The sequence below is a fragment of the Capsicum annuum genome, chromosome 11, assembly GCF_002878395.1.
Source record: "Capsicum annuum cultivar UCD-10X-F1 chromosome 11, UCD10Xv1.1, whole genome shotgun sequence".
NCBI classification, from domain to species: domain Eukaryota; kingdom Viridiplantae; phylum Streptophyta; class Magnoliopsida; order Solanales; family Solanaceae; genus Capsicum; species Capsicum annuum.
Genome location: NC_061121.1, coordinates 232,273,657 through 232,345,745, shown reverse-complemented (window position 1 = coordinate 232,345,745; position 72,089 = coordinate 232,273,657). Strand labels below are relative to the sequence as shown.

The window sequence follows — 72,089 nt, the reverse complement described above, 5'->3', positions numbered from 1 at the left end:
TGATGTGATGTTGATGTTTCAATGTTATAGCATCTTGTTAATGACATATGACCGATGTATTGACTCTTTGTTCTCTAGTTGAACAGTTATATAGCGTGGCAAGTACATGTCGTTGCCTACTAATCTTTCTTGTTTGAATAGGCACGTGCAACTTTAACGATACTGGTGTTCAGCCACAATTGAAGTGCAGATATTTTGAAACCTTACCTGCACAATATAGTGAGTAAACTAGTCGTGTTTCTACAGGTAATGCAACCTTTACCAATCTAAAACATATTCATTCGTTCACTTGTATAAGAGTAATATCTTGTCACATTTAGAAGCATAGTAGGTATAAGTGCATTGTCTTGCTGCCCGTTCATATAGTAGTCGTAGTATTTCCCTTTTAGTTTCTTATCATTCTATTTCTGTTACTATCTGGTGATTTCTTGTACCTCGATTATCGTATTATTCTGTTGTACTTTTGATTCTATTATTATCTGTTATTTTTTATTTTTAACAAGTAACTTGCTTCATATTCCAGAGTGGAATGACAATGATGAACGAAGCAGCTCTGGAAACTTTAGGCTCTTTAGCTATTCAATCACAGGTAGTTTGCTTTTCGGGGTTCAAAAAGAGCTTTTTGTTATTGTTTAAATCTCGTGTTCTAAACTTCATTTGCTTGGGACACTGTAGGAGGGCGCTGCATACATATATGATTCTGTAATGCCTCACCTGAAAGTTATCTTGGTAGCTGCTACTAGTGATACAAGTCAAACGCTCCATGCCAAATACTTGGGAACGCATTACCATGATTACAATAGAGGTTGGAAATCTAGCAATCGTTGATCTTGTTGCAAAGGTGAATACAATTTCTATTCTTCCATCTCCTTTAAGAGGACTGCATGCATTGAAATACTTCATAATTTTAGGTCGCTGCCGCACTCGTTTCGCTGCAAGAAACTCATATGGAGGAAGAAGATCCAATGAGGTGCCTTTTGTTACAAGTATGTTGATACACTCTCAATTTTTTGCAACTTTGTTTTCTTCTCTTTATGGTTTATTGGCTTATTTACACATTATCCATTTAGCACATCACTAATTCTGTCACAGGCATGGGGTAGACTATGTAAATGCTTAGGGGCAGATTTCAATATCTACCTGGGCCTACATGTTAACTGGATAATAAAATGTGAAAGTTGCTAAAGGTTAGTTGGAAAAGGATTGAAATTTCTTATCCATATTAGCAATGCAAGCAATTAATTTTTTGTGATCCCTTAGCTCTTTGTTTCCAATTATTATAGAATATTCTCTCATACAAGGGTTAAATATACTTAAGATTCTTAGTTGTGTCACTAAAAACTTTAATCCGCAGAGGATCTTTATGACCGTGTAAAAGGGAGTATTTCTATTTCAACTGGCCAAGTGTCTGGGTAATTGCCCCACTTTGTGGGAATATACTGGGTTTGTTGTTGTTGTTGTTTGAAGTGTCTGGGTATTTTGTATTTATCCAACTTAGATTATGAATGCTTAGGCTGATTGGCCCTGTGAATTTGCAGTATGATAGTTGTTACTGTGGACATATTCGCCAGTTAGAGTGGAAACTAGACGCTCTCTGAAGGAATTGCATGAGCAAATTGTCTATATTGATGATGAATTTATGTGTTTTCTTCTATATCGTGTAATTCCTTTAGCTACGGTGATTAAAGTACCTTTCTTGTTAGGTGTAATTGGTTTGACTGACCATATTTTGTTTGATGCTCTAAGTCAGTACTAATTATAAATGCATGTGATTCTTGGCTTGCTCAGTGTTTTTTCCATTGGCTTACATTTCTCTTTCTAGAATAAGAAATGGCTAGATATAGATGTTAAACTCAAAATGGATAGCTTATTTAGAGCACAGAAATCAAACATCATTGGTTTGATGAAACTTGTAATTTAAACACTGTATAAACAACGGGATGATTCAAAGAGAAAGTAAAAGGAGGAGCTTCAAAGAAATCCATATACTAGGAATAGCTCGTTTTCACTGTACAAGCGAGTACAATGTGACTTATCTTGCAGATAGCATCGCTGCTCCCACAAAGTCACACCCATTTCTATCTTCATAAATAGCACTTCCTCTCTTTTAATTTATGTGTCTTTTCTTCCTTGTTTAGTCTATTTAAAAAGAATTGCACTTTTTATATTTAATACTCCCATCTATCCCAATATATGAAGGCGTTTGACTAAGCACAGTGTTTAAGAAAAACAGAAAGACATAGGTGTTTGGCCATGAGAATTTTTCTTTCTTTTATCTGGAAAATTATTTCACTCTAGTAGAAATAGTAGTGTTTGGCCATAAGAATTATTTCATTTTAGTGAAAATTATTTTTGGAAAAGTGAAAATAAGTCACTTTTTCACTCCTATTTCTCACGAAATTTCAAAAACAACTCCAATTTATATTCATAGCCAAACACAATACTCACTCCAATTTCAACTCCAACTCCAACTCTGAAATGGGCCCATAATGAAAAGGAGAGATTACATATTAAGCACAGACAGGTCCACCTTCACAACTTAGCAAAGACATAGTGGCTACTTCTCTATGAAAACAAATAGAGCTCATTGAGTTCCAATTTTCTACTGAAAGCACCAGCTAATTTATAGCAATCATGGTGCAAAATGTGCTTATGTATTCATAAATGAAAATCCAATATCTTCAGTGAATTATGGTCACAAATTAAGATCCAACATCTTAAGTAAAATTTTATTGTGCTAAAAGTGAATTGCGCATTCTTTCAGGGAAATACAACAGGCACTTGTAGAGATTGGTGACAAAGATCCTTCATTTATCGGGTCAAGTGAATGGATTGGAGCCATTGAATTGAGTTTTGTTTTGGATAAACTAATTGGAGTAAGTTTAATACCTATCTAGAAGTGTTTATAAATTCTTTAGCTGTCAGCTATACTCCCCTATAAATTTTTCAATTTCGTTGCGTTACAAAATTTGCTTAACCTTTTACACACTCCAATTTCACGGGCCAATGACACACTTGGTGAAATGATTGGTGCGTAAAAGGTTCCCCATTAAAGGGATTTAGCTTCAGACTCGGAAAGTAAAAAATGTATTAAGACTTTACATTCCTTTTGTGAATAGCTTAGTTACAAAATCATAAATGTTAGATCTGGAGCTGAACTTCCTGAAAAGTGTCGAGAATCGGCGTTGCATTTTGAGAATCAAGGAACTTCTGTCATGATTGGTAGGTCATATAGTTATTGTAATACGCTTTTGGCTGTAAGCATATCTTCTTCTCACATGAAACAATAACATAATATGCAAACACAATATGTAGCACAATAAATATTTTATAATAAGGACTAAAAGTTTATCGATTGATTCTTATACTTTGCATTTTTATGTAGCCAAGTGATGCGGCTAGTGGATTCATTTTGCCCATGAATGTAAGGATATCACGTGATGATAATGATCCTAATGACATTCCTCGATTTCGTTGCATTTGTCTTGGATATTCAATTATGATGATGTAATTGTGTGGTTGGAGTAAATCTTAGAATATTAAAGGTTTTGTGTTTAAATTTGACTTTGTAGTTTGAAGATACTAGTTAATGATGAAAATTTGGATTTTGAAGATGTTAATGTTGAAAATTTAATTTTGAAGTTTAATGTTCAATTTATTTTTTATATGCTTGTCAATTACAATGTTTAATTACTCTGTTGTATTAATGATATATGAATTGAACAAATATCGGATTGTAGGTTATGTCTAAAGGAACAATTAAATTTGAGCTAAAATTAGAATCTATAATTAATTATTAAAAATTGATGAGCCCTACTAATTTAAAAAAAAAAAAACTGCGGAGGTTTTAACCCCCGCAAGTTTTAAATAAAAGTTAATTATGAAAAAATTAAATTTAGAATAACGGGGGTCAATAACCGCCGCAAATTAATTAAGGGGGTCGTAACCGCTGCAAATTAATTATGGGGTTGGAAAAAACCCGCCGCAAATTGTTTGTGACGGCTCGTATTCCGAGGGTTTTGAATACCTTCGTAATAACTGTAAAATTAACCCCACAATTTGATCCATTTTTTGTAGTGTGGTGATACAAGAGTACAAATATTACATTCATAGAATACAAACAGGCATATCACCTTTTCAAATCCTCACTAGGATTTCACTTATCCTTCAATTCGTAACGATTGAATATATAAAACAGAAATAGAGCAGGTAAACATCATCCGTAGAATATATAGTTTGTACGATGATATTGATGAATTAACTGGCGGACACTGCACAACCATGAATACTAGCTCATGCGTAATGCTGAAGTACAGTTGTAGACAGAATCTAAACTGGTGACGCCTTTGTCAAATCTTCTTTCCTAGACTCCAAATGTTCCCCTGGCCATACCTTTTCTTGCTTGGACTCGAACCAATTACCCCATAACACTGTAAACAGTCCCAAAATAATTAGGCTTGATCCTACGACTGTTCCTGTGAATATCTTTTCTCCAAGTAGGAGCCAACTGCATATGGCAACAATGATGATTGGTAAGGGATTGAAGATGGACACAAAAAATGCACCCTTCCTCTCGATGCACCAGCTCATCACGAAATATGATAGGGCTGAGCAGAAAACGCCTGAATAAACTGAGGAGATAGCTCTAATGCCGCTGCTTGTCAATGACCAGTCAGACTTATCGTGGTCAATGATAAAGCCAATTACCAAGCATATGCAGCTGGACATCAAGCACATCAAGGCTGTGCTTGAATATGTGGCTGCATACTCAAGGTTTACTTTTGTTTGGACTATTGACCAGATAGACCAGGATAGAGCACTGGTCACGACAAGCAGAGGACCCAAGTAATTATGTTGGCCTGTACTGCTTTTGTTGGCTGTAATGTCCTCTAGAAATGTCCAGTGAATCTTTGGTTGGCCAATGGGCACTATCGGACCATGGTAAACTGATAACATCATTGCACCTCCGATGCTCAGTAAAGTACCGAGTATTTTTGCAATTCCAGCCCTCCTCCTAAAGCTCACTATTTCATGTCGAGTGAGGACAGCAAGAATAAAAGTGAAGGCAGGAGTTAAATTTGTTAACGCTGAGGCCACAGTGGTGTTACAATGTTTTAGGCCTACTACATAGGTGATTTGGTTTATTGATCCCCCAAGGATAGAACATAGGAAAATCTTAAAAAGTATTGCCAGTGTCATGTTTGGTCTTGTTTTTCTTTCTGTGAGATAAGCAATTGGACACATAACAAGTGCAGCAGTTGTTTGTCGGTACGCCACATGAACATAAGGGCTCATACCATTGTTCATTGCTGCTTTGGACAGAAGGTTCATACCTGCATATCCAAGTTGGATGCCTATCATCAAAAATGTAGGTAGACATGAAGATGTAGCCATTATCTATATATTTTTTTGTTTGTTTGTTTAAGGTAAGAAAGGGGCTCGTTGAAGGAGATTTGAGTGTGTTGAGTTAAATAAATGCTATGGGAGAGGGATTTAAATAGATTCTTTTGAGTGTAAAGAAGTACAAATAATAAAGGAAACAATAAGAAAAGAAGACAGGATTAACTAGTTGGTTAATCCCTTTTTAAATTACCTATGAGTGTAGTTATCATGACCACTTTAAAGAAATATATCTGACATAAATATGATAAATATCTTTGATAACCAAGGGTATACATAATTGTTTGGTAGTTTTTCCATAACTTGGGATATTTTTTTCATGTTTAGAGAAAAAAATACAAATTTCTACGTGGACATGGACTAGAGTCTAGATTTCTATTCCACAACAAATACTCAAATAGACTCAGATTGTGCTTCTTTGAATGATACATTGTGCTTGACTGATTGACAAACGGAGCATCAAATTTTATATTATTTGTTTGTGGCATGACTATCTAATTAATAATTGGATAGTTAATTATTCCTTCCAATTTTGCATGCATGTTCATTTTACTTGATATTTCTAGAACTAATAGTTGAAGAGGTGTAGATTTAGTGTCGAATGTTACATAATGAATATTGTGTAACAAACGGAGAGCCGCCAGGGGCGGCTCAAGCATATTCGTGGCCTAAAGCGAAAATCAAACAGAGGCCTTAAAATTTTGAGGACATGTATGATGGAGGGAAGACCAGAGTGAGGACGGCAGGAGGAGACTTAGAGCATTTTTCGATCGAGACGGGGTTGCATCAGAGATCGACTCTTAGTCTGTTCCTTTTTGCGTTGGTGATGGACGTGTTGATGCGAGTATCCAAGGCGAGGTGCCTTGGTGTATCTTATTTGCGAATGATGTAGTGTTGATTGATTTGGGGGGGGAGGGGGGATGAATGACAAATTGGAGGTTTGGAGGCAAACCCTTGAGTCTAAGGACTTTAGGTTGAGTAGATCCAAGACGGAGTATTTAGAATGCAAGTTTAGTGACTCGAGGCAGGAGGACGAAGTGGTGGTGAGGTTGAACTCCCAGGACGTGTGTAAGAGGGATAGTTTTAAGTACCTTGGGTCTATGATCCAAGGGGATGGTGAGATTGATGAGGATGTTTCTAACCGTATTGGAGCAGGTTGGATGAAGTGGAGGCTCACCTCTGGAGTGTTGTGCGATAAGAAGGTGCCCCTTAAGCTTAAAGGCAAATTCGATAGAGTGGCAGTTCGTCCGGCCATGTTGTATGAAGCAGAGTGTTGGCCAGTTAAGCACGTCCACATTCAAAAATTGAAGGTGGCGGAAATAAGAATGTTGCGTTGGATGTGTGAACTTACTAAAGGGGACAAAGTTAGGAATGAGATTATCCGGGATAAAGTGGGAGTGGCTTCGGTGGAGGACAAGATGCGGGAAGAAAGACTGAGATTGTTTGGACATGTGATGAGGAGGGACGCAGATGCCCCGGTTTGGAGGTGTGAGAGGCTAGTGTTGGATGGCTTCAGGAGGAGAAGAGGTAGGCGGAAGAAATACTGAAGGGAGGTGATTAGACATGACATGAAGTAGCTTCAGCTTACTGAGGACATGACCCTAGATAGGAAAGCGTGGAGGTCAAGGATTAAGGTAGAAGGATAGTGTTAGTGTGTGGGTTGTAGTTAGCAGTTAGGAGAGTTCTTGTGTAGCCGGATTTAGTAATCATAGGACAGTGTACATAGATGTCTTTGGTATGTGAGTGTATGTCACTAATAGGTGGGTGTCCTATTTTCTATTACTTAGTTCCTATTTTTCTTATTCCGTGTTGCTCTTATTTTTCGTATTTCATATTTCTGTGATTTTATTCTATTATTTCCTATTCTTTATTTCGATTATGTCATCCATCCCCTTATTTATTATCCTATATCTTGAGCCGAGGGTCTATCGGAAACAACCTCTCCACTTCTTCGGAGGTAGCGGTATGGACTGCGTATATCTTACCCTCCCCAGACCCCATGCTATGGGAATACACTGGGTTTGTTGTTGTTATTTTCAAAATTATATAAGTTTTAAGTAATAATATAATCAATGCAATTAATCTTTGTTGAGACATAGCACTTTAGATATATGAACTTCTTTTGATAATTTTTTTTTTTTATATAAAAAATTATTTATTCTATAAATAATATTTATTTACTAAAAAATGAGGCCCTTCAAATTTGGGACCTAAGGTGACGCCTATTTTCTTAAGAGGTAGAGCAACACCTGAGAGCCACTCAGAGAATAAATGATAGAATTTGTCGAGAAAAAAACAGAAGCTTTTTCTACAAGACCTTAAACTTGTTTTCTTCCACAAGACTTTAATATTCCACAACCCATTTCACCAGTAATGTTGATTTCTTCCACATCCCATTTTACCACTATTTTGTTCTCTTCTGGAAAACAATAGAGCATCAAATGATCTTATTATACCTCTGCTAATAAAGAATATCATGGATGAAATTATGGCAAATTATACGTTTGGTTGTAATATATACATACATACATATATATATATATTCATAAGTAATAAATTATGTTTAATTAACGTATAATATATTCATTAATTATGAATATAATATATTACGTAATATATAATGTAATTACATAATATATAACGTATAATATTATAAATATATATACGTTAATTATGTTTAATTATATATATATTATGTTAATATATTTAATTATAATATATTATGTTAAATTATGTTAATTATGTTTAATTATATATAATTTAATTAAATATAACATAATAAATAACGTAATATATTCTCACACACACATAAATTATGTTTAATTAACGTATAATATATTCATAAATAAATAAATTTTGAACAGTTTACTGTTCAAAATGGTTGTAAAATATATAAATTATGTTTATTTATATATTTTAATTTTTTTAAAATATAAAAAAAAAATTAAGAATGAATATTTAAAACTTAAAAAGAAATATATATATATATATATAAAGTTAAATAAGATGGAGGGTATTTTGGCAATCAATCAATTTATTCCTAGAAATTATACCATGCATATTACTTTGAATACAACAAACCAAACACTTAATAAAAAATAATCCCGATATAACTTATCTCATCACAACTTATCCCAATATAACTAATCTCGGTATAACTTGTTTTCAAACCAAACTACCCCTAACAGTTAGGTTGATCCATCTCATTGACGGGTTAATTGTCTTATTCATGTGTTACACATCTATATTTTTTTCCAAGTAAACAAAACTATCATACACTAAATAATTAATTCTCTCCAAAAGAAAACAGCTTAAAAAAAGTAGCAATCATTTTTTCAGTTTTTTTTTTCTATAAATTAAATCTTTAGAGCGTGTTAGAATCGAAAAACTCTCAATAGTTATTTCCCCAGTTGAGAAGGGAGTTCTGTTTTGTAACCTTTATATCATCAAAAAATTATAGATTCTGGAAAGTGTTTCTGTTTATCTTGTTTCCAATCAAGAGATCGACTTCAACATAGCATCCTTTAGAATCGGATTTATTCATAAATTAGGATCCAATAAATGTATACACGTCATTCAATACAGTAAAATCCAACGTTAATATTACATTTTCCTAAGTTGATAAAAAAAAAAAAAAAAAAGATTACATATAAAAACAAACAGAAACCAAATTGACGAATTCCCGTAATAACCACTTTCCAGTCGAATTCGCTTAGAAATGTAGAATTAAAATATTAACTAAGTATTAACTAAGACACATAAATTAAAATGAAAGGAGTATTATTAAAATATAGATCAACCATTCTTGACCATTACTCATATTGACTAAGTAACTTTTTTTTGTAAAGATCTTGTACTTTTCTACTATAAAATTTGAAAAAAAAAAAAAAAAAAAAAAAAAAGAAGAAGAAGAAGATACTTTTCAATTTTAATAAAAACAACCAATCCTTAAATCTCATTTATCCGGAGATGATTTATAACTACACAAATACTTATGACTTAGTTTTGATTTCTATTTAAAAAAAAAACAAAAAAACTTTTATTTCTTATTGTTTATGTCAAAGTCAAACTACATCATATATAATAATTAAAAAAATAAGGCCCTAAAACTTTGGAGGCCTCAAGCCATTGCTTCACTTGCTTGACCCTTGAGCCAGCCCTGATGTAGCTCATGGTGCAGTTATTGTCGAAGGCCGATCGATCTGCTGGGTTCTCTTGTTATTCTGGCCCATCATTAGATGGAACATTGTTATATGCAGCAGTATTTGCACTGTATAGTTAAATTGCAATGATTTTGCCTATTAAAACTGTTTCTTGCAACTGAGGCATGCTATATTTCCAAAATCAAGTAATTTATGCAAGTTTCTTTTTTAGGCACCTATTTAGATTGTCTCTGTTGACAAAAGTTTTGCTTGTAAGGGGGTAGTTTGGTTAATGGAATAAGGATAATAATCTTGAGATAAAACTTTAGATTAACTATATCTCGAGCTAATCCCTAATATATCTCATTATCCTACCATCTGTACCATGGTGGGATATTCAACAACACACCCAATATATTTCCAGAAGATGGGGTCGGGGATTAAAATGCAAGCAGTCTGTACCACTACCTCAAAGGTGAGGAAGAGGCTATTTTTGAAAGAACCCTCAGCTCAAGACAAACATTTCTAGAGGACTTAAAATAAGATCAAGAAACAATAGGTAGATACAAACAACAGATAATAACGTGTACCAAAAAGTAGTACTACACTCGATGTATCCGAAACAACAAACATAACCAAAACTCTAAGATCAAGACACTGCACACAAGCACGACGACAACTAACACAGATAACAAGACAAAACACAACTACCTACTAGCAAAGATGCACTCCTACCTACTTTTCATCTACCTTAATTCGTGTTCTCCACACTTTACTATTTAGTATCATGTCCTTTAAAGTTGTAACTATACCATTTCAACCTGGATATTGGGATATCCATGCATTTCTCATCTCGTATACAAACCAACCCCCAAGTTCATAACTCTTACCCTTCCGAATTAGGTTAGATTTGGATCTAATTAGTAAACTTTGGAGTCGTTAGTTGTGGCCTTTATGAGATGAAAAGTTGTGGTCATGTAAGAATATCTTACATACGCTGGTCCACTTACCTTCTTCAAATCCAAAGTCATTTTGTCTATAGATATTACACGACCATGAGAAGTCACAGTGTAGTATCTGTCACGACCCGAACCGGGATCCTGGCCGCGACCAACATCCCGAACCGTGAAGGCCCGAGCGTCCCTTTGTTAACAGGCAATCATACACACGTTCATACAATCATAAAGAGAATGCGGAAATGGATTCATACGGAAACATGGTCAATAACATCATACGACTGACCAATCAAAAGAAATCAATAAACCTTCCACATCATCTAACATCTGTCTGCGAAATCTCTAGTACATCAAAACCAATCATCATAACTAAAAACTGGGACAAGGCCCCCAGTCGGACCCAAAATCCGAAATGAAACAACAACATCTAAAATAGGCCTTCCGAAATAAAGAAAGGCTCACCAACTGCGAACTTCGGACAACCCAATTTAGCTACTAATTAGCTGGACCCCGGGACTGTGTCTCAGATCCTGAAATATATGGAGTCAATATAGATGTACTGGTATGTGAAACAACTCAAAATAACATGTTTTTATACAAAATAGATGAGAGCATATCATAATAATAGTGAACATTATGTAAATAAAAATACATGGGCATATTTAATAATTTCAAAGCAGTTCTTAAACACCTTGACTCACTCTTTGTTATTCTTCTGAGCTAGTTGGTATACCCTACAAATTTGAAATTCCACGAGCTATGTGGAACCCTCCCTTGACTCGGCGGCCGAGCCTCCAATCCAAGTAACCGCCAGGATTTGGAGCTGGTGATACCCCCCATGTGAGCACACCGCAGGAATCCCCCCATATGAGATGTCCTAATTATTTTATTATCCTCCCATGTAGGATACAATATCATAAGACCCACATCGGCAACTACAGTTTCCAGCGATGAGCTCTTACACTCAAACGCCTTTTTCGGGTAACCTACTAGCTCTCTTAAGCCCAACTTTTAGTTCTTTAAAACAAACATGCTTCATACTTTCAAAACATTCAATACTTATCTTGTTAAGGTCATGTAATCACCGGGTATCGTCATACCCTGACTTGCAAGTCAATCAAATCACATCATATCAATCTGTAGCCCTTTTCACTTATTATCATATTAGTGACCACCCTAACTTTTAAACATCAGATGAGGGAGAGTTATGCAATAAATCTTTCATTCAAAATCTTCATCAAAACATGCTCCTCCCAATTGCAGAATCAATAGGTGGTCACCTCATATTTGTTATTTCTTAAAATCTCATAAAGTTGTTAATTTGACACAATAAACATTTATCATGTGAAATCATATACTCAACATGTTATAAACAGTACCAAACCATGATCATTTAACAAGCATTCACCCATTAGTTTTTCATTTAGAAAGTCCATTACTTTAAACAACCCATAACCATCAAAATCGACAATATCTAATAAAAGAGGGAGTTTTGATCATTCATGCTCTCATTCAAACCTTACAAAACATACGAAATCAAATATACATAGTTATAGTTCAACTTCCATGAAAAATGGTTCAAGACAACATATATTTTCAGCAAAACAATCCCATAATGCATATATTTCGAAAATATTATCGAACAATTCATTAAGAAACATAATTGGGGATCTTTAATTTTGATAAAACATTTAAACTTATGCCCAAGGTTTTTAGAGTAGTCCCACATACCTTAGATTATAAAATTTGAAAGATGGAACCCGAATCTTGATCCGTTTCTTGAGAATCTTGAATTAAAAGGATTAGATTCTTGATTTCTTGTTCTTGAAGGAAACCCTAATTTAATCTTGTTCTTGAGAGTGAAGAATTTGATATATTGTAAAATTGATAATAATTGAGTAAATAACGTTTAGGGTGTTATTTAATTCATGTGAGAGGTTTCTGGGAAGGAAAAGTACCAAAATACAGGAATAACTTTTTACCCCAATACCAAATTAAAGCGAAATCGGTGGCGTTGGAAAGAAGACTCAAAGACCTTTCATTTGATATATGGTAGACCCCCTAATTCTTTATATACAAAATGTTATGGTCGATGGAAGTTGACCCAAGTTTAGACGTTCATTAAAACTTAATTGATAGAAAAGTTTTCAACTAGTATTTGAGTTAGGGGATTTTGTGATCTCAATTCATAGTCAAAGGTATTCAAACACTATAGGATTGATCATCACACGATTCAAATTTTTGCGCAAAAGTGCGGGGTGTTACAGTATCTGTCATCATAGTATATCAGATCACGAACAGCCTGTCGTGACATAACCAACCCAGGAGGCATAAACAAACCCTGAACTATCGTGATGACTTCAACATCATATGGATTGGTTGAGGGATTCTTCGACAGAACAACCTTATTGACACGATAAGAAAGCCTAGGAAGATGAATAGTCTTGTTGGGACCGCATGTAACTTCATCCAAACTCCGCACTATTATGATATTGTCCGCTTTGGGCCAAGTCCTCACGGATTTGTTTTTGGGCACCTCCCAAAAGGTTTCATCCTAACGGAGTTTGGGTTAGACTTTAAATATTGAACATGCTTCCTCTATTTCTCCGATGTAGGGATTGCTTTGCTTCCCAACAAGTCTCACCGGAGAAAGGGTTGAAAGGATCGATAAGATAATCAGACCGTTGAAAAAACAACCAACCATGAGAAAAACCACTACATCTCCCAACTTTAGGAAACAAGATTTCCATGATTGTTTTACCTTTGGTCACATTGTATAAGCTTGTGTTAATGATAGAGCTAAATTGATCTAGATTAAAGAACATTAACATAGGCATTTCTTCGATGGAACTTGAATTGATGGGCTGTTTTAGGATGTCATGATTTTTGGATACGAAGAAAAACCAGGGCTTGCAAACCGCGCTAAAGCGTAAGCAATCAGAGATGGAAGCTATTGTTTTTTTAAATCAAGTAGAGTGCCAAATCTGAAAGCTTTGTTCAATCTCTTAATATTAATTGAGTATCCATTGTGTAGTTTATTTTCAATATCCACTGCCTCATAATATATACACAAAGAGCTTAATAAATTAAAAGGACTTGTGCTTGTGTGGGAAATGTAACGAAGTTTACAATTTTTCATATTCATTAATTATCTTTATTAATGTTTTGTGCTTCTCAAATCTGTCTTTTCAGATTTCTATATTGTTTACCTTTAAATTGGTATAATTGAATCTATTGACGTGGTTCAAGGGCACACAGATTGAAATGACCGAACAAGAGGATTATGTGAGATTGTACATTCAGGAAATTGCCAGATTGCATGATGCTCCTATGTCCATCAAGTCTGATTGAGGAACACAATTCTCTTGTTAGTTGTGATGATCTTTTCAAAAAGGTTTGGGCAAATGGGTGAATATTAGCACCACTTCTCATCCTTAAATGGACGGAAAGTGGAGCGTACCATTCAGACTCTAGAGGATATGCTAAGAGTCAATAAAGTTGATTTTAAGGGTAGTTGGGTAGATCACATACTCTTATAGAGTTCACCTATAATAATAGATATCACTCTTATCATTCATATGTCACCGACTTTTTATGGTAGGCAGTGTAGGTCACAAATTAGATTGTATGAAGTGGGTGACACTAGACTGTCCGGTATTAGGGAGAGGCTTAAGACTACTCAATGTCGCCAAAAGTCATATATCAATGTAAGGTAAAGAGAGTTGGGCAAGTTGGCCAAAAAGACTCTTTTGAAAACTATTTTGTGGTTTATTAAAAAGTTATGAAAATTTTGCCAAATACCCTTTTAATCCACATCACCACAAATTTATCCAACTCAACAAATTCATCCACAATGTTTTTAATACTACACTTTAACCCAATATTTCCAACGTAACAAATTCATCCCCAAGTTTTTAATAATACACTTCAACCCACTCCATCATCCACCATTATAAAATATCTAGGTTTCCAAAAATATAAAAAAATAAATTCAAAAGCTAAAAATAGAAGGTGGTTCTTTCCCTCCAAAAAAAAGTTTTAATTCCGGCATCCTTTCCGGCATTATTTTCCGGCGATCAGCTCTAAATCAATCCACAAATCTCATAAGCTCGTCCATTGCATCCATTTTACCCCATTAGTTTGTTATCTTCTCAAACACACTTTCCACTATTGTTAAAGAACTTTAAATCAGTCACATCAGTTAAAAACTCTTTTGAAGTACATTACAATAACTGCGGCGACTCCAAGTTCATTTCTCTATTCCATAAACCTAACGACCATTGATTAGAAGCAATATTTGCATTTTCAAGTTTCTGTATGAATATCTGCTAAGTCATCGACCAGTCATCGTCATTCATCGACCGTGCATACATCCCGACATAGACCCTAAGCCTAATCTACCGTCAACCAAAGGTTAATTCTAGGATGTCTGTTGCAGAATTTATTCTGGTTGTAGGTGATTTCATGGGAGAATGGGTGAATACTCCAGAGGTTGGAAATGGGGATCTTTTACCAAGGTGACACTGCCCATTGTTGTTCACCGCAACAGTTAATACGACGAATTGGTTGCAAGCGTAAAGCAGAGCAGGGATCTAGATTGCGCGTTGAGCAACGTGGTCATTAGTTATCTAATGCATTCGAGGGAAAAGGTGAATCCTACGATCATACATAATGATGCACGTGTGTCCCTCTATATGATGAATGTTGATGCAGATGGCTTTAGGCTTGTTTTAAGGATAAATGTAGTTGACAAGTCCTTCGAAGGACCGATGAATTCATCACTATCCCCACCTTGGTGCCCGACAGTTGACGACAATTTGAATGATTACAAGAGCGATGGTGATCATCCCATGAATATGGAAGATGACTGTGTGTATATGGAAGACGTTTCATCGGACTCACAAGATGCGGAAAAAGACTGTGGAACGGGATTCCAACCAGTACATTTCTTCTCCGATGGAATCAATTTCTATTATGATCAAAAATTTGCCGACAAAAAATAGCTCAAAATACTACTAGACGGAGCAGCAGTGAGGCAGTCTTTTGATTATCGTATGGAGAAGAGCTGTACCAAATTATTGAAGGCGAAATGCGTATCTCTTGGTTGTGGCTGGTTGTTGTGGGCAAGAAAGTACGAAACCTCGAACAGATTTCACATATACAAGTATGTCGGGGAGCACACGTGCGGTGTTGAACACGCCACCCGCAAGCACAAGAAAATGTCATCCGAATTGATTGTTTCACTAAGCGTAAATCATTTTTGGGATGGTAAAGGTCCAAGCATAAGTGAAATTCAAAGAATTGTGTTCAAGGAGTTGCATTGCCACACAAGCTACTGGATGTGTTGGAAAGAAAGTGTAATTGCGAAAAATATTATTCGCGGGACACCGGAACACAGATATGCTTGCTTATCGGTTTTTTCCCACATGGTAGAGTTGTTGAATCCAGGGTCTTCCTACTCTATCATGGTAAACTAGATTGATGGATCGTTCGTTTACTAGTTCTTAGCATTTGGAGCTTGTATACGGGGATATGCCCACATGAGAAAGATAATTGTCGTCGATGGCACACATTTGAATGGAAAGTACGAGGGCATGTTGCTGAGTGCAGTTGCACATGACACCAAAAATCACATCTTTCTAATTGTCTTTTGTGTCGTCGATAAAGAGAACGATGCTCCTTGGACCTTCTTCTTCCAGAAGTTGAAGTCTATCGTAGAAGATGAACCAGATCTATGTGTCATCTCCGACAGGCACATTAGCATCGCTAATGCCTCTTCTCAAGTATACAGTCGTGTACATCACAGACTTTGCATGAGGCACATCATTGAAAATCTCCGTGTAAATCAACACTGTGGAGAACATCTTTATCTATTCTACACCGCGGCAAAGGCGTATTCCTTTGATGAGTTTAGCAAGAATTTTAAGGAATTGAAGTATAATTTCCCCGAGGCTGCACATGTCCTTGAAAATGTGTTTGGTTTTGAAAAATGGAGTAGAGCATACTTCCTGGGCAATAGGTACGATGTGATGACCACAAACCTCGCCGATTCGCTCAACTCGGTTTTGATGGATGAACGAGAGTACCCCGTATCGTACATATTCAATTCAATTGCTAAAAAATTTGGTAAAAAGTTTAGGGAGCAGTATGCCTATGTCGATGGTAAAGAGAACATATTTGTTCCTTGTACGGAAAAGATCCTAAGGGATAACAAGAGGGCGAGCGATTCCTTGTATGTGACTATTCCAAACGGGGTTCTCAACCAGTACATGGTGTTCAGCAATGGTGTTACTGCCAAGGTCAATCTCTTAGAGAGGAGTTGCTTTTGTCGGAAATTTGACTTGGTGAAAATACCATGCTAACATGCGATGGCAGCTTTGCGATCAAAGTATGGCGATGGTGTAGGTTATGGAAACTCCATCTACGAGTACTCTTCGCCAATTCATAAAGCTGCAAGTTACCTTCTCACATACTCGAAAGCAATTAACGTTGTCCTCCAGAGGCCGAATGGAATGTGCCACAGGAATTGCTAGACATTAAAATTTCTCCACCCCCTACGATCCCAAACTCGGAAGGAAGAAAGTCAAATGCACTAAGGACATCGGTGAGACGTTCAAGTCCAAAAGAAGGAATAGGTTTTCAATGTACAAGAAATCTGGGCACAAAAGAACCACGTGTAGCATGGCCAACAAATCATAGATAGGCTTTATTTTGCTTTAGTTGTAAAGCTACTATTTTGGGGTATAAATGTGCATTTCAATAGAATTTAACGTTCAGTTGTTATCGACTTAAAGCTTTATCTATGATAGACTACAAACATTCTATGGGATATCTCTAACTCGGTCTATTAAATCATATATATTTTTTATATGATTAATCATCAAACACGCTATGTAGGTATTTATACCGCCATATCTTTCTAATAGATACATTGAATCATTATTTCCTGTTGCCAATTAATTAAAAGCTGCAAACACGTCTGCTCTCAAGAAAAATCGCCGGTATACGCAAACCAAACATTTTCTATTCCTACACGCGTCGACTGACCATTGGTTGGATATATAAAAGGACGCCATCTATAGGTTTAGAAGTACAGGCCCTATTTCTATGTAACCCTTCACTTGTCCCTAAACCCAAAATATCAGAAAAACCCTCTTCTTCTTCCCCAAAACATCAGAAATCATGCCTGGTCGCAGAATTACCCTTCGTCCAATCAGGCATATTTCCTCTCGTCACTGCGATTTGCTCTACTTCGAAATAATTTTGACCGGCTATTCTACGGCCTAGGAGAAGACCGTCGTTACTTGGAGTGTGAGCTCCGATGAATTTCTCGTTTCCTCTGACCAATTCTAGAGCGTCTTGGAATGGACGATAACGACTACATCACCCCTCCCCCCATCATCCCCATAATTTAGTTTACTATTTTTTTTGTTTATGTTGTTAAGTTTTTGTTGGTTTGTTCATTGTTGAAGAAGCTTTCTCAGTAGGACTTTGTTAGAAGAAAGCTTCTTCCATTTTTCCCCTTTTGCTGTAAATTTTATCAAGTAATGCAATGAACAAGTTTAATGTAAGTTTCAGTTTCACTTTAATGAACAATTTCAGTTCGAACATTATGTTTACCACATTTGTTATGATTCATTTTTCTTTCTTGTGGCGGTTATTCTTCTGTACAAACACAAATTTCAAATATGTATGTCTCGTTCAATTAACAGTACTGTAGTTTGACTTTATTAATTTCAAATTTCTGTAAAAAGTGATATATAGTCTATCATGAATCATATACTCCGTCATTCATCGACCTTGTATGGCAGTTGATCGTAGATAATGTGAGTCGATGCATCACTGGTTAAATTAAAACGGACAATAACATATTTTGGGACCGGTGGAACCAAATAAGTAATTAAAAATTATTTAAACAGACAATAACATATTTTGAGACTGGTGGAACAAAATAATTAAATTAAAAATGATTTAAACAAACAATAACATATTTTGGGACTGATGGAATAAAATAATTAAAATAAAAATGATTTAAACAGACAATTACATATTTTGGGCTGGTGGAACAAAATAATTAAATTAAAAATGATTTAGATAGATAATAACATAATTTAGGGCCGGAGGAACAAAATAATTAAAATAAATAGATAATCTTGAGAGTCCATCGATTAGTCTGATCTATAGACTGGTGGTGACACTTAATAGACCGTAGTAGATCATGGCTTATGTCAGCCATCGATTAGATTGGTCGACCGTAGACTTACACCTTTAGATGTGCATCGATTGATATCCTAAGTATGTGTAGACCACGTTGATCGATGTGCACTGCCATAGACCTTCACTTAGATGTAGTTAAAAAAATAAATTAATTAATTAAAAATAAATGTAGTGTTGATTTCTACACATGTGAGTGAGTGTAAACAAGACACACAATCATATTAGTGTAGATGGGTAGTGGTTGAATGTTCAATGTGCTAAGAGTAATATTTCTCAAAGCACAAGTATGTATTAAGGATATATATTATATTTGATGACTACACATTCCACATACTCCTTCCATCACCACCCCTAAATCAAAATAGTGTGTGGAATGGATAGTGATTGAACAATCATCATTCTCAATACAATATATATCCTTAATACATACTTGTGCTTTGACAAACACTACTCTTAGTATATTGAACATTCAACCACTACCAATCCACACACTCCTTAATTCATATTGTACAAGCACTAATATGATTGTGTGTCTTGTTTACACTCACTCACATGTGTAGAAATCAACACTACATTTATTTTTAATTTGTTTATACATTTTTTAACTACATCCAAGTGACGGTCTATGGCAGTGCACATCGATCAACGTGGTCTACGCATACTTAGGATATTAATCGATGCATATCTCAAGGTGTAAGTCTATGGTTGACCAGTCTAATCGATGGCTGACATAAGCCATGATCTACGATGGTTTATTAAGTGTCACCACCAGTTCAAAAAATAAAATTACTGCTCCAACGGTAATAAATGGCTACTTTTATAATCCATCAGTGTCAACACTTCATTTTTACTTCATATATAAGGTCGGTCATCCCTCTTTATTTTATTTCATTCGCTTTATTTTGTTTTTAAAAATTCTACAATGTCTCAAGCCTCTCAAACATCCAATTCTAAAAATACTCTAATTTGTCATTGTGGGAATACGGCTGTCCTGAGGACATCACGCACGAACTCAAATCCAGATCGCAAATTTTATAATTGTGCAATTGCGAAGGTAAGCGGTGTGTGTCTTTTTTATGAAGTTAAGTTAGTCGTTATGTAATTATTATTTTTTTTAGGATAATGACGCGTGCTCATTTTTTAAATGGCTTGATGAACTATCACCTCCAACCAGTCCATCAACGTTGAGTCCGGGACCCTAGACATCAAATTTTCAAGGCTTGGCAAAATTTAATCTACTACAAAGACTCCAACAATGCGAAGAAAATAAAGATTTTCTCATGACTTTGTTCAAAGAATCCGAAGAACAGAGGGATCTCTTTAAAGTGTTGCTACATGACACCAAAATAGAGAGGGATCAACTAAAATAAAAATTAATTTTGGCCGAAGAAAGGGAGAATGACCTAAAAATGATGTTATGTGCTATAATGCTAGTATTCGTTCTTTGGAAAGGTGTAACATAGATGCAGTGATATTGAATAAATAATAATACTTCTATTTTTCTGTCACGCCCCAAAATTCCATCGGGCCGGACTGGCACCCGAAGCCGAGAAGGCCCGGGAGAACCCGTTCAAATACCTGTACTTTCACTTATATGTCACCAAAAATTTGGACAGCACTTCGTTGCATATAGAAGGGTCTAATTACCTGTATCAGCACAACACGCACAAATATATATATATATATTACGTAGCCGTCGGGGCCACCACATATACAAATATAACATCACTATATAAACTTCCATGACTTTACCCTTCCTTATGTCTACAAAGCCTCTAGGATATACATGACATAACTAGGGTCGGGACAAACCCCCCCGCCCACACATGACTCCTGTACAATAACAAAACATAAGGAACCGACTCGAAAAGCTCCGAAGAAAACTGGAGCTCACCAACAATAGCTGTATGACCTGGCTCCTATCTATGCTGTGAATGAGCTGAGGTACCTGTGCCTGCAGCATGAAATGCAGGTCCCCGTGGGGGACGTTAGTATGAAATATGTACTGAGTATGTAAAGCTGTAGATAATCACATATGATATAGGAGCTCAATAGAAATCAGAAACAAGTGAATAAGTCGTAATAGGAGTGGACCACACTTACTAGAACTTGTGACAACCTGTACATTGTATTTATTCAATCACTTTACCTTCGTTCTTATCGTCTTTGTATTCATTACTGTACTGTACTGTGACCATTAGGCTGCCCCCAGTACATATCAACTGGGATCGACCCATGCTAGGCTTATGCCCCTGGGATACCACCCATAAACACATAAATAGGGATCGACCCATGCTAGGCTTATGCCCCTGGGATACCACCCGATAAGAGAGAACTTCCATCACTTAGTTCAATTAATCTTTGAGATGGTTATTTCGGTCGCCACCACATTTTTGATACTTTGAAACAATGATACATCAATAGGAACCAAGTAATAGACCTTTTATACAATAACGATGTAATAAAGACTCATTGGTACATCAACAATGTGTTTCAGAATCATCAATATCACAACAATGAAATAGGAACCTTTTGGTATATCAATGAAACATTTTGACACTTTATAGAATGGAAACAACTTCGTTGGTAACGTAGAACAATACATGTTTTTGGACAACCTCGGAATCTTACTTGATGGAACATTGGTGTTTTCATGCCAAGGAACATTGTTAGAGTATGCTTTACATACCTCGTCGTAGATTCGGATACCAATTCAACACAACTTCCCGCCTTTACAAATCACTTTTCTACAATGAAATATTTGGCATCTAGTATTAGCAACCCAACACCACAATTCTCTTCCATAATTCCATACAACCAATATTTGCAAAGCATTCCAAAAACCAACTTGAACAATAGGTTTATGTGCGTATATATATATATATATAATCATCATTTCAATACCACATCATCACACCAAATCCCTTCACAATTCAACATAATCCAACCATGCACAAGAATAATCCAACATCATTTCCAATCATCTTTCAACAACAATCAAATAACATACTTCTTATGTTCACATGCATATACATACATATCCATATAAATAACACCAACATAATTTACATCCTTACCATAAAATGGCCCTTTTGATTTCGAAGTCCTGTTGGCACAAATAAGGGGTGCTTCTCGAATCCCTCGAGACGGTGAACACAACTACGGAATCAATTTGGATTTTCTACGGTTGAATCACAAGATAATTGGAGTTGAAATTAGGCTAGGGTTTCTTATTTTCAATAATTTGATGATAATTGATGGATATGAGACTAATTATATGTATATAATGACCAATTTTCGTCCATGAGGTGATGGAAAATGACCATATTGCCCTTAAAAATTTAAGTAAATCCGAATCTGTCCATGGTGGACTAAAGTAAATCGGCCATAACTCTTTGCTCCGATATCGGATTTGGGTGAAATTGGTATCGTTGGAAAGATAATTAAAAGGAATTTCATTTAATATAAAGTAGGCCACCCAGTTATTCATGTACAAGGAGTTATGATCGTTTGAAGTTGACCCTAAAAAACTTTTTTGAGAGGCTGAAGTAAAACGAGTATAACTCCTTACTCAGATGTTGGATTTGGATGAAACCAATTGCATTGGAAAGAAGACTCAAAGATATTTCTTTTGATAGGTGGTATCTCTCCCAGTTCATTATATTTAGAGAGTTATGATCGTTCAAAGTTGACCCAAAAAACTGACAGGCCTCAGTAGTTTGTGTGCAGGAAATTTTCCTGCACATTTACTGTTCACAACATCCCGGCCACCGTTTTATAATTTCGAACGTGCTCGATTATATCCTAAACTTATCCGTTTTTGGAAATCTTTATATCGTTGGAAATCTTATTCAATAACCTTCGTATGGAACCATCGACGGGCAAATTCCGGTATAAATAAAGTCGATTCCTATACACATATAATCAAACTATACACTTGAAACCATCTCAAAATAATCAATACTCATACTTAAACTCATATATACCTAACTTAGGATCAATACATATACTCCAACACATATAACAATGGCTAATGCACGTAATTAAGTACGGGGTGTTACATTTTCTATAATGTTAATACTATTAAATCGACCAGCATGGTAATGATAGACCATGCAAGCAGTATACGAAAGATTATGTATGCATTCTATGACATCAACCATACACTGCACCAACTATGACAACACCCTGCATATTCAAATGGCAATGCCACTAATCATTTTGATAGAGACAGATTCAGTGCAGAATCATAACCACTACCATAAAATAAAACAATGTTTCTAATAAAAAAAAATATTTTTCCGATCCTAACTACCAATCATTCAACAACACATTAACAATATTAGCATTCAAATGTCTTTTTCCCTGTCTTCCTCATCAACACAAATGTTACTATTGATTTCACCTACGATATCCATGACCAAATCTTTTTGGTCATCTTCATCTTTTTTTTTCTCAGCAGCTTCGGCTGCTTCTTCATGCTCGCCTTCTTCTCCTTCTATTTCAGCATCTGCAACAGCTGGTACTTCTTCGGCTGGTGCTTCTTCACCTTCTTCTCCTTTTTTCTCAACATTTGTTGTTGTTTCTTTTTCAGGTTCTTGTTCTGCTTCTGGAGCTGCTTCTTTTTCAGCTTTTTCTTCTGCTTCTGATGCAGCTGCTCCTTTTGGACTTTCTTCTTGGCACATATCTTCTTCTTTTTCCTCTCCCGCCACAACAGAGGCCAACTCATCCATTTTTCTCCTTTTTTTCTCCTTCTTCATTCCTCTCCGATGCACGAAGGTCCACATTAATTGTATCATCATATTACAAAGTGTTGCTGATATTTAAAACTAAAAATTCATTAACAACATCAATTATTAATTGAATGAAGTTACCTTGCTCGTGTTGTCGCTCATCTTGTTCTTTTTCTTTAGTCTTTTCTCTCTAATATAGGAAGCAATATCCAACACCACTTCCTCGAGCGTAGCAACACGCTTATGAAGATCCCCGAGAGATGAGGTGCCCGCTGCATATTTGGAGGTGCTCGGAGTATCATCATTGTAGATATGTAATTTTGTCCCTCCGGAAGATATTTTTTTGCCTATTTACCTTATCCTACCGTGTATCCTCGTCCGTATGATAATTCCTCTGCAAAAATACAAAAATAACAAGCCAACGTACCCTATCAAATGGCAACACCTCGCCACCCCTCCATTTCTTGTCCACAAAGGCAAAAAGGATAAACATACACTAAAAAAGGGGTCCCACGAGGGAACCTTCCAGGAACGTGCCAAGGACCCTTTTATTTTTTTTATATGCATACACACATAGGGAACAAGAGGGAGAGATGCGAGAAGGAGAGGAAAAAAGGGGAGAAAACACACAGAGCAATGGAGAGAAAATCCTTCTTCTCTTTGACACGAAGCTTCACAACACACTGACCAGGGATTCTCATTTTTCTTCCATGAACAAACATACACACAGACCCCCATTTTCTTCTTTTTCTTCATCACTCACATCACACACACAGGAGAAAACAGAGAAAGACCTCACGCCATTTTTTTGAACACTCCATTTTTGCTTCTTCTTCTTCTTCTTACACAGAGCACACACGCATATATACACCATATACACACTAAACAGAGCACGCATTTAGGGGAGGATCTTCTTTTATTTTTGTAAGGGAGAGTACATATTGACTCACCTCACCAGCTTTACGAAAAAAAAAAAGACACCCAGCTGACTTTTCACTCAAAAATCCCACTCCCCTATCAATACTCAACGTAGATAACAACACAACATAGATTCACCATCAATATAGGCACACGCGCACCAGAAATTGAGGGGTAGTGAGAGAGATTTAAGGGAGAAATAGCGAGAGAAAATAAAGAGGGAATTTGGGTGAGAGAGATTAGAGAGAGATAGTGAGAATCATGAGAGAGGAAGGAAAATCGATGCTTATTGACGGTTTTCGGTGGGAAACTCACCAAAAAATCATCGTATTAGCTGCCGGATAATGCTCCAGTCTCCGTTTTGCTGTTGTTCCGGCGAAATCGACGGAAAACAACGTCATTAGGTCCACTCGTCCCAAACCCGACCCGGAATAGCATTGTTGTTTATATTCAGTGTGATTTGCGTATTGCTATTTTGGGTCACTTGTTTCTTTGCGGGTTTGTAGTTTTGGGTTTCATAGTGAGATCTGTTCGTGAGTTGTACTGAAGTTGGGTTTGTTCGATTGAGTTTCGATTCGAGGTTTTGGGTGCGCACTCTCTTTACTTGAATAACATTGAGTTTGAAAGGTTCAAATTGAGGTCCAATTCTACTCTCTTTCTCTTTTATTTCGTTGTTTATTATATTTGGTGTTGAATCGAATATTGTGTGTTATTTGGTCCTTGTTGGTAATAAATGCGTGTTTATTTTGACTCATGGTTGGTTTGCTTGATTGTGGTTTGGTGAAATGGTATCTTGTTTGAGAATTGAAAACTTGACATAATGGTTGAATTTTGGTTAGTTTGATTCATTGGTTGTTTGACTTTGAAATGAACATTATTTGAACTTGGTAGTATCATGATACGTTAATTGGTTTAGGCAAACATAGGTTGGGTAGGCAAAGTTTAGAATTTGTGGCTTTGGTTGAATGGTGAAAATTTTGTGGAATGTTTGAAATTTTGTTGAATAGTTTTATTTTCCCGCACTAAAAATGTATTCATTTGGTCGGGGAATGCCTCGAGGAATTTGTATTGATTTGGCCGGGGAATGCCCCGAAGTATCTGTATATATTTATTCACCGGGGAATGCCCCGAGGTATCTTGTACCCGGAGGACGTTCGTGATGAAGGCTCGAGGTGTTGGGTAGAGCATTAGTCTAGAATTAATTTAGAATAGGATTTATTTTTATGCATTTTTCTATTTTTGGACTGTATAATTAGACTGGACACTAAATTTTGGATTGTTTTATCTTGTTTGCTTAATTGATTGTTTTTTTGCATGTTTTGTGTGGTTTATACCCTCGTAGTGTCAAAATTAGCCGATACGCTCTACCAAGCGACCGTGGTCAAACCACAGAATCGAGGGATGCCTAACACCTTCCCCTCGGTCAACAGAATTCCTTAGCTGGAATCTTTCTTCGCGGATCAGTTTTATAGAGTCAAAACCATTTTGAAAAAGGATAGTCATGGGTGACTTGGCACACCCGATTTATGCCAAGTGGCGACTCTGAGTTTTGAAACTAATGAATCCTTCTCGAAACAATTTTCATCTTTTGTCACTTTAATAATAAAACCCTTTCGAAACTTAAAATGAATAACCATTTGAAGACGAAAAAGGGGTGTGACAATCATCACCAACGCATACTTCAATGGGGTCACCGCCCAAATCCCCGTCATCATCACTGTCCTCATTTGAAATAAGTACAGTCACCCCTTCTAACTCTTTCTTTAAGCCATCGAGGACGTTATTCTTCACCTCGTTTGTATATGGCTCAAAGGAAATCATGTAATCCAACTTCGTCTCACGAAGAGTAGGGATGATGTACGGGTGCACATTCTACAAAATATCAATTAACAATTACATAACATTCAATACAACAGTAGTACTATTATTGCATAATAAAAAATGAGTTCATACCTCGATAATTTTTTCTTTGTACTTGAATAGGTCGCCTTCGATTAGCTGGTCACTTTTTGTAGTGTGCCATCTGAGGATACGGGGAATAGGAAAGGGTTCATCCGTTGATTTTCCAACAAATTTTTCAAGATGAGGAAAGGCCCCGTAGATCCAAACCTGTAAGCAGTACATCAGTGAAAAAAGAACTCAAAGTCTATGACATAGTATAAATAAAACAAGAATCTACGATAAACTCACTAAAGGGTTTATGGTAGATACCATGAATGCCCAGGGAAATCCGAATAGAGCATAAGATGTCTTCTGCTTCTCATCAAATACTTCCTTCTGCTTCTTCAGGTCACTTTTCTTCTTTAAATAGTCCAGGGTCAGTTGAAATGTCTCTTTCCCCCATGGATAATTCTCGAAGAAACTCAAAGAACCGATCATTCGAATTAGTTTCGTGTCCATAACCTTCATCGAATTTTTTGCAAGCAACATGGTGTGCAAGAACCACAGTAAACAACACTTAAACTTCTGGTCCTCGTTCAGCTTATTCCCTCTGATCAGGTGCAGCAAGTTGGCTGCCGTAATGTTTTTGTTTTTCGTCACCTTAAAGCAAAAATTTTCCCCCTTTGCTAACGCCCTCTTTATTTTTTATTCACTAGGGTATGATGAGCAGTTCAACCCTGTGATCAAACAAAACTCTTTCAAGACAAAACATGCAGGCTTGTTGTTAACGCAGAACCACATCTCGAGACGCATCTTATCGTTCTTGACGCGTCGCAACAGCAAATAATAGACCAACTGCCCATTGAACTTGAGATGTTCCGACAGGTTTCTCAGGTGTCCAAAATAGGACCGCTTAAATATTTTCTTCAATTCTTGGTCAACAAGAACTTGCTGGAAATCTCGATAAGCAGTCATTCTTGATCTGACCGATATCTTTGCCGGGAAAGATCCGACCTCGTCCATTATCGTTCGAAGGTCATACCGCTCAACGGAAATGAACCTTGAAAGAGATGGTACAGACAAGGGATCATTATCCCCATCAGCACTATTTCTTTCACTATCTTTGCTCTCTTCACTGTCACCACTAGCACTGTTCTTGGCAACATCTTCACTGGAATCGACGTAGTCGCTTATCTCCTTTAACTTCGAATCTGATTTGGACACCGACTCTTTATTTTTCTTCCTTTTTGAGACATTTCCAACTGCCTCAGCTTTTCTTTTTCTATTGCTACCAACAGTATCAAAAACGGTACTGGCTTTGCATTTAGAAAGGATGTATTTTTTTACCCATTTTCAACACAATCTACACCTGCAGAACAAATATCCCATTTTCAGTTCATAGACCACAAGTCTATCAATAGAAATAACTCAATGCTCAAATGACCCCCCCCCCCCCCCCCCCCCCCCCCCCCCAAAAAAAATTAAGAAATACCCCACCAAAATCTAATATGCAATATCAAAATCAAATTAGTGCACCTAATCAAACTAATTAGCTATTAATCTTTTAATTTTCACTATTTCAGACATCATATTTTAAATGAATTCCATACGTCTAAAAATTGATTTCAATCTAGGGCATTCTCATTTCATAGACCACGGGTCGATTTCATAGACCACGGGTCTACGGACAGAAACAGGTCACTGTTCGAATCAAAATGCCAAAATAACTCTTCCACCATCAAACAGTTCACTACACACTTCAATAACTGAACCAAAATTCATCATGCAGTATCAAAACACAACAATTTCTAAAAATCATATTAGTGCACCTAATCAAACTAATTAGCTATTAATCTTTTAATTTCCACCATTTCTGCAACCATATTTTAAAAGAATTTCATACGCCTAAAAATTGATTTCAATCTAGGGCATTCTGATTTCATAGACCACGGGTTGATTTCATAGACCACGGGTCTACGAATAGAAACAGATCGTTGTTCGAATTAAAATGCCAAAATAACTCTTCAAATAACGATTATCCCACTATTCAACACTTTTTTGCTAAACAAAATCGAAACTAAACCAAAACTCCTTAATCAACCAAATTCAAAAAGAAAAAAAAATTCTACATCACTACGAATCGATTAGCAAAGAAACCCGTTTAAATGGATCTAGAAATGATCGCAACTTGATTTTAACTAACCTTACGATGCAATAACGACCCCTTAGCTACTGGAGAAGAAGAAGAAACGAAAATGACAATTTTGGGATGAAGGTTTCTTAAGCGGGAGTTCAGAGAATTGAAGAGGAGAGAGAAAGGGTTTTTTTTCTGGATATTGGAATAAGTGTAGGGTGTTAGTGTAGTATATTGAATTTGCAAAGTTCTAAAAATGATGAAATGATCCCTTGGTCCACCTGGGCCCCACTTTTTTAACTTTTTTCAAGTTTTTATACCCTAACCCTAAAAATTAAATCAAAAATAATTTTAGTGGGTAAATGACAAAATAGTTTTGGAAGTGGGTAGTCTTGCCAATTTTTCCCAAGAGAGTTAGTGCTTGAAACTAATGATTAGGTATTTTTGAAAGTCTCTCCTACGAAGGAAGTGTTGAGGTTTGGTAAAAAGGGTAAGCTCTGTCCTCGCTACATTGGTCCTTATTAGATTTTGAAGAATTTTGGGAGTGGTTCTCATAAGTTGGACATACCTATGGATATGTCCCCGTTCTACAATACCGCTGCCTCGAAATTATTAAGTCGAATATCATCACTAGTTGATGGATTTCGCGATGAAATAATTTTCTTGATATAAAATAGGAGAGAAGGGAAGGCGTGTAGTGTTACCAAAGAAACGATTGAAAAGTTTCACATGGTAGTAGTCAGGCATATAGGGGTGTTGGGTTGTGGAGCCTGATTAATAGGTGATGTACTGGTTATATATTAATGTTCTCGCGGCCCCGATCCAAATTTTAGGCATTGTAGCTTTTATTCTCATTTTTCTGTGTAACTGTACATACTCTGAATCATCCGCCGCGGAGTTTACCTATGGGTATTACCACGAAATCATTTATCTCTCTCTCCTCACAAACTCTCTTTCTCTCTACTTTTCTTCATCCTCTTCATCAGATCTAGTGTGTGTGAAGGCAAACCGATCCTAACAAGGGGAGTGATGTATAGTTAGGCGTTTGAAAAGCTATGTGAAACGTATTATAGGTAGGTATGTTTCGAAATGAATAAATTTGCAAAAGCTTGTGCGTTGGGACTTGTGAGTACACTTTCTCCAATTTTATTGACTCAAAGAAAAAAATAGTAAGAAAATTAAGTTAATCTAAATAATTTCAAGACCAACTACTTACTAAAACCAAATCCAAAATCGAATTGAGATTTAAGAGATTGAACAAAGCTTCCGGATTTGGTACTCTACTTGATTTTGAAAAAAACAGTTTCCATCTCCGATTGCTTAAGCTTTAGCGCAGTGTGCGAGCCATGGTTTCATGACGTCCTAAAACAGCGCATCCATTCAAGTTCCATTGAAGAAATGCCTATGTTAATCTCATGGTTGGTTGGTTTAATTTTTCAATGGTCTGATGGTCTTATCTGTCTTTTCAACCCTTTCTCCAATGAGACAATCGATCTTCCTAGTCTTTCTCATCGTATCACTAAGGCTGTTCTATCGAAGAATCCCTCAACCAATCCATATGATGTTGAAGTCATCGCGATAGAGTTCAGGGTTCCCTTATGCACCCGGTAGTAATGAATGGATTGTCATGACTCATTATGTTTGTGATGTGATGATACACTATGATGACAAATACTAACTTGTGACTTCTCGTGGTAGAATTTTTTTCTATAGACAAAATGACTTTTGATTTGAAGGAGATAAGTGGGACCATTGTCACTAAGGTATTCTTACATGATCACAAAATTTCATCTCATAAAGACCACAACTAACGAGCTTCTAATGGTTTGCATATCTCATTCAAGTTGATAGTAAACCCTATGACCCAAGAATCCATGTTTGCAGAGTTGAACGACTTGGGTGATAAAGTCTTGTTCTTACCTGAACAAGGTTCCATCTCTATTTCTGCCTCCAAATTTTCAGGATGTAACGCCAATTCTTTATACTTTACAGGATATATATATATAGCGTGGTCTTTAGTGGAGTTTTAGCGTACCGGTCTGTCCTTTTTTTGTTGTTAAGTTGTAAGTCGGAGGAAGTATGTTTCGAAATGGATAAACTGAGTATATCTATACTTTCTCCAATTAATTGACTCAAAGAAAAAAATATTTATTTCATTTTCTGTTACCGTTACTAAAAGAAAATTAAGTTAATCGAAATAATTTCAAGATCACCACTAACTAAAACCTAAATCCAAACACTAAAAAAAAAACAAATTGTTTTCTCGTCCAATAAACAAATCAAAAACATATATATGACCAACATGAATTGTGTTGCAGTGATGTAGCAAGGTTCGAAAATAGGTTTGCGATCCAAATAGTCGAAACTCCAGTATGAGTACCGGACTACATAAAAAAAAACAATAGCATATGAAATTTTGCCATGATTTTTCAAAATTCAAAAATATGCTTTTCTGCATTTTTGTCAAACAAAAAAAGAGAAGGAATATCAAAAAGACAAAAAGAAAATAAAAAAGAAGAATTGGAATAAAAATAAAGGCGTTCTAAAATTTGAAAATTAGGCTCGGGATCTTCCCAAACCATAAAATATTAGCTTCGGAAAGCCGTTGGAATCCGAACCTAAGAACTCTTTATCTTTTTTCCCTCTTCTTTATCTCTTTTTTCATCTTCTTTTTTTCTCTTTTTTACTGAGAATTGAATCTTCTTTAATTAGGAATTCTTGTAGGAAGGCTGACGACTACATAAGCTAAAAGACTACGACTAAATTTTGGTTAAAAAAAACAAAATAATTTGTGGGGTTTGAGTTTTGAAGTCATTTCTTGATTTCTTATTTTGGGTGCTTGAAATTTGGAAGGAAAAAAATTGTGGGGTTTGAGTTTTTTAGTCATTTTGTTGATTATATAATTTGGGGTTCTTGAATTTTTGGAAAAAAAATTGTGGGGTTTGAATTTTGGAGTCATTTTGTTGATTATACAATTTGGGGTTCTTGAATTTTTGGAAAAAAATTGTGGGGTTTGAGTTGTTTAGTCATTTTGTTGATTAGACAATTTTGGGTAAAAATACAAAGAAAATATTGAGGGGCTTGAGTTTTGGAGTCATTTTGTTGATTAGACCATTTGGGGTTCTTGAATTTTGTTTTAGAAAAAAAGTTCAGAGAATTAAAAGCTTTGTGGATTACTCATAAGATAATGAAAGGGGATAGAATGGCAAAAAGATCATCTTTTGGAAGCATTGTGAGGAAGAGGCTATCAGATATAACAAATTCTCTTCCACAAACACAACAAAAAACGCCTATTGATGTCGATAAGGTTTCGCCTGATGTTGTATCAATGAAGGAGTACATTAATCATCTTGCCAAAGTATGGTAGTACTTTATTTTTGTGATTTGTTTCAGCTTATGGAGGACATGACTTTAGATAGGGGTGTGTGGAGGTCGCGGATTAGGGTAGAACAGTAGTAGGTAGCAGTGTATTCTCTTGATGTTTGTTCGTATTAGTAGCCATACCCTCTTAGTTTTGCTTCTATAGTTTCACCGATTAGGGTAGAAGAGTAGTAGGTAGCAGTGTATTGTCTTGATGTTCGTTCATATTAGTAGTAGGTAGCAGTGTATTGTCTTGATGTTCGTTCATATTAGTAGTCGTAGACTCGTAATTGCTTCTGTAGTTTCACCGATTGTGGTAGCAGAGTAGTAGGTAGCAGTGGTCTTGATGTTCGTTCATATTAGTAGTCGTAGACTCGTAATATTGCTTTTGTACTTTCACCAATTAGAATAGAAGAGTAGTAGGTAGTAGTGCATTGTCTTGATGTTCGTTCATATTAGTAGTCGTAGTAATTGTTCCTGTAGTTTTTTGTCCTTTGATTTGTGTTACTATCTATTGATTCCTTGTATCTAGATTATCGTATTCTTTTGTTGTAGCTTTGTTATTATATGTTGAAAACCGCCTAATGATGTCGATAAAGTTTCCCCTGAAATTTCTTCAATGAAGGGCTACTTTAATCATCTTGCTAAAGTATGGCTCTTTTTTGTTGTTTTTACTTAATGAGTGTTTTCTGAATTTATTTTCTGTGATTTTCTTAAGCTTACCGAGGACATGACCTTAGATAAGAGGGTATGGAGGTTATGGATTACGGTAGAAGAATAGTAGGTATAGCAGTGCATTTTCTTAATGTTCGTTCATATTAGTAGTCGTAGACTTGTAGTATTGTTTCTGTAGTTTCACCGATTAGGGTAGAAGAGCAGTAGGTAGCAGTGCATTGTTCATAGTAGTAGTAGTAGTAGTAGTAGTAGTATTGCTTCTGTAGTTTCACGAATTAGGCTAGAAGAGTAGTAGGTCGCAGTGCATTGTCTTGTTGTCCGTTCATATTAATAGTAGTGGTACTGGTGGTAGTAATAGTAGTAGTATTGCTCCTGTAATTTCACAGATTAGGATAGAATGGTAGTAGGTAGTAGTGCGCTGTTCATATTAGTAGTAGTAGTATTGCTCGTGTAGTTTCTTATCCTTTGATTTATGCTACCATCTTTTGATCGTTTGTTTTTTCTTGTACATCCATTACTTATGGGTCTATTGGAAACAACCTCTTTACCTCTGAGGTAGGGGTAAGGTCTGCGTACACTCTACCGTCCCCAGACACAAGTTAGTAGGACTACGTTGGATATGTTGTCGTTGTCGGGTTTGTGATTTGTGTGTAATTTTCTGATTTTCGCGTTGTTCTTTGGTTGCTTGAAACAGGAAAATGTTGCATTGGTGAAGATTGTTCAAGAAAAGAAGTATGTAATAGTGTACAATATTACACAATCTAGAGCATGCCAGTCTTTTCGATTATTATTAACTTTGTTACTATCAAGTTGTTTGATGTTTTTTTATATGTTTTGATTATGTTAACAGCAAGATTATAGAGTTGAGTGGACTTGAGCTTCAAAAAATGAGGATTCATCTTCAAAAAATGCAGCTACAAAACTGGAATCTTGCTCAATCGAATAGTCAAATGTTGGCGGTTAGTTTTCTGTCTTGCTCTTCCGTACTGATGTGTAATTTCAGATGTAAGTGGTGTTGCGTTCATGATTTTTTATCTGTTAATTTTGCAGGAACTCAATTTAAACAGAGAAAAGGTAAAAAGAAAAATCGTTGAGAACGTACAAGTTGTAGAGGGAAATTAGAACTTATAGTTGAGAAAGGAGTTAATAATGTGTTTCTGTAACAGATGAAGTCGCTACAACACGAGCTGGTTTGCAAAGAGGTATTACTTAAATCGCGGAATTTGGAAGAGGTAAGGATTTTGTACTCTCTCTAATTTGTTACATCTCGATGAAAGAAATATAGATGCACGCTTGAAAGAAAAACTTCTGTATAAGATTGTAGGTGCATGCAGTCTTGGTCATGCTTAAGTTCACCTTGGCTATAGCATGAAGTTTCATCAATTTGGTTTGAGTAGAATACGTTGCCTTTCTATGTTCAATTCGGTCATGCCTAAGTTCACGAGACTCCATAACGTACATAAAGAGTAGGTGCATGCAATCGTGGTATTGCCTAAGTTCATCTTGGCAATAGGATGAATTCATCAATTTGGTTTTAGGTAAGTTGCCGTTTTATGCTCAATTGGTCATCCCTAAGTTCACGAGACTCCATAACGCACATAAAGAGTAAGCAACTTAGGTGCATGCAATCTTGGTATGCCTAAGTTCACGTGACTCTATAACGTGCACAACGGGTAAGCGATCTATGAATAGGCTTAGTTCTGTATTTCATCAATCTGGTTTGGGTAGAATAAGTGTGGAACAAGGACCTAACTTCACAGACTCTTGAGAACTTGGGCATGACCAAATTGAACGTAGAAGGCCTCGTTAGATAATCTCAGAACTAACTAATCTCTTTTTGTTTCAAGCAGCAAATTCGAACTCATTTTGCTTAATCGCTTGTCACATAGTCTGAGATGCAAATAGTTAGATGCGTCTAGTGCTGCATTTTGATATTGATCAGTAGAGACGTAATCCGGTGTCAATTTCTTGTAAATGCAGGAACAAGAACAACAAAAGAACCAGTCGACGAATGACTTGCTGGTGTGATACTGAAACTTTGTTGTTTTCTACTTGCAATTATTGGCATTCCTCTTATCTTCTCTCGCTAAGTCGATATTCGTGTTTTTGGCACTAGGATGAAGAGTTTATGGATATCGACTCTCAGTTGAACAAACATAGCAAGCCTAGAAATGGTAACAGACGCCAGCGTGCTACAAGAACTCAATGTAAATGCTAGTTTATCCACTTGTACATTATTCATTTTCCAATTTTATCTCCATAATCCCTAACCGTTAAGTTATCTTTCACAGCTATGGGCCATTCGACAACCTCTCAACAAGCTGCAGAAAAAGAAGCAGCAGAAAACAAAAGGTTAGTTTTCGTTACAGCAGAAAACTTAGCCCTCTACGTAAAAATTACTTGGTATTATAGGTGTTGTTTTGTTAGTTCATATTTGCTTCTACGTACGAACTAAGTAGCGAACTTGTCTTAATAAAACTCAACATTGTCGTTGCACGTTACTCCAATAACAAGTGTTTCCTCATTCAAAATTCAGCAATCAAAGAGTTGTTTTAAGCATAATATTGACGTGGGGAGAACGTATTTTTACTAGTTATATCATCCGTTTCAGGCGATGTTTGAGAAGAAAGTCTACTAATTCCAAAGTACAACAGCCAGAACCAGCAGCAGAGGACTTGTTTGAATTAGAAGGCCTTGCTGTACCCTTTAACAGTCCGGTTACGGTTCACACAGACAATCTTATTCCATCGTCTTTCTCTGGCGTTGAAGAAGTGAACCATGACAAGGAAAATGTAGTGCCACTTTCGCGAAGGAGTTCTATTGGAAGACCATCGCGTAAAGCAGCCGAAAAGGTTCAGTCCTACAAAGAGATTCCAGTTAACATCAAAATGAGAAGAGTTGCATGAGCTTTTATAGAGCTTGAAGACTATTATTAACTCCATCCATTTATGTTATGTATGCTATGGTTATTCTATGTTAATCCTGTATTGTCACATTTTGATTGTTCTGTATATTATCCTTATTGGCTAAATAGTGTAACTTGGATCAAAATTAACTAGTCATTTGCTATATTTTAGGCCCAGGGTTGTGTATTAAAGTTTGATTTCTTGAAGGCTCTATAGCACATGAACCTGTGTTGTTCAGACTCTACAAAAATGTCGACGGGTGCGAGTCAGATCTTCCAAAAACAATGTATTTTGAAGGATCAGATAGGTGTGAGTCAGATTCTCCAAAAATATCGACGGGTGTGAGTCAGATTTTCCAAAAATAGTGTATTTTGAAGGATCCGACAGAGGTGCAGCAACATTTTTGGAGAGTCCGAGCAACTTAGGTTTCAATTTTTTTTGTTTTGTTTTCCATTTGGCCATTAGGTTTGAACTCGTGTTGTTCGGACTCTTAAAAAATATCGACGGATGTGAGTTCAGATCCTTCAAAAATAGTGTATTTCTGAAGGATTCGGTAGGGGTGCGGCAATATTTTTGGAGAGTCTAAGCAACTTAGGTTTCAACTTTTTTTGTTTTGTTTTCCATTTGGCCATTCGGTTTCAACCTGTGTTGTTAGGACTCTTAAAAGATATCGACGGGTGCGAGTCAGATCCTCCAAAAACAATGTGTTTTAAAGGGGTGTGACAACATTTTTGAAGAGTTCGAGAAATTTAGGTTTCAACTTTTCTTTTTGTTTTGTTTTTCATTCGGCCTTTGATATTCGCTTTGGAGCTCGGAAATTCGACTTTCATACACTTTCAAATTTCGTACACTCTGACAAATTCGACTTTCGTACACTTGACTGGAACTTCGACTTTCGTACACTTGACTGGAACTGACATAATCTGATTAAAGATGAGAGAGTACTTACCACTCTGTCAGTACTGACTTTCTGACTTTAGTTTCAACATGTGATCCTTTTTGTACCCCTTGGATAGTCATTATGAAACCATGTAGGTAATTATGTAGCTGAAGCAACATTTTCCATCACCTGCTTCCATTATTATATTATCTGCCCAAAAAAGATTCAATATATTATGCTCTAAACTAAGGTCTCGGGTTTGAGCGCTCTGGGTACGAGAAAAATCTTGTTTGGGAGCACTTCCTCTTAAATAATCCTATGATATGAATTTAAATTAATCAAAATTTCCATATAAATAACAGACACGGAATGAGAAAATATTGAGTTCCTTTCTTTTTGACCCCATGAAAGTGAAGTATCATAATAACACAGTTTACTGTTGAGTCAATAGTCTATCGAAAATAATCTCTTTACCCAATAAAAGTAGCGGTAAGGTCCGCCTCCACTTCACCATTTCCAAAATTCACTAATGAGACTACAACAACGACGGCATACCTAGTGAATTTCCACAAAGTGTGATCTTGAAAGGATAAAATATACACAGTACATACCAATACCTTAGAATGAAGTAGGAAGACTTTTCGATAGACCCTGACTCAAGACAAACAATATAAAAAATATAATAAAAACATAATAAAAAAAAGATAAAATAACATACCAATAGATTATACCAGAAACAAGACACCCATAAAATAGTACTATAAATTATCTATAAAAAATCACAAACACCATGTCGTTGCATTTCCTTACTTCTTTTTAATTCATTCACTTCAAAGCTGGTTCTGAACGCCGCATAACATCATCTTTAACCAACCTCCACCGTGCTTTTGGTGTGACCACTAAAAATTTGCTTATACACTAAAGAGCTGTTTATATACGTTTACTAAAAGATTGACTTTCATTTATTATCATTAGTCCAGTATAAAACTAAGAAAGAGAGATGTGCCTAAGACGACATGTTAGCAAACTGGAACAAGAGATTACAAGACACACTGATAACACTACAATTATTAATACGACTTCAAATAAAATATCCCTTTATGCTGATAAGGACGCAATTATCAAATTATACTGAATACAATATTATTATCAATGGCCCATTTTACCACCCCTATAATGATACATTTTACCATTATAATCCTAATTAAAATTTTCAAAAATATTTTAATGTGTCAAATCAATACTACTACCTAAATCAAGGTTATTCTTTTAATGATTTTAGGGGCAACTACTGCTTGGGATTCCAAATTAGAAGTGTAGTGAAGTGACTAGATAGCTAACTATAGAAAGAAGAGACTAAATAATTTTAGGCCCTACCTTTTTGTGGAACCCAATGATCCCTTTATTATAGCCCCACAAACCTACCCTATCAAAAAAAACAAAAAAAAAAAAACATAAATATACACCTTTAACTTAATATATTTATTCAAATCACCATTCTTATAAAATAATTATAAAAACCTCAATTAATTATGTATCTTCATTGAATGCATCAAAAGTTAATTATGTATCTCAATAAATTTAAAATAAAAAAAAATATCGAGATTTAATTATATATCTTTACAAAAAAAAAGATATTTTCATTGAATGTATTATGTATATCGACAAATCTCAAATCAGAAAAAAAATATATCAGAAGCTAATTATGTATTTTTACAAAAGAAAAAATATATCTTCGTTGGATGTATCGAGAGTTAATTATGCCTCTCGACAGATTCATAATCAAAATTTTCAATAATTATGAAAAATATCGAATTTTTTTTTGTAATTAAGCTCCCAACTACCGAAATTTATGTTGTTTGCCCTAAAAAATGGTCAGTTTTATATTTTTTATTTTCATCGGTAATAGATATCAGATAATTCTATTTATCAATGTTATGATATGTGAAAAGAATCATATGATATTTTTTATTTCTGATGAAATTTAAATATGAGATCATTTCATTGATCATTATGTCAGACCGTTGGGAGTGATATCAAAAAAGAAATAATAATGGACCCACACGGCAAGAATCCTTTTTGACATTATGGGCACTTAGATTTGTGGGCAAATAAACACTTTTTGAACCATCAAGTTTTACTTAGTGTTTTAAAATTAATTAATTTTTTAATTTTGTTTTAGTACAAAAATATTATTATTTGAACGATCATATCTCTAGATTAAAACACAAAAACATTTAAAACTTTAAATGACTGGACTTCAGTTATATGTATTTGAAATTCAAGCAAATGACGAACTTCAGTCTTCAATCATGTATATCTGAACTTTTAACCATATGTTACTTTAGATATTTTGTTAAAGTCTAACTTCAAATACCGTATATTTAAAAGTATTCTTAAATGGATTAAATTTGCATAACCTTTATTCACACAAAAATGGTTTAAATAGTGATTCCAACATCAAATTTATGATTTATGTACACTTCAAACCAATTGCTTATCTAATACTCTTTAGTTAGTACTAATTACTTTTAATTAAAAAATAAAGTCAAACACTAATTTTCACTTTTAAATGATGGAAAACTTTATGATAGTTTTGAGATCCTACTTGGACCAGAATTAATGGGCTTAGAGTATTTACAAGAGAAGGCCCAATGATTAATTTCAGTTGAATCGAAATCCGGCTTGATCTGATCGAATTTCTGAACGCATGATAAGATGTGGGGCTTGGTCTGATCAAACTCCTGAACTCCGGCTTGGTCTGATCGAACTTCCGAACTCATGATAAGATGTGGGGCTTGGTCTGATCAAACTTCTAAACTCTGGCTTGGTCTGATCAAATTCCTGAACACAATGTTCTTAAACGTCCACCATATAGATATGTTAATCACATAAAATATGTTATATCCTTCCGTAATACACATTAAAACCTTAATAAGTCATAAAACCTTAAATTTGTTCAAATTGAAATTATTATGTATAATTTATATATATCGTAACGAAGCAGTGTCACGTGACATCTCAATCATAAGGTGCATATGTCTAGGAAAGGATGAGTCAAAGTTGCTTTAATTACAACCAAAATTTATTGTAGTACACCTGAATTACATAAATGCAAATAATTTGTATACCAAATTCATTTAATATTCCAACTCCTTCAATAATCCATAAAATCTAACTTACATAAATATTTTTTTAAAAAAATAAATTCAGATGAATTGATAACCTAAATAAATTAAAATAATTAAAAGATTATTCATAGCACAGTAATTTCATACGCTAGAGATGATTTGACTAACATTTTTGACGAAATCGTTATTCTATCTTTTAAAATACATACATACATACATATATATATATATATATATATTGCACATCGCACACAATCTAGATTTAAGGTTTAATTACACTTTAAATCCCTTGACCATTATAAATTTTTATTGTGATTCTTATAATATTTGACTGAGTATATTTAAACTTTAATTAACTAAAATTACGTGTTTTTGGTTCCTTTATACATGGAATATATGATATTAAAAAAAAATTAAAAATTATATTATTCTTAAATAAGAAGTAATAATACGAATTTAGCATACTACATTGCCAATTAAAAGGTGTATCACTTAATCATGCATTCAATTTGTGAAGAATCATAGATAGAGGAATTAAAAGAATACATATCAATTAATTGAAAATAAAATATGTTCAACAAATAATCATAAGGATTAAAATCAAAATTTTATCAATTATTAAAGAACAAAAAGTGCTAATTACTTTTAACTTTAAACTTATAATCTCACATACTGCCACCATAACTATGATTAGACCAATTGATTTTAATCATTAATCATGATAATAGACAAGTGACAAATCTCTTCACACATGCAAAATTGCAAATACAACCAAATGAAAAAATAAATTTTCTTTAAATCATTTTTTTTTCTAAAATATCATTTCATCAATCATATAAACACAAAAATTCAAACCACCAATAAAGCGATAAGTATTTTTTTTATTTTTAATTAAAGATTTTAGGCTTAAATTCTAAGTATAAATTCATTTTTAGTAGGGTGCACCGTGCACTTTAAGTCTACAATGAGACTTTTTGATATAAATACAAATTAATCGAACTTCAAAACAGATATCGAACATCAGATAAAAAACAAAAAAAAAAAACTTATACTTACTCAAAGGAACATTTATTAATTCTGTAATAATTGCAAGATGGTCTTAGAATTATTACTTGTAATTATCAATATCAAGTTGTTACGTTGCATTAAATTATTACTGAACATAAAACTATAATCTATATCAATTATTAATGGAATATATTGGGGCATCAAAGGAAATGCTAAGATCTTCTCATTATTATGAGTATCACCATCAATAATTTTTACTTCATTTTGGTTTTACTTTATCTTTTTCTTTTTCATCTTTTCATGTTTGATATTTATATTGAAGTCTGACGAAATTTAAATTTAAGCCGACAATTTTATATTGATGCTAAAACACTCTCTAGTAAGAGCGATTCCATATTCATACAAGACCTCTAATTAAGAAGTAAAAAGTACTTACTAATCCCGATTAAGTTCGAATTCTTGCCTTGGAAACAAATTTTTGAGAGTGATTTTAAGCCAAAAATTTCTTAGTGAGAGTAAGACGCTCCATAATAACGGTCACTCCGTATCCAATGAGTTCGAACATGAGACTTTTGGTTGAAAATGAATAGATAGTTACTACTCCTGACTAACTTTAAATTCTTGCATTGCACATCCCATTTTTTGAGGGCAACATTTTCAGCATGATCTTTTTCATTTCTTACAAATTTGAATTCACGATATGATTAAGGATAACAAATCTCAATCATTTCACCATAATTTATGTTGATAGTTTTCACTATGCTACCTCACCCACATGTGGACACACACTTATATATGTATGTATGCATGCATATGCGTGTGTATAAAATTATGGATTCAAACCTATTATTTATTATAATTAATTAATTAATATATATATATATATTTTAATTTTTTTTTTCCTTTACTAAGGGATAAACTAGAACTCTTCACACGGGGTTGTATTTCATCTTTTTTAGCTACACAACTTGTTAACGGAGAGCACCAAAATATTTCAGGAATAGCTGAACAATTAAATATCTCTAAGTCTTTGAATCTTGTTTATCAAAAACAAATTTTATAAAGTGTTTTTATCAAAATATTTTTTTTAGAAAATCATTTTCGGAGAAAATCAATCCCTAATTTGATACTAAGAAAATCATTTAAGTAGTTTTTTTTTTTTCAGCAAGTGATAATAAGAAGATACTTCCTCTATCACAAATTACTCGCTCCAAATTTCTTAATTTGGTTTTTCATTTTACTTGTCTTTTTTCATTAAAAAGAGACAAAAAAATTTTACAATTTTTTTTCCATGTTTTATCTTTTGTATTAATTAATTTTTCTTCAAATTAAAATGTAAACATCATTTAATAGAGGTATTATGATAAACTAAGCATGTTATTAATTATTTTTCTTAATCAATGTGTCATCTTAATTTGGGAAGGATAATTGGAGATGGAGAGAGGGAGTATTTAAGTTGAATTTTTTTTTTGGAAAACCCGCAACCGTTACAACCTCTGCCACACCTCTATCCTTCGGATGAGCACTCTGTGGTGAGCACTTTATGTGCATTGGGTAAATTTCTCACTGTAAAATCATTCGTAAACCACACAGAAGATGTAAACCGCACTAAATAGACTCTGTCCGATGAGCTAAATTAAGGAGGCATTTTGTGCGCATTGGGTAAACCTCTTACTGTGTAATCACTCATAAACTATAGAGAAGATGTAAAATGCACTAGATAAATCATGTACGACAAACTAAATTAAGAAGGCATTAAGAAAGTTAATACCATAACCTTCGCTATGAAAGTCACCCCTCAAACCAACTCAACCACAGGCCCGAAGGTGTTCCTATTCAAATGTTGTACGTAAGTAAAGAGTAGACAAAATAGGTGAAGAATTAGAACGTGGAAGCAGCAAAATGAAGTGGCAAATTACAAAGAAGACACGATGCATGCCACGTTCTCTTCATGCAACAACGTTTCAACACCCTTTTAAGCACTTCATTCTCCCCCCTTAGTTTCTTCCACAAAAATAGAGATCAAATTAAGTGGAAAATTAAAAAATGCCAGGCCTTACCATTGGAGATGACCTTCCTAATCTCGAAGTAGAAACTACCAATGGAAAGATGAAACTCCATGACTATGTTGGTGATAGCTACACCATTCTCTTTTCTCATCCAGGTCAATTCATACTCCCATCACTAACTTTTTTGTCCAAATTCCCCATATGAATTTACTTGATCTGACGAGCCCTTTGGTGTCGTATGTTCACTTGTCGAACCCCTTTGGTGTCACCCCTTTGGTGTCTTATGTTCACTTGTGAACCCCTTTGGTGTATCTATATTATTTCTAAGTATAGAAACAGATACTTGTTGGGTAATTAATCTAAATCTAGTGTTTGAATGCATGCAGGCGATTTCACGCCAGTATGCACCACGGAGCTTGGTATGATGGCAGCTTATGCTAACAAATTTGCTGAACTAGGAGTCAAGCTTCTGGGACTTTCTTGTGATGATGTTCACTCTCACAAGGAGTGGATCAAGGATATTGAAGCTTACAACGTACGTACACAAAAATTAATATACAGTTTTCTTTTTCTTCTTTTTGAAAAATCTCTTACTAGTTAGTACTGTTATCTTTTTTATACATGGCAGAAAGGACACAAGGTTACATACCCAATCATTGCTGATTCGAAGAGAGAATTGATTAAGCAACTGAACATGGTGGATCCTGAGGAGACCGACTCCTCTGGCCATAAACTTCCTTCTCGTGCTCTTCACATAGTTGGCCCTGACAAGAAGGTAATTAATTACGGTCGTTAATTAATGCATGCACAACAAGCATTAACATTCCAGATCTTTCTAATGTCTTGTCATCGTCTCTAATTTTTGTACATGTTTTTGTTTTTTTTAGATAAGGCTGAGTTTTCTGTACCCAGCAACCACTGGAAGGAACATGGACGAAGTGGTGAGGGTGGTGGACTCATTGCAGAAAGCGGCCAAACACAAAATTGCAACCCCAGCAAACTGGAAACCGGGAGAGCCGGTGGTGATCTCACCCAATGTCTCCACTGAACAAGCTAAAGAGATGTTTCCGCAGGGCTTTGACACTGCCAATCTTCCATCTGGCAAGAGTTACCTGCGCTTCACCAACGTCTAAATAAATAATAATAATAATAATAATGTAAAGATGGAGTAGTAGTTGTGTTATGTGTACTTAATTTGGATCCAGCATGCACTTGACTTTTAAATATTACTGTTAAGTTTTTTTTTTTTGGTTGGTAAATAAAGTTGTCAAGTTTCACTACTCCATCTCTCTTCCTGTGGGTTGCGTGTATGATGATAGAAAGTGTTTTTTTTTTGAGGTTTGTTTTCGTAGAACTTAATTAGTTCCAAGTTCGATGTTTGTTCTGATCTCTCATTTGATGGAACACGAGAGTATTCGGACATATTCTTTATATCCTATCAATAAATTGATGACCATCAATAAATATATGTACACATATTCTTTATATCCTATCAAAGTATAATATAATTGAATGTCTACATGAATTTATTGATAGGATCATGAATTCTTTGATAGAATATAAAGAATGTCAAGAGTAGATTGGCTAGTTATGTTAATAGTCAGCAGTGAAAATTATTAGCTGTTCACTGTTCATAGTCAGCAGTGAAAGAGGGCGTAGCTTTGATTGTTCAAAGGTAATTGTTTTTTACTCACCCAGTGAAAGGTATAGTAGGTAAAAAGACTATTGATTGCTTTACTTTAACTCTGGATAGGTTGAAAAATCAGCTAAGAAGAATAGTTGTTTTTTTTCTCTTGCAACCTTTCACGCCAAGGAGGGTTGAAGGGATCGATCCTAAGTCTTTCAAGGGGTACATAGTATTTTTTATCGTAAAGCTCTCGAAGAGAAAGAAGTCTCGAAGAAGAGAAATAATTCTTTGCTGCTTGACTGCATGAATTAGGTTCAGGTCTTGCCTTTGTTGATGTTTAGAAATGAATAGCAGGCAAAGTCCTTGATAGAAATTCTGGGTTATTTTCTACATTTCTTAAGTTTACAGGTGAAGCTTACTTCCCGCGGTAGTCCCTTGGACCTTAGCCTCTTAAGGGTTGGATTAAATTAAGGGTTGGATTCTAGTGGCGGGCTCTTGGGTCATTCGAACCTCAGAAACAATTTGTGCTAGCGTTTTGGCGCTCGCCTTATGGTTCTCATTCCTCTTTTGTCGATATGCCTTTTAAAAAGATTTTTCCCGCATCAAAACAAGACCATCTATATTAGATTTAGTCAATTCGGGTGCAGAGGGGAATTCCTCAATAGATTCTACATATTCGAATTTGGATGCTCATGCCCATAAATATATGGATAGGGATTTCGATTCATATTCGACTAGAAAAGCTCGTTTGAGTGATTCATAAATCCTTCTTGGATAAACAAGCAAGGTTTCATGCTCTACTTATGGAAATGCTACTTTGAGAAATGCTGCGAGCGAAATTGGATATATGTTGCGAGCGAAACTGGATATTTTTTTATTTCTTGGACCATTTCACTCGAGAACTCAAAGGGGGAAAGAATTTTTCAACATAGTAACAAGAAGGTCTTAGAAAGAGGAGCAACTAAGAAAAGAAGAGTATAAAAAAATGAAAGGAATTGTCTTCAATCTGGCTCTTGTTCCCTGTAGGTTTATAACACGCTAGGCTAGCTAAGAAAGGTATTTTATCTTTCTTTTTTTGTTGTTCGGCTCGATAGAATTGTTTAGAATCCTCTCCTAGCTTTCTTTTCTCATAGATATGAAAACTATAAAACGTCGATTAGAGAGCAGGGTTGTTCTAAGATATAGAAGTAGTTAAGGGCTTGACTAAGTAGTAGATATGGAATTGAGGGGCACAAAAGTAGGGTTGTACTCTAGAGGTAATGCTATACTTCATTCTTTCTGTCGGTTTCTTTTTTATTTTCACTCTCATCCAAGTAGGGTTGTACTCTAGAGGTAATGCTATACTTCATTCTTTCTGTCGGTTTCTTTTTTATTTTCACTCTCATCCAACTGATGAATGTAATTGGAGTAGAATCGCTTTCCCTTATTAGATTTAGAAATTCGTAATTCTTCAAGAAGACGAGATTAACCTGGATCAAAAGAAAACTTCTTATATAGAGACAGATTACAACAAAAATGACTCATGAGGATAGCTGGAAGCAAGGAACATTCTTTTGCGACTTACTCGTTCTATAAGAGAATGGTTCAACTGGTTAGGCAGTCTGGTGCATTATTCACTGCGCGTTATTTAAAGCAGTGGGCGTCATTCGGGGTGATAAAAAGGAACCATACCTTGTTGATAGTGTCCCTATCCCTTAATCATTAGGCTAGCGTCGGATTCTTCCCTCCAGATATATTTGAAGTGGGCGGGAAGGATAGAGCCCAACTTATTATGTACTGATACGGATATTCTTTGTCATTCTAATCTTGATATAGTTCCAACAAGCCTATTCTTTAGCTCTCCTATTGTGTATATTATATTCTTTCCATCTTCCTACTAGGATAGATATTCTAAAAATAAACTACCTAGCTTAGCTAGTTGGCAGCTCCGCATCGTGAACTGCATTGAAAAGGACATCCGATCTCTCTTTCATGGGTTCTTTCCCTCGCATCTGACCTATCCAAGCTAAGTTACCCCCCCCCCCCAGCGGACAAAGAGGTGGATCATTTGATCTTGAAATACGTCATCCCCGGCTATTCCAATCTTTTATCTATTCATTTTGTCAGGTATCTGAATCATACGATTCTGAGGATTCTGCTTTTTACATTCATTCTACAGAATCAAAATGAGGCCTTTCCTCGCTAGTATATAAACCCTTTAACCATGGGATTACTTGGAATGAAGTCATTCCCTTTGCACTATGGACCTTATGGCTCAACAGAAACAGAAACTTACTCGGCCAAAAGAAGGAGGCTGCAAATGAGCACCTGGCCATCCAATAGGCCATGGAATTCCACCACTTGGGGAGAAAATAGATGGATAAAAATGTCAGTTGTATCACTATCCCATTGAAATGGGAACCACCGCCTTAGAGATTGAACGACAATAAGATAAGTCAACGTTCAATCTAAGACAGCGCTGAGCACAACCACAACAGGGGGCTTTCAAGATAAACACTGATGGTTCCTCTAATTCACAAAACATGAGAGATATGGGGGGTCTTTCGCAACCATAGAGGAAAATGGATTAAGGGATACTCCAAATGCGTCATCAACAGCTCCCCCATCCAAGCTGAACTGATTGCTCTATTGGAAGGGCTGAAACTGGCAAAAAGCCACTCCTTATGGCCTCTACTAGTTGAGGCAGATGCACTAGAAGTGATCAACCTATTCAACACTGATACTAACATTCATAGCAATATTGTTAATGAAGGCAGGTTGTTGATGGCCCACATCCAAGTCAAGGCACTGAAGCACGCATGGAGGGAGCAAAATAGACTAGCAGATTGCTTAGCCAAACAAGGAATGACAGATGTTCAGAATGCAGACCTACAAGTTTTTGAAGTTTCCCCTATATATGCTTTAGATACTTTCGAAGGAGATAGTCTAGGAACTTATTTTGACAGACAATTTAGAATTTGTAATATTAACGGACATGCATCCCTTGAACTTTTAATTTTAAATGCAGCTCTTATTCACCAAAAAAAAAAAAAAAAGATAAGCATTCATTATTTCACTAAATAACGTGGGGCACCTTGATATTTATTATCCCTCAAACTCTTCTATTTGCTAAGTACCATAAAAGTTTTTTTATATTTCTTAATTTACTAGTAATGATACATATGATGATTACTAATGTTGGTTAAAGCAATAAATAATTACTATTTTATCTCCCCGTATAATATTCTTATTCTTTTTCTTTTTTCTTTTTTGCATGTGAAAGTTGTCATGCTTCTACACGCTTGTAAAAATGATTATCATGTTTTTTCGAGATAAGCATCCATGGTTCATCTCAAATTAGTTGTCATATTTTGTATTTTAAAAATTACATTATATAAATTTTGATCAGTATGTTGAAATGTACTTTCTCACTAAATTGACATGAGAAAAGTGATATGATTGGAGTACTTTACGTCTAGTTTTTGAATATATAAAGTTTAATTGATAAAATATTCAGTTAATTGATCTAATTTAATTTAACTTTGAAAATTAATGAAGTTAATTCTAAAGAAACAAAGTACCAAATATTATTGTGTGTGTTACTTGTCTCTATTTATATATATAGGGTTTAAGTTAAACGAATAATATCGATGTAAATAATTTTTCACATATTAAATCACGTGAAACTATCTCTCTCGTACCTTTACCTTTATCGCTTTCTCAATTACCAACCCTAACATTATAATCCCACCTTAACCGACAAAATTCCACTGTAAATTAATATGATAATCTTCTTCGATTGATAGAACATTTCGCTACTGACACTTGAAAAAGTATGTTGAAAAATAAATTATACAAATTTTAATCAGTATTTTAAAATATATTTTCTCACTAAATTGACAGAATAAAAGTGATTTTATGTTTAATTGATAAAATATTGAGTTAATTGATATAAATTAACTTAACTTTAAAAATTAGTCAAGCTAATTCTCGAGAACTATAAAGTACCAAATATTATTGTGTGTCTTACTCGTCTTTATTTATATATATAGGGTTTAAATTACACGAATAACATCGATGTAAATAATTTTTCACATATTAAAAATCAGGTGAAACGATTTCTCTCATACTTTTATCTTTATCGCTTTCTCAATTACCATTTAACCTTTATTTTGCTTTCTTCAAAAAACTAAATTTATTTTACATGTTTTTGAATTTGTTTTAGCATTAGGAGGTCGATATAATTACGGTTACAGATTAAAATCACTAATTACTTAAGAAAATCATATATTGTCAGTATATACGTAATTTAAATCATTCATTTTCTATAGAAGAAGGAGGGGGTTTTGAAGTAACTGTTAAAGTTGTTCTCATATGATCAGGAGGTCATGGATTCAAGTCGTGAAAATAACCTTTGCAGAAATATAAGGTGACACCAGAAATGTAAGGTGATACTGCGTAAAATATACCCTTCTGATCTTGCCCTTCTTTGAATCCTCGCATGGCGAAAATTTTAGTACACCAAACTGTCATCCGGTGTCCGGTACGTACCCGTATCGAAGCTCGAATAATCCGGATTCGCGCCGGATAGGCCCCATTCGGGGATAACGGCGGCGTAACGCTTCCTACCAAGGATTTTTTCATACTCAGGGCTAGAATTCAAGACCTCTGATTAAGGAAGTAGTAATCTCATCCATTGCACTACATCCTTTCGTGATTGCTTTTTTTTATTTTCTTGTTTGTGGAATGGAAACGTAACTTCTTCTCCATCAAACAAGACTTTATCAACATCTTTACAGCTTCTTTTTCTGACTAATTAATAAAACTATTTTAAAGTTGACTCCATCACTAATAAAACAAAATTTCACAAAGAAAAAAAAAAAGAAGAAGTTGGAGAGTAAGAAATTAAAATGGAAAAAATGAGTGCATGTTGGGTTAAGAAAAACAGCTTGTTGTGAAAAAGATGTGCACATGCAACTTCATAGTTTTAGTCAAATGTAAATTGTCTTTAGGTGATGTTTACTTAGTAGTAAAAAAATCACAATAAATTATTGAGATTATTTTCAAAAACACACTTCAAAGTATTTTGATTTTTTGAGCTCATATCTGAAGTATCAGGTGTGTGAGTTTACTATCTAAACTATCATCAAATGTATATCGAAATACACGTGACTTAACTATCAGTTGTTTGAGTTTCATATCTGAAATCTCAGATAAAAAAAAGTGAACAACTGATAGTTCAATTGTGTTTCAATAAACATTTGGCGATAGTTCAGATAGAAAAGTCGCACACCTGATTGTTCAAATATGAAAATTAAAAAAATTGGAAATTATTGAGATTACCGTAAAAAAAAAAACACCAAAAGTATTTTATTTTTTAAGTATCATATCTGAACTATCGGGTGCACGAGTTTACTACCTGAACTATCATCAAATATTTATCGAAACAAGTGAACAACTGATAGTTCAAGTGTATTTCGATAAACATTTGGTGGTAGTTCAGGATAAAAACTAACACACGTGATAGTTCAGCTATGAAACTCAAAATATTGAAATGTTATAGGCGTGTTTTTGATCATTCACTGTGTATCATGTTTTTATCGCTTCTTTAACTAAATCAATAATTAAACCATCGGTAAACAAACCTAAAATTGAAGTTTAACTAGTGTATGTTCTTGACCTCGTACAAATTTAACTAGATCGATTTCAGAATAAATAATTATATAAAGTTGGAGACATTAACAAAATACTCGATTTAGAATGTTCACTAGCTAGCATTCCCTCTTTGAATATTTCTATTATTGGCTAAATTTTCCATAGATATTTACATTAGTTTATATTATTTTTTTCTTACATGAAAGTGAATCTAGAATGATTTGTTAGTTAATTGAGAATTTAAGCTTGCTTCCACTAGTTTACTTAATTAAGAATAAATTAATGTCTATCGTACAATTTTTTTTTATAAAAGCAAGATTAATTTTAATAAAAAAAAATAAAAACTTATGTGTACACATTAATTAAAGAACAGGATGGATAAAGTCCAACATATCTATTAGTAAAAAATTATATTGCTATAATCAATTTCAAAAATAACAAAAAAGCAATCTCTATTTTATTTTTCGATTTCTCATTTGGTGTTTGAAATTCATACTGAGGTTCGACTAAATTCAGATATAGCTTTGTGTTTGTTTTTTCTTCAAATCCTCAATATGTATTCGCTCGCCGCTACCAATGGGATTTCAATTGATTTTTTAATTTTAGCTATTAAGATATTTTAGTTCGTTAATTAAGTTTGGAAAGTCCAAAGAGTGCAGATTAGCCACAAAGCCTGAATATGGTTTTCCGAAAGGAGATCTATGGATCACAGACGATATACCTCCATGGACTTTCAGAGGGACGACACACTTTCTAACAAAGACGATTTCATCATAACTCAAATTCGAGATCTCAAATAAGAATAAAAGTGTATTTACCACTCTATCAGAACTATTCATCGATAGGAAAAGCAGTAGATATATTTAATTATGACTTTTGATTTAATATTTAATAATATAATAGAGCATGAAAATCTTTTTTTTAGACATGTAAAAACAGTCTTTAATTATACTGTTAATTCAGTCATAATTTTATTATAAAAAAAATTGGGATAAAGTAAAGCCTGGATTATTTATAATCATCCCACTGTCAAAAGTGGGTAAAAATGAAGTATGACAGAGTCAAAGCAATTCAACGATCAAATCTAAAAGTTAAAAAAGTAAAAGTAAAAACATAGTCAAGAAAATAAGAATTTAAAATCATGTAAAATTTAATCCCAAAATAGGGATTTAATAATTAATTGTGTGTATATAGTATTATATTGATTAAACACTACATAAAATTTAGAGAAAATGCTTTATTTTTATCTTAAACTATACGTGAGAAGACTGAGACACACCCGAACTTTAGGAGGATCCTATTACCCCTGGACTAATTAAAATTATATTTTTGATAACCTTAGTGCCTACGTGGGGCACACGTGGCACAACACACTGAAGGGTCCACATAGGCATTAAGGTTGTAAAAAATATGATTTTAATTAGTCCAGGGGTAATAGGACCTTCCTAAAGTTCGGGTGTGTCTCAACCTTTTTGTGTATAGTTCAAAGTGGTAATAGAACATTTTTCCTAAAATTTATATATATAAAAAAATTGATAAGGTACTTTATTTGGATATCGCTATTTCACTTATATTCAACAACTAAAAGAGTTGCATGCCTATTCATTTCGAAATAACTTCAGACAGGCGTTTTCTGAAATCAGGCTTGATAATGTCGAGTTCAAATAAATTTATGGTTGAAGTTCATGCATTAATTTTTATCTGAACTTCACACAAAATTGACTGAAGTTCAAATAAAACAGACTAAAATTTAGTCACGCATAGTTAAAATTCAAACAAAAATAACTGAATTCAACCGTATATAACTAAAGTTCAAGAAAAATAGATAAACTTCACTACATATATTTAAAGTTTTTCAAAATAGCTAGACTTAGAAACTTTTACGCGTTAAGAATATAACTTAAATAATGATTCTAAAGTCGGATATTTATGCCCTTAAGCATGTAAAAATTCATATTTGATAATCATTTTAAATCTTGATTTCTAAAAAAAGAATTTTCCATTGCATACTAAGTCACCAAAAGAATAATTTTTCTCAAATTTTTTCTTATATTCTGTCTGTGATAAGGGATTCAAATTTATGAGTTGTCTTTAATTAGGAAAAATATAGAGAAAGTATTTTTAATCTTTAATAAATTATAACGAGCTTGAGTCGTGGAAGTAATTTTTAATATTTGAATTTAAATAGACGATTTATAATATACTTCCTGAAAACCGGTGTTTTCCCGAAACTTTATGCAAATATGTAATATTTTATGCATTAGACTGTCCGTTTTTTTTTTAAAAAAAAAAATTTAAACAACTAGCACACGTCAAAGTTTGTAAATTGAGTGTGTGACTTGAGGAGAAAATGGATGTCATTTTCAAAAAAAAAAAAAAAAAAAGTTGAAATTCTTAAAATTAGTTAATTAACAAAATTGCTCAAAAATTTCCTGCTTTTACATTAGAAAGAATTATGTTAAATTATTTCTTATACTCCAATGACTTTTTTTTAAGTGTCTCATTCGATGTTTGATATTAATATTAGAGTTCGATTAATTTAAATTCACACATTGCTTAGCTTATTTAAAGGTAGCGCTTTTAGCAAAACTTTTTTCATACTCAAAATTTAAATTCGAAACTTCAAATTAAGAATAAAGTGAAGGAATTTCAACCATCTCACGGCAAAACAACCAGCCATGTTGATCTCTAATGTTTTAATCGTTTGGTGTGAGGTATAAGGTATAATAGTATCGGGATAAAATATGGAATTATTTTATCCCATGTTTGGTTGAAGGTATAACTTAGTGCCGAGATTATTTATCCCACCATTTATACTAGAGCGATAGAATAAGTTATTCCATATATATGGTGAATAATTAATCCCAAAATAACTCATTTTGAAATTAATTATCCAAAAATAACTCTTTTCCACCCAAACGATCTAAATGCATGTACTTATGTCATTGCTTTTCTTTTGGTTTCTACTTGTAGAAAAAAAAATCTTTAGTAATGATTAATTACTAGGTTAAAGCGACCAATGTGATGATTATGATTAATAGTTAAATTAAACCTTGATTTTACTTTTACTATATATTGTCATCACTTTTATTATAAATAGAATGTTCCCATGGTACTAGAAAAAATTGGAATTAACTACGAACTTCATTATTATTCTATTGCTAATTTGCTCATAGCTAACATAATTTGTTGATAAATATGATTAATTTATGGGTTAATTAATCAAATTTTATGGTGTGCGTTATGTCTAAAGTACTTGATTCAATTTAACCCGTTAATTACTTTTGCTCTTCATCCATCTCTATAGCTAGGACCCATTTTTCGACCGTGTTACTAGAAAAATGTTCGTAAGACTTTTGATATCAAACACAAAAAAATCATTATCTCTTAATTCAGAGATGGACATAAAACAGAAGATAAGACCGGATAGGAAAAAATTAAAATTAACTACGAACTTCATTATTATTCTATTGCTAATTTACTCATTGCTTACGTTATTTGTTGATAAATATAATTAGTTTCTGATTAATTAATCAAATTTTATGATGTGTGATATGATGTCTAAAGTACTTGATTCAATTGAACCGGTTATGTCTACTCTTCATCCATCTCTATAACTAGGACACATTTGTCGACCGTGTTACTAGTGAAAATGCCCGTAAGACTTCTGATATCAGACACGAGAAGTCATTATCTCCCAATTTAGAAATGGACATAAAACAAAAGATACAGATCAGACAGAACTCAATAATTTTAATTAGTATCTTATCTCTATGTTTTTTTGTTTAATCTTTTGTCCACAAAGTTTACACTAAAAAAACATAATGGACCCACACGGCATAGTAGATAAATTAAATTTATTCAATATAGGTTACACTAATGATCATATTTCTTTGACTATTTGCCACTTAGAATATTTTTTTATGGACAATATTACTGATTTATTTTATTCCAACTGCTATATAATTACATTGATCATTTTTGATAAATCTTCGATTTTAAAAAGTTAAGTGCGAAAATAATAAATTCGTTCTCTAAAACCCTTGAATATTAACTTATAATTTCGGAGTCGAGCATCTTGGTGGTGCATACCACGCGTCGCCTGGCTATCGCGCCAAATTAAAGACCTGACACCCTAGTGACATATAGCGCGACCGGCCTAAACTTCATTTTCACAGTGCACTGCATATCATATTTTGCAACATGCTAGTCTAGATCGGTTGGTGGGGTGATTACACGTGCCCCGTTTACCACAATGCAAAACCATAGAGATTTTAATTTGTTTGTTTTACTTTTTAATTATCAACCCCATTTTTCTTATAATACATCTAAATCATGGTATTAAAATTTTAAACATTGTTCTAAAATACTTTTTGGGACTTATAGGTGAGAGGCACAATATATTATCCTAATTGTCAAAATGGAATCCTAACTTTTTCCCATCAAACAAGACTTTGCAAACCAACCAAAAAGAAAAAAGATCCATCTCTCTTTTTTTTTTTCTTTACATGTTAGATACTCGCATAAAAGTTGAATTAGTTCAAATTTGCATCATATAGAATTCATTCTGAAGAAGCACTCTCTCGTCAAGAATTTTTTCAAACTCAAAACTTAAAACTGAGATCTTTGATTAAAGAAAAAATAATCTCGTCCGATCTAATGCATCATATTTTTTAATGGTATTTTTTTTCTAACTATTGAAACTATCTTAAGTTGACTACTTCCACAATAAAACAAAATTCAGAAGAAGTTGTAGATTATAAATTGGGAAAAATGAGTACATGTTGGGTGACAAAAAGTAGCTTCTTGTGAAAAATATATTGCACATGTAGATTCTTCTTTTTGAGTCAAATGTTTTTTTTTTTATTTTTTATCTGGTGTTCGATACCCGCATTGAAGCGCGATCAATCCAGACTCACATTGGGTAGGATTCATTCGGGGTTAGCGCTCTCTACCAAGGATTTTTTTCATATCCAGGGCTCGAACCAGAGACCTCTAATTAAGGGAGGAGCAACATCATCCACTACATCACATCAATTTTTGAGTCAAATGTTGCAAGTGCCATTATCTTTACTTTTTTACTTTTCGAGATTCAAATAATTAATAAAAATCTTAATCGGTATTTTCAAATATACTATATTTTCACCATATTAATATGAAAAAGCTTGCTACTTAAAATATCATTTTGTATACAATAACATTTCTAGTGTAGTCTAACTAGTAGGGTTTGAGGAGCGTAAGATGTACACAGTCTTACACCTACGTACATTTATGAACTTTGGGGTAGATCAAGTAGTTGTTTCCGATAAACTCTCAACAACCCTCCTCATTTATCTGGATTTGTGACGGACAACATAAACTAGCTTACGTGGGTAAAGCTTTTGAATATTTAAATTTTAATTTTAAAATATTAAGTTGATTTAATTTACTTTAGCCTCACGAATTAATCAGCTTGATTCTAAATGGAAAGTGATACCTATTTTGGAATGTTCACTTGCCAATAAAAATGTTCCCTTTGGTTTAGGGTATATATTTTATTTTTCGAAGTGAGAAAATTCTACTCATTAATACATGGTTGGAGATATGTTATTGATGTTTATAGTTCTAGTAGTCTTACTATTCTTTTTGTTTTGGGATTTTTCACTTAGTGTTCGATATTTTAATTGGACTCTAATTAAATTACGATTTACATATTACATGATTCAAATTTTAGGGTGGTATTTTCTATTGCTTGTACTATTGTTCGTCTGTCTAACCTGCTTTATGGCTAGCTTCTTTATGGCAAGCGCTACCCTAACCTAGCTAGCGCTACATCTTGCTACATCGTCTGAATTGCCTTGCAAGCGCTACATCTATATGGCAAGCCTACATCACCTTCGTCTCCCATTATAGTCGTCTTCTTCTTATGGCAAACACTATTATTAATTTCAGGAACTCAAAGCTGATACTTTTGATTGAGCATAGAGCGATCCAAACCATATCACCACAACTCATATTTTTCTTATTTTACTATATTGTTGTAATAGTCTAATATGTGTGTACTTTATTTGAAATGTTCACTTTCCTCTGCCAATTATAGTGTTCCCTATGATATAGGGTAACTTTTTTCTTTCAACAATAAAATTCTATTCATAAATACATGATTGAGATATGTATGTACTCTTTTATAATTAATGCATGTCAATATTGACATTAATGGTACGTAAATGTAACTCGTTTTTTAAATAACTGCTTAAAATTTATCATAAGACTTACAAAATGCTTTATTATTGAAATGAACAGAATCAACGATCTTCAACAGCTTGAAAATAGGTTTTGTAGAAGCAAAAATATATTCAGAATTTCAACTTCATGGATTCAGAATTTTAAGACAATCAAGTTATTATATACTTTACTTATATTTTGTGTGTTTCTTAATACATATACAATGTTTGAATTAAAATTAATAATTAAATAATATTGATTGTCCAGGAAAAACATGTCCATACAATAATTAAGAGCAAAATAGAAGCCTTTTCTATATTCTTTTGCTTGTTCTTTGATTGAGAAATATTTTATTTGCCTAAAATTTTCAAAACTCGTGTTACACAAAAGAAAAAAAAGAAAGCAAAGTATGACTAAAAATTGTCTTTTAGTATAAATATATAGAGATTTTTTTAGTATTTTTTAAAATTTGTATAATATTAAACTAAAATAAATTTAGATACGAGGATCATATACCCAATCTTATTCAACTGACGTTCATCGAAAAAAAATACAAGTATTTATATATACATCATATGAAAATATAAGATATTGGTACGATAGATATAAATGACATTAAATTGTTTAAACTACCAAAATATAAGTTTTAATGAGGATTAAATTAACAATAATTCATTACAAATTGACAAATAAATGAATTATGATATTTTGGGATGGAATATGGGCACTTCTTAAATCGCTTTATAATTTAAAATTAAAGGCATTTAGTTGATTGTTGACAAACGAAAAGCATGAGATCAGTTAAATAAAGTTAAATGATAAATTTTATATTATAAAAAAAAAAAAAAATCTTACATATGTTACTGATTATGTTTTTTTCTTTGTTTTAGAAATATAAAATTAATTTTATTTATTTTTAAAAGGGAGTGAATATAAAGTGATATGGTAGCTAGGTTGAAAATTGGAGTTTGCTTTCCAAAAGTCTTATTTTCTTTTTGAAAATTAAGTGACTTAAACTAATTTAGCATCTTTAATTATTCGAAATAGTGAAATTTTAAAAATATTAAAGTATATAGTGATAGCGTTTGGAGTTTTAATTTTTTAATAACATATGCATAAGAATACACTTATTATTCGCGTGAATATATTATTTTGTCACAAAAATATTGTATATTGGGAGATGCAATAATTATGTGAGTAGATATTAAGTGTACGAATATAATATATTTTACTATTACTATATATGCGTGTGACTATAGTGTATTAGACGATAGCGATTTTATATTTGCGACGATATACTTGTTATGCTTATGAATACAATATATTTCATTATTATTAAACATCCAAATACATATTTAAGCAAAATATCGCTATTATTCGCAACTTTGAACGTAAATAGCTTTAGTTAAGAAATTTACCCCTTTTCTTGCTTTTCATCCAATGTCTGGATTCACATTATATTAAGTCCGATTAAATTTGAATTCGCGCATTATAGATTTATTTCCGCCCCGACTAAATCCACAAGTTTAGATATATTTTTTTTTAAAAAAAATAATACACTAAACTTAGCCCCTCAAATTTAATAATTCTTCGTACAATTTTAGTTAATGGAATAAATTTATTTATATGCACACACTAAATTCCAAATAGGATAAAGTCCAACATATTAATACGACCATACAATTAAAATATTAAAAGAGAATAAAAGGCTCTCTCGAAATTCAAAGCAAAAGTAAAAGATCCCTTCACCTAATTCCAATTAATTAATTATATAGGTGTAATATTTAATTATGAATTTTTATTTAATACCTAATTAACATGATAAATTGGTAATGTATTATAATCTTTTTATACGAATATAGTATATTCTTATGAAGACTGCCGATACGTAATTATATTATATTTAAAGTTTGGTATATTAGATTATAAAGTGAAAGTGAAATGTATGACTCAGTCAAATTAATTCAACCATAAAAATTTTTATTTTATAAAAGAAAAAGTTGTAGAAAAATTACAATTTAATGTCTAACTTTTCTTACATTGATTATAATCACCCCCAAAGACTTAAACATGAAGATTTTCAATTTTTATAAATTTGTATTTAGATTTAAAGTTATGTTTAACGAACTACATCATATTGTGTTTTAATTTTGACTTGAAATTCGAGACTTTATCTTTATTATCGTTAAACATAAGGCATAACTACGTAATTCAAAAATATAGGATATAAGATTTTGTGAATGCTAATTGTTTCAGTATATAATATGAGATACATGAATTACATACTTTAGTAGGTTAGAGTAATTCAACTACGTGTATATCATAACTCTAAGATTTTGGATCGCGACAAAAAGAAAGGAAAAAAAAAACTCTCTTTCAAAGGAAAGAGACTGATTTTGATTGCTTTTATTTTCTCAAAATTAATTTTTACATTTTCCAATAAAAAAAAAAATTGATAGATAACAACATTTTGTATCATATTGAGAAAATTACATCCCAAAATTCTTGTGGGACAGTAGTCCATGTGCCAAGGATTTTTTGCTTATATATAACCTTGATTTTTTCAAAATTGTATCTTTTAAAAAAATAAAATAAAATATTTATATTGATTCAATTAATTTAAATTCGAATAAAAATGACAAAAAATTATTCCTTGGACAGATAATTTGGTTTTAGTTAGATAGTCAGTGTTTAATTACCACATTTTAGTGCGAAAATAATTTTACTAAATATTAACTAAATAGATAGCTTCTCTTATTTCACATAATATAATGGTGCATAATTTCTTACATTAGTGATATATATTAACTAAACTATGAGGAATGCAAGTTTATCTACGTATTAACTTGACAATAATCATATAATATCCTTCAAAATATTTTTTTAGTTTCAAAAATTAGGTCAGACCAGTTTGTTCGTATGCATGACGATCAAGCACAACTTTAAGTTTCAAAAATTATTTTTTCAACCAACTTTAAAATTAAAATTTATTTTTAAAATAAATATTTAATTAAATTAATGATCACACGTTAGCTTAAGTAAGATAAAATATAAAGATAAAATAATATGTTGGTGTGGGAAAAAATTTCTTAATATAATGATAACTAAGGATGACGACAAGTGGGACTAATGATTAGAGAATATAAACCTTGAGATTAATCACTTTAATTAACCATACCATGTAAGAGTAATTAATCACTCTCTTTCAAATGCTTTTTGCCATTTATATAACCTATAAAACTTCATTGGAGCACAAATAAAGAAATATTTTCATCCAATAACAGAGTTGATATATAGTCCAAAGTAATCCAAAGTATAAGAATTCTTCATTTCTCGCGAGGAATTCTTGAGCAGTAAATTATAACGAAGGAAAACCCTTTTATTTATAGGAGAAAATTAATATTGGAGTTTTTAACCTTTTTATAAATAGACATTCATGGTAAAGTAGACATTTACTATATATGGTAGTAATATATTTATAACATATTTTTCTTTTTTTAAAACAAATGACCTATTTTGACTTGAAATGTTTTTAAAAATAATATAAAAGATATTTGAATTTTTTGGTTTTAAATTAGATTTATATTAAATATATTAAAATATTCTTTAATCTTAAATATGTCACGTGAAAAATTAAAATTAAAATATTATCAAACAAGAAATTATTCTTTTTAAAATAGACTGAAAAAAAGTAAATTATTCTTTTTGAATTAGAGGAGTACTCAACTTTTTTGATATAATTTTTGAAGTAATACCCCCACTGTTTTAAAAAGAACATCTATTTTTCTTTTGAATCTATTTTTTTGAAAAATGATTCTTTCCTTTTTAATAATATTTTAATTTCAACTTTTCACGTGATATTTTTAATACCACACAGAGACGGACCTAAATTCAAATTGATGGTGCTCCGGCAAAGCACCCATTAAACTTGACACAAAATAAGTATAATTGTATAAGTAAGAAATATATAAAAGTTGGTTCAAAATGAAAAAAAAAAAACTCGAAATCAAGAAGATAACTGATTGTTTTGGTTTCGAAGTAGAACCTTACAACTTTGGATGTCAACACATGCATTCCTACCTCCCGAGCATTCACGATACTTAAATTTTAGGTCGGCCACTGAGATCACAAGATTAAAGAGTATTTTGATACATTCAACATAACTTTAATTTAAAACCACAAGATACAAAAATCTTTTTTTTATATTCTTAAACCCCGTACCAATTTAAAACCGTTCTTTCTTTTTGAAATGAATTGAATTCAGTGGCGGAGCCACCTTTGCTCAGGGGTTCATCCAAATCCCAATTATATTATTTTTATATTATTTTTACATGATTAAAAAAAAAAATTATGCATAGATATATCAAATATTGAACTTCTTTCGATTAGTTCGTATATATACTTCTAACATTTTTAATAAAAATTTTAATTCCGATACCGACTAAATTATGATATGACATTTTCATGAGCCGCAGTAGAGGTAACATCAGTAGACAGTGAGCAGAGAGTTGTCTTTACACTCCCGCATTTGCCGCTGATTTGTAAAGTCTCGTAAAAATAGCCATCAGCAGACTTTAATTTGGCCTTTTCTCCATTTTTCTCTTATTAATTAACCCGTCTTTTTTTTTGTTGTTGGTTTCCATCCGGTGTTCATTGCAAGTATTAGAGTCTCGATTAATCTAAATCACGTATTGTAGAATCCATTAAGGTGACAACATTTTCAATAGAATTTTCTTCATATCCAGAGTCAAACCCTTAAATTTTAATTAAGGGTGAAGCAGCCTCATCCACTATCCACTGCATCACAACTCATACTGATAATTAACCCCTATTTATACTATACTTTCTTTCTTGTTTTATTCTTTTGGAAATTCAAGTATACATTGTGGAGAAGTTAGGTACTAACTTGTGTTACTAGTTTCTACTCTATGAGTACTCTTAGACCTATTATTTATTTTTTTCATGTGCATTGCATTTAGTTGAAAGCGAAGTATTGAAGTAGTTGGTAAAGTTGTTATCGTGTAATTAGGAGGCCATGAGGTTTAGATCCGTGAAAATAGCTTTTTGTAAAAATAAATGTGTGGTTAATAAATGTAGAAATAATTCGGTCCTTTCCCAAATTTAGGTAGTTGTGTAAGTAGTTTTCACTCTAGAGTACTCTTAGGGTCCGTTTAGTTTAAGGTATAAAAACAAATAATCTCGGAATAAAATAATAATCTTGAGATAAAATTTTTAATGCATGTTTGATTGATAATATTCGAAATAACTTATTTCGGGACTAATAAATAGTATCGGGATAAGTTATTCACTCATTTGGTGGGATAACAATCTCATCATTATTTATTCTTGGGATAAAATTAGAAAAAGGAGACAATTGCCCTCCAAATTCTTAGATTATCACTTTATATATATATATATATATATTACTTTATTTTTCTTATATACATATAAGGTATTTTTATAAAATCATGGACAAGTTAATAAAGTATGTTGACATTCTCTTTCTAATTTAATACATGCTTAATTATTAAATAAAAAAATACTTAATATAATTTAGATAAAAATATTTTTTATATTTAGCTAAAAATATTTGATTTTTTTAAAAAAATATAATTTGACTCTCCAAATATTAGTGATACTAAATAATGAAAAATGAGAGTAATTCTTTTTCACATTTTTTGATGATGAATTTTTTAAACAAAAAATGATATTATCAATATATTATGAAATTTAGAATAAAATAAGTAATTTAAAATAAAATATCAGAGATTCATACACATTTAAGAAATATTTTATTTATGAATATATGATAAGTTAAACTTATTTGAATAATTATTATGTTTATTTATATATTTTAATTTCTCTAAAAAAATAATAAAAATGTCAACTCCATTGTTGAATAACATATTTCAAATTAAATAGTCTTTAATCACTTAAAAATTGATATTGTATATATCAATTAAATGAATTTTAATATTCTATATTATACGAGTGATGTGTGTTTAAATGAAGTGACATAAACAACAAATCCCTTTTTACTTTAACAAACTTAAGTTGAAATTTTTTATTTTAAACTAAATTTAAACACACATGGCATAATCATGAGAAGACACACGCAAAAAAAATTAAAGTTAAATAAGATGAAAGTTTTATTTTTAAAATACACACGATATAATTATGAAAATGCACACACACAAAAAAATTAAGCTAAATAAGATAAAAGTTTTATTTTTAAGAATAAATAGTTAAAGTTTGAAAAGAAATATATATATAATAAGATGGAGGGTATTTTGGTAATCAATTAATTTATTCTTAGAAATTATACCATGCATATTACTTTGAATACAACAAACCAAACACTCAATAAAAATATAATCTCAGTATAACTAATCCCAGTATAACTTAATCCATCATAACTTATCCCAGCATAATTAATCCCAGTATAACCACATTCTCAACCAAATGACCCCTAAAACCTATAATCTTTTCTATTCATGTACATTGCATGTAGTTAGAAGCAAAGTTTGGAAGTAGCCGGTAAAATTATTGTCGTATGATTAGGAAGTCATGAGGTTTAGGCCGTGGAAATAGACTGTTGCAGAAGTGTGAGATAATTAAGGTTGTGTCAATAAACCCTTGTGATTCGATCATTTCCAAGACTTAGGTAGTTGTATTAGTACTATAGAATCTTATACGTGTCTTTTCTTTTTCATATACATTGCACATAGCTGGAAGGGAGTATTGGAATTGCTGGTAAAACGTCATTTGATCAGAAGATTACGAGTTCAGATCGTGGAAATAACTTCTTGCAAAAATGTAGGAATAAAATTACGTACAATAAACTCTTATGATTCAGCTCTTTTCTGAACTTAAAATAGTTGTGTTAGTAGTTTTTACTCTAGAGTCTTACACCCTGTCTTTTCTTTTTTCATATACATTGCCTGTAGCTCGAAAGGGAGTTTTGGAATAGCTGGTAAAGTTACTGTCATGTGATCTAGAGGTCACCAGGTCAAGCTATGGAAACAACATCTTGCAAAAATATGGGATAAGACTGCATATAATAAGTTTTAGTGATTCGTCCCTTCCCCAAACCCCGCACATTACAGACACTTTATGCACTGGTTACCCTTACACATTGCAAATAGCTCGGAAGGGGGCCTTGAAGTAACTGGTAAAATTGTTATCATGTGACCAGAAGGTTATGCGTTCAAGTCATGGAAACAACATCTTCCAGAATTGTGGGGTTATAAAATTGCATGTAACAGACCCTTATAGTTTGAGTTTTCCCTGAACCTCGTGTATAGCGATAGCGCCTTTAATGCACCGAGTTGTTCTTATACAATGCACATAGCTCGATTAATTCATTCAAGATTTGTTTATCGCTTACTATCACATGTATCGATATGAATATTTTCGTTTATCTAGATTAGTTCAGAGGCGAAGTCAGAAATTTTATTATATAAATCAAGACTAACTACCAATGGAAGGTCTTTTAAAAGAACTATAATCTAGTCTTATTATACAAAAAGAGCAACAAAGTTGCTTCAACTACATAACTAAATTTATTAGTTGGAGTGAATTGGATGATCATTAAATAAAACTTACAATATTCCAATTTAGACTTAATAAATAGCTCATTCTTAACCTATTCCATGGGAAAGAAGTTAAAGAAGTAGAATATAGAAATCAATATTTTCAAGAAGACTTTGAAAAGCAACTTGGAAAAGAAAAGGTTGTTGCAAGTTGCTTTACCAAAGTGCATAAATCATCCTAACCAAGTCAAATTTCGTAAAACTAAGTGTCCGTTTGGTCATGGATAGTTGTTTGATCATAAAACTGTTATAATTTTCAAAAAATGAATTGAATTTCAGAGCGAAAAAAAAATCTTATAAAAATAGTTACTACAATTTTTACTTCAAATCACTCACGAAAATACAAAATAACTCCATTCTGTATTCATAGTCAAATATAAGTCCAATTCTCAAATTTTACAATTTTTATGTCCAAACTTTCACTAAGTTGTGATCATTTTAACAACTTTCCAAGACATCTTGGCCCAAACTGTTCTTTTCTAAAACTTCTTGTCCCTCCTAAGTAATTACACAAAGAAAAATGCTCCCACACAAAAACATACTTCCTTAGTTCGGAGAATTTTAATAGTTTAATTGGTTAGTTACTTGAACTTGTACCTTATTGGTGAGGTTTCGATTTCCCACATTGTAATCCCCCCTCATTCCTCTTCCCCTTCCCCCCAATTTTTTTTTTAAAAAAACTTCCTCTGTCCAATATTAATCGATCATTTTTTATACACATATTAAGAAATTATAAATAAGAAGACAATTTATTAATTCACCTTATGAAAAACCTTTCAAAAATTTTACAAACAAGTATGAACACTTTTAAAAAAATTAATTACAGGAATAATATAAAAAAAAGTTTAGTTAATACCTTCTTGATTTATTAAAATAATTAATATGATATAATTATTTTTAGTAACATGATCAATTAATAAAAAAGAGAGAAATAGTGCAAGTGAGAAAATGGGCAACAAAGTGTCAAAAAGTAGTCCTTTATAAAGGCAGCAAATGTTTGCTAATCTAACAAAGTAACCATACTGCTTTCCTCTCACCACACTACTTTTGCCTTATTTTTTTCACTCTTTCTTTCTTTTGTAGACAAAATATACAAAGAATCCTACATAAAATTTAACTTACATTTACTAAACTTTAGTTTATGGATAACCAAAGAAGTACTCATCTTAATTGGACTTACTTCTGCCAAGGCAAGGTCAGCATAGTTCATCACTAATCTACATCTTTTTGTTTATATGTACCTCATCTCTGAGGTTGTGGTATGGATTGTGTACCTTTTACCCGTCTCAGACCCAACTTTATGAAAATATATTGAGTATATTGTTGTTGTTGTTCAATTTTTTTTATTTTTGGGATAATGTAACACCATTTCTTGGAATTAAGGACAAAACCTTGATGGGGTTTGAGTTTTCTTGAAATTTGTGAGCAAAATCTTGATGGGGTTTTTCCTTCTAACTTTGAGATAAGGGTAAGATATGCATACGCATTACCTCTTCTAGACCTTATTTTGTGAGATTACACTATCTTGTTGGATGTTTCTTGAAATTTGTGTGCAAAATCTTGATGGGATTTTTCCATGTTAATTCTTTTGCTAGATTGTTTTGAACTATTTTTTCTTGAGTCAAGGTTTATTCAAAAGAATCTCTCTACTTCTGAAGTAGGGGCAAGGTTTGCATACGCTCTACTGTCTCCAGACGTCACTTTGTAGGATTACACTGGATATGTTATTGTCGTTGTTATCGGATGTTTTCTTAGAATTTGGGAGCAAAATCTTTGATGGGATTTTTCTCTCTGAATTCTTTTGCTAGACTGCTTTGGACTGTTTTTTCTTGAGTCGAGGTTTATCCAAAACAACCTTGTACATTCTGACCTCTTCAGACTCCACTTCATGAGATCAAACTGGATATGTTATTGTGGTTGTTGGATGTTTTCTTAGAATTTGGGAGCACAAATCTTGATGGGGTTTTTGTTTTCTTGAAATTTTTTTCAGGACATGGATGAGTTAAGACACACACTATTGCTAACAACAGTGGAGCTAGAGAACACAAGATTTAAAGCTCAAGAAGAGCTAAAAATGAGAGAAGATGAGATACTCAAGCTAAAAGATCTGCTAAACAGAACCATCAACGAAAAGAATGACGCTTTAGAGAAATGTCAAAAACTAATACTGGACAAATTCATACTCCAACAACAACAACAACTGCTTGTGTTCCAACAACCAGGTCCAGCAGGTCCATTATCTGGTGTATCAAGCATTGAAGATGAACCTATTATAAACAACACATTTTCTTCATCAGATTGTGATGAAAGCATTGTGTCTTCACCACAAGAACAAGATTTGCCTATTCTTGTAGACAAACCATTGCCTGAAAATGGCAAGTTCTTGCAAGCTGTAATGAAAGCTGGACCATTACTGCAGACACTTTTACTTGCTGGTCCTTTACCTCAATGGCGCCACCCTCCACCACCTATGGATTCATATGAAATCCCACCACCCCCTGTTGTTATTCCATCTCAAGATTCAGTTTTTAATGGCTTTAACAACTGTGGTAGACTAAACAAGAAGAGGGGTAGTGGTGGTTTGTTTGCTGATTCTCATGATTCTAACATTGGTAACAAGTATCAAAGAGTTGTGCTTTGAGTTTCCAAGTTCTTGATGGTACAATTTAGTAATAGTATCACATTCTTGTGGTTCGGTCCTTCCTTGAATTTCACGTATAGCGGGAGCCTACTACATTAGATTGCCTTTTTAAAAAGATTTAGTATTAGTATCAGATCCTTGTGGTTCGGCTCTTCCTAGTACCTCATGCACAGCGGAAGCCTATTGCATTGGATTGCCTTTATTAAAAGATTTGGTGTCAGTTCCTTGTGGTCCGGCCCTTCCTTGAACCGGCTCTTCCTAGTACCTCGTGCATAGTGGAAGCCTATTGCATTGGATTGCCTGGTGTCAGTTCCTTGTGGTCCGGCCCTTCCTTGAACCTCATGCATAGCGGGAACCTGCTGCATCAGATTGCCTTTATTAAAAGATTTAGTATTGGTGTCAGATTCTTGTGGTCTGGTTCTTTCTTGAATCCCACGCATAACGAGAGTTTAGTGCATTGGATTGTCTTTTTTCAAAAAATGTAGTACTAGTATCAGATCCTTGTGGTTCGACCGTTTCTTGGATTCACGCATAGCGAGAGTTTAGTCTACCGGACTGCCTTTTGATTTTTATTTAGTACTACTAATATACAAAGAACTGATTTTTAGAAATTTTTGTACAAAATTGAAGAGGTTTGATTTAGGAAAGTGAGTGAGTGATTATGGGAGATGAAGATCCAAAAATTTGACTTTTGTTTGTCTGAAGAGAAGGGAAAAGAAGAAAAAAGATTATTGTTATGAGATATTCTTAGTTGTTTTTGGTTAAGTAATAGTATGTTGGTTGGATTGTCACATTCCTTCATTATTATTATAATCATTTTGTGTTTGATTCTACTTCATGTATATTTTGGTTAGCTACATTATGGTTAAAGTGAAGTTCAATATCAAGATTTTGAGTTATTGGATGATGGTATTCTCCACCCCTTCATTGGGAGGATCAATAGTTTTTTGGTTCACCAGTTTAACAGATAAAAGTATAACAAACAAAAAAAACATAAAATAAACGGAAAAATAGAATAACACACCGCTAGATATCTAAACGAAAATATTACAACAACAAAAACAACATAGATAGTATAATCCCACAAAATAAGGTTCGGAGAGGGTAAAGCTAAAGTGTACGCAGTCCATATCATTACCTTAAATGAAGTAGAGAGGCTGATTACGATAAACCTTCAGCACAGAACAAATAAACAATATAATAAACAAAACACATAAAAATAAATGATAAAATGGGATAACGCACCGCTAGATATCTAGACGAAAATATTACAACAACAAAAACAACATAGATAGTGTAATCCCACAAAGCTAGGTCTGAAAAGGGTAAAGTCAAAATATACGCAGTGCATACCATTACCTCAGATGAAGTATAGAGGCTGTTTACAATAGACCCCGCACTCAGAACAGATAACAGTATAACAACTAAAAAACATACAAAAAAAAATATAAAATGAGATAACACACCGCTAAATATCTGGACGAAAATATTAACTTCTCTTAATTATTATTAATTTTTTTTTTTTTTTGGGATTATGGAGTTGTTAGGATTGGAAGGTGGAAGAGAACAACCACCAAAAGGATCTTAAGAGCTCAACCTTGTCTAGTGAATGAGTAATTTAGTGGGAACCCACAAATCATAACCAAGATTTACTACTAATATAATGTTAAAAATTAATTATATAAATTTGATTTGATGTACCTATCTTAATCATTCTCTCTCTCCACCTTTTTCAAAATTTAAATAATTAATCTTTCTTCTTTTGCTATCAAAAAAAAACCCCACTAAGTATCTTTTGCTTTTTCATAAGATTATGATCTTATAAACACAATAATTATGAGGTGAATTTTATCATGTCAAATCCTATGAGAGAACCATAGGTAAATTTGCTCAATTTCACATATTTTAAGAGCATACTATATTAATCTTTTTTACTGTGAAATTGAAAGTAATTTAAAATTATATTCGATCCTTTTTTTATTTTATAATAAATGTTTGTATTTTGTTGTGTGTGGTTAAATTATTCTATCGATATAACAGTACTTGTTAGCTCATACTTAGACAAGCATCGAATAACTCTGTTCATCGAAAATTATGCATATGAAAGAGAGGATTAAATAATTGTCGTATCGTTTGAAAGTTTTCTTATAATAATTTTGTCCGTACGTAATTGCCAATTTTGAAATAACGCGTCAAATAAGATATTTTTACGAAGTCTGAAATCTAAAGGACACATTTTTTTTGCTAAAATATCAAAATGACTTGCCAAAAAAATCTCAAAACCAAAAGGAGTTGTTCACATCATACACAAATGAAAGAAAAATAAATAAATAAAACGTAATAAGAAAGTAACAACATTATTAAGTAATGACATTTATTTAGCAAGAATATTTGTAGAACTTACTATGATATTTAAGTAATGAAATACCAAAATTAGCTAATAGAAAATAAAATTCTCCACAACATAATTGGTAGTAATAGTTATATGATTTGATTTTAGGATATGAAATATCGAAATATTTGCTTTCTTATCAATATAGAGACATCATCTACAGAATATATCGAATTAGTCAGGCTTCAATGTGGGTATCGAACATCAGATGAAAAATAAATAAAAAAAAGACTTTTATTTCGTTCGTTTAAAAAAGGAGTAAGATATTCTTTAAGAAGAGTTTTTTTTTTTTTAGGAATAATATATAAACAAACATTTAAATTTAATTATAGTGAGCCCACAAACATTCTAACTTCGAGATTACAAATCTATATACTTCGACTGATAGTCAAACACTTCAACTTGCCTACATTGTGTCTCGCGTATACTCAATATTAGCATGATACATATATTTTGATAGTGACGAGATGATACAGACACATTGAGATGAGTTGATATACTCAAAGTTGAAGTGTTTATTTCCCGATCGAAGCTAAATTTAAGTGTATATTTGTGTATTATGACTTCATTTTAATATATGGAAGAGAAAAATATTAACTACTCAGTCCCAAATTATTTTCGAAGTCCATTGAAACTATGAATCTATTAATATGCATTTTATTATTACTCATTTCTTAAGGAAAAAGCAAAGTTTATTTTTACAAGTAAAAGTGAACAGAGAAAACCGCTAATTAACAACAATCAATCAGTGTAATTTCATGAGTGCAGTCTAAGAAGGGAGGTATGTACGCAGCATTATCCCTACTATCAGAGGTGGAGTCAGAATTTCAACTAAAAGTGTTTGGTATTTGAAGAAAATTTAGCCAAAGGAAGTTCAAAACCTACTATAAATACATAAAAAATAATTTTAATCATGTATAAATGATATATTTTTTCATCGAAGGAGTTCATTTGAACCCCCAAGCCAAAGGCTGGCTCGCCCCTCCTACCATGTGCAGTCTAAGAAATATAGACTCTCGAATCAAGTTATACATATTAAAAAATAAGTATTTAAAGCAAATACAGCAACGAAAAAGTCATACTAAAAACAATGAAGAGGAGAACAATAGCAATAACAAATAACGCGATAATCGAAGAGAAAGAAATAACATGTAATATTAAAATCGAATATTGTTTTGTCTTAAGCCAGGGTTCTATCGGAAACAGTCTCTCGATCTCACCTTTAAGGTAGTGGTATAAATTGGTACACTCACCTCCCCACAGCCCACTTGATAAAAATATACTGAATATATTATCGTTATTATACTACAATTAAAAAATAATATAATAAAAAAATAACAATAAATCTACTACTCTTCTACCTTAACCCCATTGTGTACATGCCAAAATGCCAATATTCTTTTAATTTGACAACACTAATTGAATCACGAGAATTAATTATTAAGAAAAAATTTAAAAAGTTTTGTTTTATTTTCTTGAATAAGTAACAAAACGTGAACAAAAAGAGAAGCAAATTAAAGAAAATTGAATTGACCATTAATAACCAATTACGTATAGAATATTGCAAGGAATCTCTTGACTCTTTCTTATTTTGTTTCTTTTCTTTCTTTAGGTAGACTTCCAAAAATTTAACAAATCTTGTGTTAAGCTTAAAACATGAAATTGGTATGATTGAAATTTCTCCATAATTAGACGTCTCAAATTTAAATTTCTAAAAATAGAGGGGCCCAACTCCAAAAATAGGCCGTGAAATGTGTGGATCTTGATTCAATCGGACCATATGTCAATATTCTTGCGATTTTACAATATTAACTGAATCATCACAATCATGAGACTTGTTAAGAAATGTAATAAAAGATGTGGAAAAGCTTACAATGATGGCTAAGAAGTGTTTTTCAAGTTCGAAAATGATTGGCGATATTTCGAGACGATTGCCCATACATATCTTATAAATGCCCCCCTTGTTTTAAAAATAACAGTGGACGAAAGTGATTGGCGATATTTCGAGACAATCGCCTCTACACATCGCGTAAATCCCCTCCTTGTTTTAAGAATAACAGTGGACAAAAATGATTGGCGATATTTTGAGACGATCGCCTATGCACATTGCGTAAATGCCCCTCTTGTTTAAAAAATAACCGTGGACAAAAATGATTGGCGATATTTCGAGATGATCGCCTATACATATTACGTTAATGCCCTCCTTGTTTTAAAAATAATAGCGGTGTCCAAACTAGTCTCCTACATCTCAATTAATTTACTTGAAATATCTGTTATCTTCCACCAGCAAAGAAACGACCAAAGCGGTATAATATGAAGGACCAAAATAATCCAAGTACTATACATTAAGGACCATTTCGTCATTTTCACTCCGCTAACACAAATATCGAATAATTATGTCAAAAACATTATAATATGAAGGACCAAAATAACCCAACTACTATACATTAAGGACCATTTCATCATTTTCTCTCCGCTAACACAAATATCGAATAACTCTGTCGAAAGCGTTATAATATGAAGGACCAAAATAAGAAAACTACTATACATTAAGGACCATTTCATCATTTTCTCTCCGTTAACACAAATATCAAATAACTCTGTCAAAAACGTTATAATATGAAGGACCCAAATAAGACAACTACTATACATTAAGGACCATTTTAGTCATTTTCTTTTCGCTAATACAAATATCGGATAACTCTGTCAAAAACGTTATAATATGAAGGACCACAATAACCCAATTGCTATACATTAAGGACCATTTCGTCATTTTCTCTTCGCTAACACAAATATCGAATAATTCTGTCAAAACTCAAAAGTGTTATAATATGAATGACCAAAATAACTCAATTACTATACATTAAGGACCATTTTACTCATTTTCTCTTCGCTAATACAAATATCGGATAATTCTGTCAAAAACGTTATAATATGAAGGACCTCAATAACCCAATTACTATACATTAAGGACCATTTCGTCATTTTTCTCTTCGCAAACGCAATTATCGAATAACTCTGTCAACCAATTAATTCCATGTTTTTTTTTTTTTTTAGTGTAAAGACCAAATCTTATATGAAAAACATGTCAACAATGAGTTCCCCCATGGACTTTGGGTCAAAAGACTAAACATGTTGTTGCACATTACCCATGTGGTTCACTAGCACTTTAACAATCATATGGATAATAAAACCATAACAAGGGTCAATATTTATGTGTTGAAAGATCATTTAGATATAGGATAGATCTTACCTCTATCTTAAGTCGGTAAAAAGTATGTTAATGCAAAAACAAACCGAGAATTTTACATTTAAACTGATCAAAAACATTAAACCGTTCTAATAGATTTAAAAATTGTGACAATAAGTTCAAGAAAAAACGTTACGTTGCAATAGACTTATCTAAATCGCAATATGATATCGCAATAGTAGACAAAATAATCATTGGTATAGATAGACATAAAACAACAATTGTAGAACCATTGCAATCAGTGGCGGTCCCTAAAATTTAGAGACTGTGGGTACTCGAGAAGTTCGAACACGTATATTAATGTACGAAGTTTTAAGATTCTACTTAAAATTAAAGCACCCGATTATCTTCTTATTTTATTTTATTGAGTGTTTTCTCAAAGCTTCTTCACCACAGTAT

At 33.1% G+C, this 72,089-nt stretch overlaps 5 protein-coding genes across 33 annotated transcripts in view; 4 read left to right on the top strand and 1 right to left on the bottom strand.

Annotated features, from left to right (window-relative positions):
* The window catches only part of LOC107847708 (ran-binding protein 6), a 6,078-nt gene extending 2,437 nt beyond the window's left edge, over positions 1-3,641 (top strand). For 5 of the 29 annotated variants that reach the window (XR_007047544.1, XR_007047553.1, XR_007047549.1 and 2 more), the window contains 8 exons: positions 142-246; positions 524-589; positions 734-841; positions 912-986; positions 1,093-1,187; positions 2,765-2,876; positions 3,120-3,222; positions 3,386-3,641. Coding sequence is in view for 1 of the 29 variants with exons in the window: in XM_047399919.1 (XP_047255875.1) it covers positions 530-589; positions 734-841; positions 912-986; positions 1,093-1,185 (336 nt within the window). In the remaining 28 variants the exon portion in view is untranslated. The other 24 variants (XR_007047551.1, XR_007047543.1, XR_007047545.1 and 21 more) reach the window with 13 other exon arrangements.
* Positions 3,642-3,859: 218 nt separating this feature from the next.
* LOC107847122 (WAT1-related protein At1g09380-like) lies at positions 3,860-5,428 on the bottom strand. Its single transcript, XM_016691359.2, has one exon. It carries the CDS (start codon positions 5,392-5,394, stop codon positions 4,330-4,332), a length of 1,065 nt encoding a protein of 354 aa, XP_016546845.2. The 5' UTR covers positions 5,395-5,428; the 3' UTR covers positions 3,860-4,329.
* A 25,614-nt stretch (positions 5,429-31,042) lies between these two features.
* LOC107848649 (shugoshin-1) lies at positions 31,043-35,498 on the top strand. The gene is made up of 9 exons (XM_016693422.2): positions 31,043-31,739; positions 33,111-33,148; positions 33,267-33,375; positions 33,467-33,490; positions 33,583-33,648; positions 34,397-34,438; positions 34,533-34,623; positions 34,708-34,768; positions 35,028-35,498. Exons 1-9 carry the CDS (start codon positions 31,569-31,571, stop codon positions 35,320-35,322), a joined length of 897 nt encoding a protein of 298 aa, XP_016548908.1. The 5' UTR covers positions 31,043-31,568; the 3' UTR covers positions 35,323-35,498.
* Positions 35,499-42,297: 6,799 nt separating this feature from the next.
* Positions 42,298-43,687, top strand: LOC107848474 (1-Cys peroxiredoxin). The gene is made up of 4 exons (XM_016693244.2): positions 42,298-42,505; positions 42,737-42,885; positions 42,979-43,125; positions 43,238-43,687. Exons 1-4 carry the CDS (start codon positions 42,388-42,390, stop codon positions 43,481-43,483), a joined length of 660 nt encoding a protein of 219 aa, XP_016548730.1. The 5' UTR covers positions 42,298-42,387; the 3' UTR covers positions 43,484-43,687.
* Positions 43,688-64,333: 20,646 nt separating this feature from the next.
* LOC107847771 lies at positions 64,334-66,881 on the top strand. The gene is made up of 2 exons (XM_016692254.2): positions 64,334-64,602; positions 65,398-66,881. Exons 1-2 carry the CDS (start codon positions 64,549-64,551, stop codon positions 66,046-66,048), a joined length of 705 nt encoding a protein of 234 aa, XP_016547740.1. The 5' UTR covers positions 64,334-64,548; the 3' UTR covers positions 66,049-66,881.
* The last annotated feature ends 5,208 nt before the right edge of the window (positions 66,882-72,089 follow it).

Excerpts from the sequence above, each read along its gene's own strand:
- LOC107847122 (XM_016691359.2), bottom strand. The coding sequence starts at position 5,394 with ATGGCTACATCTTCATGTCTACCTACATTTTTGATGATAGGCATCCAA.
- LOC107848649 (XM_016693422.2), top strand. The coding sequence starts at position 31,569 with ATGAAAGGGGATAGAATGGCAAAAAGATCATCTTTTGGAAGCATTGTG. Across the intron at positions 33,149-33,266 it reads AAGATTGTTCAAGAAAAGAA|CAAGATTATAGAGTTGAGTG; the intron begins GTATGTAATAGT and ends TTATGTTAACAG. Across the intron at positions 33,491-33,582 it reads TCAATTTAAACAGAGAAAAG|ATGAAGTCGCTACAACACGA; the intron begins GTAAAAAGAAAA and ends TTTCTGTAACAG.
- LOC107847771 (XM_016692254.2), top strand. The coding sequence starts at position 64,549 with ATGGATAACCAAAGAAGTACTCATCTTAATTGGACTTACTTCTGCCAA. Across the intron at positions 64,603-65,397 it reads CTTACTTCTGCCAAGGCAAG|GACATGGATGAGTTAAGACA; the intron begins GTCAGCATAGTT and ends AATTTTTTTCAG.
- LOC107848474 (XM_016693244.2), top strand. The coding sequence starts at position 42,388 with ATGCCAGGCCTTACCATTGGAGATGACCTTCCTAATCTCGAAGTAGAA. Across the intron at positions 42,886-42,978 it reads AGGATATTGAAGCTTACAAC|AAAGGACACAAGGTTACATA; the intron begins GTACGTACACAA and ends TATACATGGCAG. Across the intron at positions 43,126-43,237 it reads TAGTTGGCCCTGACAAGAAG|ATAAGGCTGAGTTTTCTGTA; the intron begins GTAATTAATTAC and ends TGTTTTTTTTAG.